The sequence below is a fragment of the Betta splendens genome, chromosome 13 (genome assembly GCF_900634795.4).
Source record: "Betta splendens chromosome 13, fBetSpl5.4, whole genome shotgun sequence".
NCBI lineage: Eukaryota > Metazoa > Chordata > Actinopteri > Anabantiformes > Osphronemidae > Betta > Betta splendens.
This window is the reverse complement of record NC_040893.2, coordinates 109,373-180,243: the sequence shown is the minus strand read 5'-3', so window position 1 is coordinate 180,243 and position 70,871 is coordinate 109,373. Positions and strand designations below refer to the sequence as shown.

General features: G+C 45.5%; 3 protein-coding genes across 7 annotated transcripts; 2 read left to right on the top strand and 1 right to left on the bottom strand.

Moving 5' to 3' along the window:
- Nucleotides 1-28,508: 28,508 nt before the first annotated feature.
- On the top strand, nt 28,509-40,770 carry nlrx1 (NLR family member X1). Its single transcript, XM_029170184.3, has 12 exons — nt 28,509-28,847; nt 29,593-29,642; nt 30,436-30,548; nt 31,287-31,677; nt 32,053-32,284; nt 35,869-37,036; nt 37,571-37,754; nt 38,002-38,097; nt 38,221-38,307; nt 38,648-38,899; nt 39,244-39,451; nt 39,665-40,770. The coding sequence occupies exons 2-12, from the start codon at nt 29,611-29,613 to the stop codon at nt 39,812-39,814; spliced, it is 2,913 nt and encodes a 970-aa protein (XP_029026017.1). The 5' UTR covers nt 28,509-28,847; nt 29,593-29,610; the 3' UTR covers nt 39,815-40,770.
- Nucleotides 40,771-40,887: 117 nt separating this feature from the next.
- On the top strand, nt 40,888-47,270 carry LOC114867507 (Na(+)/H(+) exchange regulatory cofactor NHE-RF4-like). 4 transcript variants are annotated; one of them, XM_029170189.3, is made up of 11 exons: nt 40,888-41,000; nt 42,332-42,359; nt 42,969-43,030; nt 43,116-43,324; nt 44,091-44,162; nt 44,221-44,353; nt 44,484-44,620; nt 44,689-44,896; nt 45,414-45,610; nt 45,689-45,777; nt 45,934-47,270. In XM_029170189.3, exons 2-10 carry the CDS (start codon nt 42,346-42,348, stop codon nt 45,767-45,769), a joined length of 1,113 nt encoding a protein of 370 aa, XP_029026022.1. In that variant the 5' UTR covers nt 40,888-41,000; nt 42,332-42,345; the 3' UTR covers nt 45,770-45,777; nt 45,934-47,270. The 4 variants fall into 4 exon arrangements, with proteins under 4 accessions (XP_029026022.1, XP_029026021.1, XP_029026023.1 ...); XM_029170188.3 differs by having other exon boundaries at nt 44,481-44,620; XM_029170190.3 differs by lacking the exon at nt 40,888-41,000 and adding an exon at nt 42,667-42,734 and having other exon boundaries at nt 44,481-44,620.
- nlk2 (nemo-like kinase, type 2) lies at nt 43,308-63,829 on the bottom strand. Of its 2 annotated transcripts, none has more exons than XM_029170186.3 (11): nt 62,188-63,829; nt 59,093-59,222; nt 58,969-59,024; nt 57,327-57,433; nt 57,076-57,161; nt 56,544-56,753; nt 56,342-56,443; nt 55,917-56,003; nt 55,572-55,770; nt 55,210-55,303; nt 43,308-43,444 (listed from the first exon to the last, which is right to left on the bottom strand). In XM_029170186.3, exons 1-11 carry the CDS (start codon nt 62,664-62,666, stop codon nt 43,390-43,392), a joined length of 1,605 nt encoding a protein of 534 aa, XP_029026019.1. In that variant the 5' UTR covers nt 62,667-63,829; the 3' UTR covers nt 43,308-43,389. The 2 variants fall into 2 exon arrangements, with proteins under 2 accessions (XP_029026019.1, XP_029026018.1); XM_029170185.3 differs by lacking the exon at nt 43,308-43,444 and adding an exon at nt 46,450-49,997 and having other exon boundaries at nt 62,188-63,828.
- Nucleotides 63,830-70,871: the final 7,042 nt, after the last annotated feature.

Genomic DNA, 70,871 nt, shown 5'->3' with positions numbered 1-70,871 from the left:
AACTATACCTGTCCTGCTGCAGAAACAAATCTCCAACATAACCAAGTGTACCCCCTACCCAGGACATGGACTGTTTACCCTACTTCCATCAAGCATTTCATCTTCATCTGCAAGGCCCTGCAAAAGCTTCTGTCCTCAAACCCACAGACTTCTTGATTAACTCAATTACCTATACATTGCACGTTGGAGTGTGAAGATAACAGTTTGTTCTAGCTTTGGGGTAGTGGTGCATTTTTTTTTGGTTGACAATAAAGTTGGCTTTAACTATTACAAATTTCACTAAACTCTGTTTTTCTGAGGGGAAAACACTTTTATTCAGGAAATCATAGTATTGAAATTACATGTTTTTCTCTTTCTAATATGGTAAGCTATAAAGGTGATCCAGCCATAAATAAAGAGCTTGTGTAAATTAAAAAATTCAATGAGTATTGCACACACAAAAAACACATTTCTACTCAAATGGTAAATGAGTAATTCCACAGGTGGTCTACATCCAACATACAATGAGTGTTTTAGTGTTTTATCCATCAGGAAACTTGAGAAAAAAAAAAAAACTTGAAGTAAATGCAACGTTACCAATGAGACACATCTTCCACACATTGACAGGGGCAGTGTGGACGATCTAAAGGGTTTTATGGAATGAAAATTTACAGAGACCTTAATGACACATTGAAGTCCCATATTCTTTAAAGTGAAAAGTATGATCAGTCTCTTTTAAATCAACGAATAGGACATTGTTAAATAAATACCTATATAAATAAATGAGAGACAATTATGTAAACTGACCATGAAATTAGGAAATAATCACATTTTTCAACATTTTCCAAAGTAAGCTTATTTTTATGAAATATGTTTAGTTATACTACAAAATCTGCTATTTGAAATTATTAAAATTATGAAAATAATTATGATGAAAATCAATTTCATAATGATTATTTTCATAATATTACAAATGATTACATCTGCCTTTTTATTTAAATACAGAAGTTTTTATTTTAAAATGTCAAAATGTTGTTTTTCCAAAGTCGCTTTTATTGCATAATGCCCTTTTCCCCAGTGCCGTATTTATTTCATAATGTTGTTTTACAGCAGAATGACTTTGTCTGTCAATCAAGTCAAACAGGGCGAAGGCAGTTATGCGATTGGCTACTCCTTAACTCAGACACAAGCAACAGCTTTTTAGGTATCGATTTAAGTCTGGTGGCGCAATAATCTCTGCTACCCACTAGATGATAGTATACGCCTTAAAATGTAATGGTAGCTCTGACAACTAAAGCAAAACACTGTCCGTAATTATCTCACTGGTTGCTTCTGTTTGTAACAGGAAAAACATTTTAGCTGTCCGTGTCGATGCCTTGACAATGTTTTATTGTCTTGTCTGTGCATGAGCTACACAAATCAAGTCTTACAAGAAGTGGCACTGTTAGAACGCTATTCGTGTTGTAGTTAAAAGAAAATGAGGAGTGAGTAAGTTTGCTCCTGAAATGCTGCGATCTGCTTTCAATAAAGTGCCAATGCCAAACCTCTGTGTTTTGTCTTTGGAGCCTGGATTAAGTTTAACAAGCATCATTTTAAAAGTATTCTCACACACTTTTAATTCTGTTCCGTTCATTATATATATACCACTCTATTCTCACCCTCCACGGGTGGTCTCATCCACTTTCCAAGCTCGGGTTCTCTACCAGAGGCCAGGGAGCTTGAGGGTTCTGCGCAGTATCCTTGCTGTTCCTAGGACTGCACTTTTCTGGACTGAGATTTCGGATGTTTTTCCAGGGATCTGTTGTAGCCACTCCTCCAATTTGGGGGTCACTGCCACTCCGATCACCACAGGCACCACTGTGGCCTTCACCTTCCAAGCCTTCTCCAGTTCTTCTCTGAGCCCTTGGTATTTCTCTAGTTTCTCATGTTCCTTTTTCCTGATGTTGCCATCGCTTGGTATTGCCACATCCACGACTATGGCTTTCCTCTGCTCTTTGTCCACCACCACAATGTCTGGTTGGTTCGCCCTTACCATTCTGTCTGTCTGTATCTGGAAGTCCCACAGGATCTTGGCTCGCTCATTCACTACCACCTTGGGAGGTGTTTCCCACTTTGACCTGTATACTATGCCAGCCACTTGGTTATGGCGTCCCATGTATGCTTTCCCTGCCAGCATCTTACACCCTGCAGTTATGTGCTGGACCGTCTCAGGGGCTTCTTTGCACAGTCTACACCTTGGGTCTTGTCTGGTGTGGTAGATCTGGGCTTCTATGGCTCTGGTGCTCAGGGCCTGCTCCTGTGCAGCCAGGATGAGTGCCTCTGTGCTGTCCTTCAGTCCAGCCCTTTCAAGCCATTGGTAGGATTTGTTGAGATCAGCCACTTCAGTTATGTTCCGGTGGTACATCCCTTGCAAGGGCTTGTCCTCCCATGATGGTTCCTCATCCAGCATCTCATCTTCTGTTCTCCACTGCCTGAGACATTCACTCAGCACGTCATCTGTGCCTTATCCTTGATGTACTTATGGATCTTGGATGTTTCATCCTGGATAGTGGCTCTCTTGCTTACAAATCCTCGGCCTCCTTCTTTGCAGCTAGCGTACAGTCTCAGGGTGCTGGATTTGGGGTGGAACCCTCCATGCATGGTGAGGAGCTTTCGTGTCTTAACATCTGTGGTCTGTATCTCTTCCTTTGGCCACCTTATTATTCCCGCAGGGTATCTGATCACTGGCAGAGCGTAGCTGTTTATTGCCCAGGATTTGTTCTTGCCATTGAGCTGGCTTCTTAGGACTTGCCTTACTCGTTGGAGGTATTTGGCTGTTGCCGCATTCCTTGTTGCCTGTTCAAGTTGCCGTTTGCCTGTGGTATTCCAAGGTACTTGTAATTGTCCTCAATGTCTGCTATTGTTCCTTCTGGGAGTGAGACCCCTTCTGTGTGGATTACCTTGCCTCTCTTTGTCACCATCCTCCCACATTTCTCGAGCCCGAATGACATCCCGATGTCCGAGCTGTAGATCCTGGTGGTGTGGATCAGTGAGTCGATGTCTCGCTCACTCTTGGCGTACAGCTTGATGTCATCCATGTAGAGGAGGTGACTTATGGTGGCCCCGTTCCGGAGTCGGTATCCATAGCCAGTCTTGTTTATTATTTGGCTGAGGGGGTTCAGACCTATGCAGAACAGCAGTGGGGACAGTGCATCTCCTTGGTATATGCCACATTTGATGGATACTTGGGCAAGTGGCTTCCCATTGGCTTCAAGGGTGGTTCTCCACAACCTCATCGAGTTTGCAATGAAGGCCCTTAGAGTTCTGTTGATGTTGTACAGCTCCAAGCATACAGTGATCCATATGTGTGGCATTGAGTCATAGGCTTTCTTGTAGTCGATCCAGGCTGTGCACAGGTTGGTGTGTCGCATTCTGCAGTCTTGGGCGACTGTTCTGTCTACCAGGAGTTGGTGTTTGGCTCCTCTGGTATTACCAATGCCCTTCTGTGCTTTGCTCATGTATTGACCCATGTGCCCACTTATCTTAGCTGCGATGATGCCTGACATGAGCTTCCATGTTGTGGAGAGACAGGTTATTGGTCGGTAGTTGGATGGGACTGTACCCTTTGAGGGATCCTTCATTATCAGGATCGTTCGCCCTTCGGTTAGCCATTCAGGGTGAGTCCCATCCCTTAGCAGCTGGTTCATTTGTGCTGCCAGGCGCTCATGGATTACAGTGAGCTTCTTTAGCCAGTAGGCGTGGATCATGTCAGGGCCAGGTGCTGTCCAGTTTTTCATACCTGAGACTCTATGTTGGATGTCTGCCACTGTGATAGTCACTGGATTCTGTTCAGGGAGGTTGCTGTGGTCTTCCCTCAGATCCACCAGCCACTGTGCATCACTGTTGTGTGATGCCTCCCTTTCCCATATACCCTTCCAGTACTGTTCAGTTTCCAGCCTTGGTGTGTCTGCTCTGTTGTTATTACCCTGCCATTGAGAGTACACTTTCGCAGGTTGTGTTGCGAACAGCCGGTTTATTTGTCTGGCTTCGTTATCTCTGGTGTATCTCTTTAGGCGGCTGGCCAAGGCTTGTAGCCTTTGCTTGGCAGTTTCGAGTGCATATATATATATATATATATATATATATATATAGTATATATATATATATATATATATATATATATATATATATATATATATATACCTTATATAGAGCAATATATATATATATATAGGTATATATATATACACACTCTATTCTCACCCCCCGCGGGTGGTCTCATCCACTTTTCCAAGCTCGGGTCCTCTACCAGAGGCCAGGGAGCTTGAGGGTTCTGCGCAGTATCCTTGCTGTTCCTAGGACTGCACTTTTCTGGACTGAGATTTCGGATGTTTTCCAGGGATCTGTCGTAGCCACTCCTCCAGTTTGGGGGTCACAGCCCCTAGTGCTCCGATCACCACAGGCACCACTGTGGCCTTCACCTTCCAAGCCTTCTCCAGTTCTTCTCTGAGCCCTTGGTATTTCTCTAGTTTCTCATGTTCCTTTTTCCTGACGTTGCCATCGCTTGGTATTGCCATATCCACCACTACGGCTTTCCTCTGCTCTTTATCCACCACCACAATGTCTGGTTGGTTCGCCATTACCATTCTGTCAGTCTGGATCTGGAAGTCCCACAGGATCTTGGCTCGCTCGTTCTCTACCACCTTGGGAGGTGTTTCCCACTTTGACCTTGGGGTTTCCAGTCCATACTCCGCGCAGATGTTCCTGTATACTATGCCAGCCACTTGGTTATGGCGTTCCATGTATGCTTTGCCTGCCAGCATCTTACACCCTGCAGTTATGTGCTGGACCGTCTCTGGGGCCTCTTTGCACAGTCTACACCTTGGGTCTTGTCTGGTGTGGTAGATCTGGGCCTCTATGGCTCTGGTGCTCAGGGCCTGCTCCTGTGCAGCCAGGATGAGTGCCTCTGTGCTGTCCTTCAGCCCAGCCCTTTCAAGCCATTGGTAGGATTTGTTGAGATCAGCCACTTCAGTTATGTTCCGGTGGTACAATCCCGTGCAAGGGCTTGTCCTCCCATGATGGTCCCTCTTCCAGCATCTCATCCTCTGTTCTCCACTGCCTGAGACATTCACTCAGCACGTCATCTGTTGGGGGCCTTATCCTTGATGTACTTATGGATCTTGGATGTTTCATCCTGGATAGTGGCTCTCACGCTCACTAGTCCTCGGCCTCCTTCCTTGCAGCTAGCGTACAGTCTCAGGGTGCTGGATTTGGGGTGGAACCCTCCATGCATGGTGAGGAGCTTTCGTGTCTTAACATCTGTGGTCTGTATCTCTTCCTTTGGCCACCTTATTATTCCCGCAGGGTATCTGATCACTGGCAGAGCGTAGCTGTTTATTGCCCGGGATTTGTTCTTGCCATTGAGCTGGCTTCTTAGGACTTGCCTTACTCGTTGGAGGTATTTGGCTGTTGCCGCATTCCTTGTTGCCTGTTCAAGGTTGCCGTTTGCCTGTGGTATTCCAAGGTACTTGTAATTGTCCTCAATGTCTGCTATTCTTCCTTCTGGGAGTGAGACCCCTTCTGTGTGGATTACCTTGCCTCTCTTTGTCACCATCCTCCCACATTTCTCGAGTCCAAATGACATCCCGATGTCCGAGCTGTAGATCCTGGTGGTGTGGATCAGCGAGTCGATGTCTCGCTCACTCTTGGCGTACAGCTTGATGTCATCCATGTAGAGGAGGTGACTTATGGTGGCCCCGTTCCGGAGTCGGTATCCATAGCCAGTCTTGTTTATTATTTGGCTGAGGGGGTTCAGACCTATGCAGAACAGCAGTGGGGACAGTGCATCTCCTTGGTATATGCCACATTTGATGGATACTTGGGCAAGTGGCTTCCCATTGGCTTCAAGGGTGGTTCTCTACAACCTCATCGAGTTTGCAATGAAGGCCCTTAGAGTTCTGTTGATGTTGTACAGCTCCAAGCATTCAGTGATCCATGTGTGTGGCATTGAGTCATTGGCTTTCTTGTAGTCGATCCAGGCTGTGCACAGGTTGGTGTGTCGCATTCTGCAGTCTTGGGCGACTGTTCTGTCTACCAGGAGTTGGTGTTTGGCTCCTCTGGTATCCTTACCAATGCCCTTCTGTGCTTTGCTCATGTATTGACCCATGTGCCCACTTATCTTAGCTGCGATGATGCCTGACATGAACTTCCATGTTGTGGAGAGACAGGTTATTGGCCGGTAGTTGGATGGGACTGTACCCTTTGAGGGATCCTTCATTATCAGGATCGTTCGCCCTTCGGTTAGCCATTCAGGGTGAGTCCCATCCCTTAGCAGCTGGTTCATTTGTGCTGCCAGGCGCTCATGGATTGCAGTGAGCTTCTTTAGCCAGTAGGCGTGGATCATGTCAGGGCCAGGTGCTGTCCAGTTTTTCATACCTGAGACTCTATGTTGGATGTCTGCCACTGTGATAGTCACTGGATTCTGTTCAGGGAGGTTGCTGTGGTCTTCCCTCAGATCCACCAGCCACTGTGCATCACTGTTGTGTGATGCCTCCCTTTCCCATATACCCTTCCAGTACTGTTGCCTGCCATTGAGAGTACACTTTCGCAGGTTGTGTTGCGAACAGCCGGTTTATTCGTCTGGCTTCGTTATCTCTGGTGTATCTCTTTAGGCGGCTGGCCAAGGCTTGTAGCCTTTGCTTGGCAGTTTCGAGTGCTTCAAGTATGGGCATCTGGCTGTACCTCTTGGGCATCGGTCTTTTCATTGCACCTCTCTGGGCCTCTGTCATTTGGCTCACTTCCCTCCGAGCTGCCTTGATTTTTGCCTCCAACCTTCGTTTCCATGGTGGCTATTGTTTCTCATGGCTCCCATGGTTGCTCTTATAGCCAAGCACCTCTAGGATCACTGATGCTGAAGCGTATATCAGCTCATTGGTTTCTGTGATTGTTGTGGTAGGGATTGCTCTCAATGCTGCATTCACATCTTCCATGAGACTTTCTGATGGTACTTCACTTAGCCGTTTTAGTGGGGTTTGGGGTTGCCTGTTCAATCTCGCCATGATCTTATCTTTCAGGTCAGTCGCTGCCTCGCTCAGCGTATTTGTGCTTATTGGGGCTTCGTACCCAATTTCCGGTTGGGGAGATGGTGGAGTCTCCCCTCTGACCTGGCGTCCTGGCTCCCCCTTGCCGTAGCATTTGTGTTGTATCTCGTCTATCTCAATTTGTGATAGCAGTTGCCGTTTGTGGATGTTGGAACACTGAGCTACTAGTTGCTTCGCCGTCAGCCTTGAATGTGGATTTCTCCGTTCCCATTCACCGCACATTCTTTGCATATAGCCCCTCTGACTAGGGTTACTTGAGTAGTAGCATTCCAACAGAGCCTTGTTCTCGCATCTTAGCCATTTCTTTCTTATTCCAGTAGCCCACTTCTCACCAAGGTGCTCTGGTTCCCCAACACCTGACGCAGACCTTGTTAGACCGGGCGACGTCTGAGCCGGTATCTCATGTGGTTCATTGTCTCTCATGATATGAGGTAGGCGGTAGCTTGAAGGGTCTTGCCCAAGGACCCACACTGGATGCCTATTCGCCCCAACGGGGATTCAAACCGGGAACCCCCCGCATGCAAGTCCTGTGACTTTACCGATTGAGCTATCCAGCGAGCGTAGCTCACCAATATATATATTGGTGAGCGTAGCTCTATCGGTAAAGTCGCTTGACTTTTATACGGGTGGTCCCTGGTTCGAATCCCCGTTAGGTCAAATAATCATCCAGTGTGGGTCCTTGGGCAAGACCCTTCAAGCTACCGCCTACCTATATCATGAGAGACAATGAACCACATGAGATACCGGCTCAGACGTCGCCCGGTCTAACAAGGTCTGCGTCAGGTGTTGGGGAACCAGAGCACCTTGACGAGAAATGGGCTACTGGCTAAGATGCGAGAACAGAGAACTGTTGGAATGCTACTACTCAAGTAACCCTAGTCAGAGGGGTTACATGAATAGAATGTGTGGCGAATGTGAACGGAGAAACCCACATTCAAGACTGACTGCGAAGCAACTGGTAGCTCAGTTCTAGTAGTAGCTCCACAAACGGCAACTGCTATCACAACTTGAGATTGAAGAGATACAACACAAATGCTACGGCAAGGGGGAGCCAGGACGCCAGGTCAGAGGGGAGGTTTCACCATCTCCCCAACCGGAAATTGTGTACGAAGCCCCAATAAGCACAGATACGCTGAGCGAGGCAGCGACTGACCTGAAAGATAAGATCATGGCGAGATTGAACAGGCAACCCCGAAGCCAACTACAACGGGTAAGTGAAGTACCATCAGAAAGTCTCATGAAAGATGTAAATGCAGCATTGAGAGTGATCCCTACCACAACAATCACAGAAACCAATGAGCTGATATACGCTTCAGCATCAGTGATCCTAGAGGTGCTTGGCTATAAGAGAAACCATGGGAGCCATGAGAAACAATACCCACCATGGAAACGAAGGTTGGAGGCAAAAATCAAGGCAGCTCGGAGGGAAGTGAGCCAAATGACAGAGGCCCAGAGAGGTGCAATGAAAAGACCGATGCCTAAGAGGTACAGCCAGATGACCATACCTGAAGCACTCGAAACTGCCAAGCAAAGGCTACAAGCCTTGGCCAGCCGCCTAAAGAGATACACCAGAGACAACGAAGCCAGACGAATAAACCGGCTGTTCGCAACACAACCTGCGAAAGTGTACTCTCAATGGCAGGGTAATAACAACAGAGCAGACCCACCAAGGCTGGAAACTGAACAGTACTGGAAAGGGATATGAGAGAGGGAGGCATCACACAACATAGATGCACAGTGGCTGGTGGATCTGAGGGAAGACCACAGCAACCTCCCTGAACAGAATCAAGTGACTATCACAGTGGCAGACATCCAACAAAGAGTCTCAGGTATGAAAAACTGGACAGCACCTGGCCCTGACATGATCAGTGGTCAGAGTGGACCACCGTGGGTCAATGCTGTCTGCCCCATGAGAGCCAAGGGCAAACACTCCTGTGCCCACCACCCCCACACGAGCGGAGCGGGGCCTTCAATTCCTTATCGGCCCAACCATATCCCCTGGCACCACATCAGGTCTGCAGCACAAGGCTGGCAATTGGTGGAAGCCAGCAGAAAAAAGACCACAAAGTCAGCGGAACCACGCACCCTGGGCAGAAAATGGGACCCCCAACAAACCAACTGCACCACACGCATACGTACTCAGACAGACACAGACGCACACCCACACGTACATCAACACACACACACACACACACACACACACACACACACACACACACACACACACACACACACACACACACACACACACACAAACACACACACACACACACACACACACAAACACACACACACACACACACACATACACACACACACACACACCATAAACTCTCTCACATCAAACTAGTCATACGTGGACCCATGCACTCTCACATACATTCTCACACCCACACCATTCGTTTGATCTCAAGCCCGGGAGAAGCAGGGGGCAGCAGAAAAGGCACCCCAGAACCCTGCAACCCAGCTTGAACATGAATGTGTGGAACTAGAGTGCACTGAAAGTGGAGACACCTCCTGGAGCACGACCGCTGATTGACGGTGTTTCCCCCAGACAGTGTGTCCCCACCCTAAATGTCTATTGTGCAGTTAAACCTGGGTGGTGATCTCTCCACCAGTGAAAGAGCCCACCCCCAGCCTTGAATGTATGTGAATGTACCTAGGTATGAGGAAATTTGGAAGACAACCATGTTCACACGAGGGGTCCAGCAGACAGAGCCAGGCTCTGTCCACTGCCCCCCCTGGAGGCAGCCGCTAAAGTCCTGGATGAGTGTGCGTGACGAATGCATTTAAAACTGTAGGTCCCTCCATCAGTAGAACGCCGCTCACAGACCTAGCTCTGCTACCCATCCCGCCCCGGCACCACACGCAGCACAGCCGGAACCATCCTCACCCCTCTGTCACACTTACCCATTCTCTCGCTCAAAGCATTCTCATGCTTGCCCCGAATAGGGCTCCACTCAAACCAACACACTTCGCGGCTGTGCATCGAGGGCCAACCTCGAACCCCCCCCCCGCGACAGGCCCGAGCAGTTACCAGAGGACATTGGACCACTAGAGCAAGTACTGAGTAATGCTCAATTTCTTTTCCCAGTTCATGAGAATGATTTTCTTTGCGACACAGGACAGAAAGAAGTGTGTGTGATGAGTTTGTCTCTAGGTCAAGCTCAGTTAGATCTCCTAAAAGGGGCCGCTGGGATTGGACAGTTTAACCAGGTTGACAGGTGTTCACATACTCCTTGCCAAAATTGCTGCACAGGTGAACATGACCAGAATGCATGAAGGAATCTATCTGCTGTGTTTTATGTATAATGAGGGCAAACATTTGAGTTTGTGAGAGCCATTTTACCTGTATAATGTGTTCTATGAAGAATTGTATATTGTATTAGTTGTAATTTTGTATTTTTTGTCATTCTGAATAAATTAGATTATACAGTATATTATTCCAGAAAATTTAGTAGTGGCCAGATCAGCCTACCATTCAGAGATAGGAAGGCTCACTGTCGGATCAACATTGTAAATTAAAATATACATGTAGACTTTTGATACAGTCCTTTTCCCTGATATAGCAATAAATAATTTTATTGCTGGCGGTGGTTGCATCTGAATAGGAGTATTCTTAGTTATTGCTTTAAGTATTGACTTTAGTTGTCGTTAAGAAAATTGGCACTAGTGATTTCATAGTGGGACACTAATTCTTCAAAAGAGGAAAACTTGTGTCTCTTGTGAAAATATGTTTCAGATGTGTTATCCCTTTGATATGCCAAGTCGGAAAGTGTATTGACTATTGGCACTATAGATTTTGTCCAGTTAATAGAGCATTCTGAAAGTCCTGAGATTTCATCTATGAGGCTAATAGTTGTAGGAAGAGACGCCTGTGGCTCCAGGAGAAACAGTAACACATCGTCAGCATATAAACCTTTTTTATGATTTACTGATTTGGTCGATATTCCAGTAATTCCTTCATGCTGTCTTATTGCTGTGGCTAGAGGTTCAATAAATATTGCAACTAGTGATGGAAATCTATGCAGATTAAACCTTGATTAGGTCTGTTTTTTGTGTTCTGCAGTTCAGTGCAGTGTTTGCTAAGCTGTTTTGCTGTTTATCAGCTGCGGCTATGATCATGTCATCTGCTATAACATTAACTCCCTTGATGTCACCAAATGCTGTTCTTTTGCTGGAAGACTTCACTGGCTCATGGTGTTAAATATGCACAGGAGGGATGACTGCCTGTCAAGCTTTATTTGCCAGTAGCTGTTTTTCTCCTATAGTATCCCGCCATCTTGCTCTGTACGTTTGTGGGTGCCAAGATGGAGTAATGCTGTCTTTTAACTGCTGTATTAGGCTCTCAAGGGTCCAGGCACACCCTGAGAGCACTTGTTTTTTTTCTCAGTTATCACCAAGCTGTTGACTCATTCTGTTCACCAGGGTAATGACGTTGGCATCTACTAGTTGGTCCAGTGTGTAGCAATTCACGTCTGGACTGAGGTAACCTGACCTACATGTGAATTTAACTCCCTCATTGAGGGGCCTCCACGTCCTTTCCAGTCCCAAGAGATAAGGGACCCTGAATCTTTCTCCACTACAGGAGACTGGTTGCTATCACAACAGGCACCAATTGGCGCCAACATCTCAAATGTCTATATCAAAGAACCATGAGTCCACTTTGTTGATCTACCTGTAAATCTCAAAGGATTCCACTTCTGCTTATCATGCCAAAAGGACAGGCTGTCACATTTATCACTGAGAAGCTGCCTCTCCCAGAACTGGGACCACCAGCCATAAAATGTGAAATGTGCTCATCAAGAGAACAAGAGACTTCTATTGGTTCAGATGCACCAGAACTTTCAACTTCCATGAAACTGATGCCATTGTATTCTGTGGACAAAATGTTTTCATTTGATATTAGATTGAAAAAAGATACTCACCTTCTTTACTTCTTTTAATCTGTGCAACATACACAGACTACGTCCACCAGCTACAATTAGGTATCCTCATTATTTTCTTTAATTTTCCTTTGTTCTTAAATTTTGTAAACCTAAGTTAAACTAAAAAACACGAACGGACGGATTTTGTAACGTTAGAAAGTCATCAAGAAACTCTGCGAAACTGAAACTATTACAACCAGTCCTTAATTGACTCGCTATTTTTGATCGAGCTAATTAGATTTCAGCCCGTTTCCTTTTGGGCTGGTTTAAGTAGCGCTGACGCTTTGAAACACCTTGGAAAGTCCAGCCTGGGTGACTGTTACTGTACTTCGCTGACCCCGAGCAGTCATCATCACCGCAGGCGACGATTCCTGGACCAGAGGTTGTGGCACCTGGCCTACAGCTCCAAACTAAGGCAAGACGAACATCTCCAATCCTCTGGGGATTCTAGTGTTTCTCAAAGCGCTAAAATTGAACATTCCAAATTGATTAGTTATCCTTAGATTTGTACAAGTTAGAAACCAATACTCTTCTCGCTTGATCAAAGCCATCACACACTCAGGTCTTGACCATTTTTTGTGTTTTCACTCATTGATTCATTCACTGTCTTATTCTGATTGTTTTCTCAATGTCTGCTCTGTTTATTTGAGTATTTCCATATTATGTTATACATATATCCAGTAGTGTTAGATTAATAAACATTAAAAGGAATATGGTTTTGTGTGCATTTTTCTTCAGATTTAAGCAGAGGTCACTGAACCGCGACAAGAATTCACGGCATAAGAGACTGATTTGGTTTTATCACAAGAAAGTTGTTATTGTTGTTCATAAGTGGTAACTCATTGAATTGACATCTGGCGTTGCCTTTCTGCCTCTTCTGCAATTGCATGCTTGATCTACTTTCGGGAAAAGTCCTTGAAGTCCGTATAGGGGTTAAAGATGCGGCTGGCCCAAGGAGCCACATTGCTCTCACTGATGTCCAGCCTGCGGGTCAGTTTGGCGGACAGCTCGGAAAATGGTAGAATTCCAATAAAGTTCAAGAGCTGAAAGTATAGTTGTGGAAACATTTAAAACAGCTGACAGTAGCTGCAGAGGAATTCAAATTAAAAAGCTGACTTTTTAATTTGAATTAAAAAAAAGGATGGCTGCCTTGACCCGTGCCTCGATTCCCCACGTCACTGCCCCCACGCAGTCCGTTGGCAGGATGGTGGCTGGTTCTGCCTCTTCCAACCCCGTCCCGTGCAACCGGGATAAGGCATCTGACTTCGTGTTCTTGGTGCCTGGGCAGTAAGATAAGTGAAAGTTAAACCGAGCAAAGAACAGGGACCATCGGGCCTTGCAGGAGTTCAGACGCTTGGCCGACTTGATGTATTCAAGGTTCTTGTGATCCGTGTAGACCAGGAATGGCTGGTCTGCTCCCTCTAGCCAATGTCTCCACTCCTCCAGCGCCGCCTTCACCGCCAGTAGTTCTTGATCTTAATGTCATAATTCCACTCCGCCTGCGACAATTTGCGGGACACGAAGGCGAAGGGGTGAAGCTTACCATCCTCTGGGTCCCGCTATGAAATAACCGCCCCAACCCCGGTCTGTGAGGCGTCCACTTCCACTACGAATTGTCGTGAATCCGGCATCCGGAGGATGGGAGCTGTCGAGAAGCTGGACCGCAACCGCTTGAATGCCGCCTCCGCCTCTGGCGACCACTGAAAACTCACCTTTGCTGAGGTGAGGGCGTGCAACCGCCGGATGAAACGCCTGTAAAAGTTGGCAAATCCCAGGAACCGCTGGACATCACGTCGGTTCTGCGGTGTGGGCCACGCCGCCACTGCCCGGGTCTTCGCGGGGTCCATGCCAATGTGGCCCTGGGAGATGACAAAACCAAGGAACGACACCGTGGAGACGTGGAACTCACATTTCTCGGCTTTGACGAATAACTGGTTCTCCAGTAACCGCCCTAGAACTCTCCTCACGTGACGTCGGTGTTCCTCCTCTGTCTTTGAGAAAATCAAGATATCGTCAAGGTACACAAACACAAATTCGTTAATAATGTCTCCCAAGACGTCATTCACCAATCCCTGGAACACTGCTGGGGCGTTGGGTGTTTACTCAAAATGTCCAGTGAGGGTGTTAAACGCCGTTTTCCACTCGTCCCCCTCCCTTATGAGGACCAGGTGGTAGGCGTTGCAGAGGTCCAGTTTCGTAAAGGTCCATGCTTCGGCCAACACCTCAAAAGCAGACACCAGCTGAGGGACGGGGTAGGAATCCCGAATGGTGATATCGTTCAGGCCCCTGTAATCAATGCAGGGCCGAAGGGATCCATCCTTTTTGCCCACAAAGAAAAACCCTGCACCGGCTGGGGAGGACGATGGACGAATCAGCCCCGCCGCCAGGGCTCTATCCAGGTAGTCCTTCATAGCTGTTCTCTCCTTGGGGGACAACTGGGTGGAGAGGACCCCGGTTGTAGATTGATGGCACAATCATGGGAACGGTGCGGGGGCAGCTGTGTGGCCTTCTTCTTACTGAACACCTCTCTAAGATCCAGGTAGCATTCAGGAACCCCAGCCACATCAACTCTCCCCTGCTCTGTCCAGCAGAGGTTGCCAAATCTGCAGTCCTGGCAAACAGTCAACTTCGCACTCCTTTCCCCACTGCTCAATCTCCCCGCTCCTCCAGTTGATCTGGGGGTTGTGTCGTCGCAGCCAGGTGTGACCCAGAATCACCGGGTGGTGACAGTCATGCACAATCAGGAACGTAGTTCTCCACGGAATGCATGTCGAGAAACCTCATCCTTACCTGTTCTGTGTGATGGGTGATCCTCCACAACGGCCGACCATCGAGAGCTGCAGTCTCCCATGGTTCCACCAGCGGGCGGATCGGCATGCCCAACCTAGCGGCAAAACCGGCGTCCATTAGGCTGGCGTCTGCCCCCGAATCATTCAGTAACGCCTGCTGGATGGACCGGCTTCCGTGCTGGAGCATCACCGTTGGCAATGAACGGGCAGAGGCATTACATACACTCGCTCGGCTCACCATTAACCTCCGATCTAATGATGAGCCTGGTCCTTTAGCGTGCACTTGGAAGCGCAATGACCCGACTGACCCCAATAGAAGCACAGCCCCAGGCTGCGACGTCTGCATCTCTCGGCCAAGGTGAGGTGCACGCGTCCCAGCTGCATCGACTCCTCGGCTTACAGGTGTGCTCCCGGTGTCGTGGCGACGGCCACAGCGCCCTCCGGTCTACACACCGCTCGCTCCTCCCGACTGAGCTCGCCCTGGCCACCCGTCTGCGATCGGAACTCTTCCGTCTCCGTGTGCTGCTCCTGCTCGCTGCTCCTGCTCGCTGCTCCATAACTGACGGTCAATACGGATGGCCAGTTCGATGAGCGAGTCCAGCTGGCAGATCCCGAGCCGCCAAACAGTCCTTCACCCGGCAAAGTAAGCCCGGATGAACACATCCCCGAGAGCCGTAGCGTCCCAGCCCGCCTCCACTGCCAGCGTGCAAAACTCAATAGCGTATTTTCCGTGCTGCGCGCGCCTTGCCTGATGTTCACAAGCCGCTGAGCCGCCTCTCGGCCATGTGTCACCTCCTGAAAGATCTGTTTCAGCACTCTGGCGGATCTGGCGTAAGTGCTCATGCACGCCCACTGATTCTGCCACTCCGCGGTCGCCACACCTCCGCGGGTCCCGTGAGGTATGACAATGCGAACGCCACCTTGGAGTGCTCGGTGGGAAACTCAGGTGCATGGAGTTCATAATCTATCTCACACTGGGTCAAGGCGTCGGTCCGGCTCTCGAGTTCTTTGATCCGCTGCTCCTGAGCCTGGAGTGCGGACTGCACAGCGTCCTTGCCGGCTGGATCCATAGCTGGCCAGATTGTTCTGTCGGGCGCGGCAGTTGTCTTGACAGACCGGACCCACGTGCACAGCACAGAGTCCAACTTGTTCCAAATAGATAATGTTTATTGTGCAGGGTACAGAATAGCAAGCTGGAGATCACTGGCACATTCTTCAGACAAGGAGCAGGCTGATAATGGCGGTCAGACAAGCACGGGTCAGTAACAGAGAGACAGGAAGACGGTACCGGAGGATCAAGCAGTTCGGCGTCAGTGGACAGGCGATGGTCAGCAACATGCAGGCTCGGTGACAGGAGAGACAAGGGCTAGGCGATCTCGGTGTCAGTAAAACAAGCAATGGTCATCAACGAACAGGCTCAGCAACGGTACAGACAAGAACAAGGCAAAGGCTAAGTCGGATTCGGAAACAGGACTGGTCTCAGGCAAGGAAACAATACGAATGCTTGATCAAAAAGCAAGGTTTTAAGCCTGATCTTAAAGGTGGAGAGTGTGTCAGCTCTCAAACCTGAAAAGGGAGCTGGTTCCAGAGGAGAGGAGCTTGGTAGCTAAAAACTCTGCCTCCCGTTCTACATTTAAAGACTCTAGGAACCACAAGTAGCCCAGCGCTGAGAACGAAGCGTTCTGCTGGGAGCATAAGGAACTATGAGGTCTTTAAGATAAGAAGGAGCTTTATCATTGAGTACGTTGTAGGTGAGTAGGAGAATTTTAAATTCTATCCTACATTTTACAGGCAGCCAGTGCAGAGAAGCTAATGTAGGAGAAATGTGATCTCTCTTTCTAAGTCCTGTCAGAACTCTGGCTGCAGCATTTTGAATAAGCTGTAGGCTTTTTAAGGAGCTGTTAAGACATCCTATGAGTAAGCAGATACAGTAGCCCAGCCTAGAGGTAACAAATGCATGAATCAGTTTCTTTGCATCGTTCTAAGAGAGGATTGTTCTGATTTTAGCTATATTTCTAAGATGGAAGTAGGCGGTTCTGGAGATTTGTTTAATGTATGATGTAAGAGAGATCCTGGTCAAAGATGACACCAAGTTTCCTCACAGTAGAATCTGAAGCTAATGTTATGCCATCCAGGGTGGCTATCTGACTCAATAGTGTCTCTCAGATTTTTGGGCCCAACAATAAGAATTTTAGTTTTATCTGAATTTAGTTGAAGGAAATTTTGGGACATCCAGTATTTAATATTTTTTAAACAACTTTGAATTTTGACTAGTTGATCTGTTTCATTTGGTTCCAAAAACATATATAGCTAAGTATCATCTGCATTATGTTATGTTATGATCAATTGTATCAAATGCAGTGACTCCAATCAGAGCTGTTTCTATGCTATGATGTTTTCTAAATCCCAACAAAAAAAATCTTTGTACAGGTTATCCCCGCTCAGGTGGTCAGATAAATGTTTAACCACAATTTTTTCAATAATCTTAGAAATAAAGGGTAAATTTGAAAAAGGCCTATAGTTGGCTAGTTCTCCAGGGTCCAGGGTTGGTTTTTTCAATTGAGGTTTGACCACAGCCACCTTAGAAGCTCGTGGTACATAGCCTAAATGTAAAGATTGGTTGATTTGATTTAATATGGACGAGCTGATTAAAGATAGAACTTCTTTGAGTAATCTGGTTGGGATTGGATCTAAAAGACAAGTGGACAACTTGTAAGAGTTGATTATTGAGGTTAACTCCATATGAGTTATGGGGAAGAAGGTGTCTAGGTAAGACAAAGGATTTGGTAAATTGAAAGTTGATGGATCTAGACAGTGCTTTCTGTCATTTGGAAGAAGTTGCTGCTGAATGTCTTTTCTTATGGTGATAATTTTATTAGTAAAGTAGTTCATAAAGTCATTACTGCTAAGATTTAAGGGGATAGTAGACTTAACACAGCTATGACTCATAGTCAGTGTAACCAGGTGGTATAAACATATTGTTTGCTGGCGAAATCCAATTAATTATTATTTATACAAACCAGTTTGACAAGTCCAGTGGTTACTATTGCGGTGGAACAGCAGAGGGCGCAATGCGGTCTGAGTAGCGGTGATCAGCGAGGTTAGAGGACACGCTGAGAGTAGAAGTAGGAGACGCAGTGAAACGCACTCTGAGAAAATGGCTGGCGACATGAGCGGTGAGGAAAGAATGATCGTTAGCCATCTATGATGTACAGAGCACAAATAATGCTGTGTGTTTACTGAATTTTCTTCCATATATATTGAATATTCTCTATATTGTGTCATTATTGTGTTAGGACTGTGAATGTGTATGGAGTAGCTACGAAGCTCATGTTTGCTGGAGTGTTACATGTGTTCGGTAGGAAACTGCTTAATTCCTATGTTAAGATATTCTTTAATGTGTAATATGTACTTGTTTTATTAAGAACAACACGTTATTCTTGGGAATCTATCTCATGTACAGCCATTGTATAGAGATGTTTAGGGGCAGTGTGATGACTTTTTTTTTTTATCTGCCCATTTAGGTGCCACTGCCGTATACTATTAGAGTATTGTACTGTTGCATCTTGTTTTCTTGCCTTGAGTTCATTTTTTATTTTACACTTCTATTCGTTGTAAATCATATACTTTAAAAAAGTAAATACCAAACAAATAAATACAGGAAACAAAGACCCCACTAAAATTTTGTATTTGAAGTCCTGTGTGCCTGTATTTATCCCGGCTTCAAATCTTGGTACCAGGAGTGGGGTTTCCTTTTTTTTTTTGGGCACAACTTTATCTGGCACAGTACAGTGTACGGCAGTGGTGGAGAGGGATCTGGCTGAAGATCCTGGGACAGAGATCTTTGCTGCAGAAGAGAACCGAGATGGCACCTTGAGGATTCTGGTGTGGTTGACAGCGTGGAACAGGGCAAAGGAGGCTGAATAAGTGGCCACCAGAGGGGGAAGGACTCCAGGAACGACGCTGACGTCTGCAGTAAATTTATCCTTTGCTGTGATAAAGAGACTAAATACCTAAGTGTGTAACTATAAAACTGTAACTGAAAAAAACAAAACAAAACAAGATTATATGTTAAAATGTCAGTTCAAGGTAACACAGTCTCAATAGGGGATGACCAGGGGACAGAATATAACCAGAACAGTGAATCCGAGGATGAGGAACGAACTGATGTACAAACAAAAATAAGTGAACTCACTAGACGACAACAAGAAGTCATGGCAGCTATATCCTCGTTGAATACTGTACCTTCTAGGTCTTATGTTTATGTACCGAGAGAGCGTCATGTTGCACCATTTAGTGGGGATATTGATAAAGATGGAAGGTCTGTGGATGAATTCATTGAAGAGGTGGAACGTGTGCTTTCTGGTAGAAACCAGTCCCCACCTGAGCAGTTTGACTTTGTGATGTCTCTTTTGAGAGGTTCAGCATTAGAGGAGGTGCGCCTACGAAAAGATGAGGGATCTGATCAGACAAGTGATTTGTTTCATTACCTTCAGGAAGCGTTTGGAGATAAACGCAGTGCTTCTCAGCTGCTACAGAACTTCTATAGCTGTAAACAGACTGATGGTCAAAATATACGTGACTTCTCCCATGCTTTATCCCAAACACTAAGCTCTGTACTTAAACGCTGTCCCAACTCACTTGCAAATGAGAGGGTAGCACTAAGGGATCAGTTTGTAGAAGGTTTGATAGATTCTTCCTTGAGAAGGGACCTCCGCCGATATGTCAGAGCTCACCCTGACTCATCTCTGATAGAAGTGCGTGAAGAAGCCTACCTGTGGGCCTCAGAAGACCTGACAGCGGGTACAAAAGGAGTGAAGAGCAAAGTGAGGTCTGGTAGTTACCTTTATACAGATGCACAATGTACAGCTGTAAATGCTAGAGAGAAGCCAGTGCATGTGGACAGCATCATGAGGAGTTTTCCAAACCAAGGGCAGGTCAGCACATCCCAACAGTGTAATGAGAAGCCTGTCTCCCTAGATGATGTTGTAAAGCTTCTTGCAGAACAAGGCAAGGTTATAACTGAACTTACCAAGGCTGTGAAGGATTTGACTACTCATAACCAAAACAGTGTCCTAGTACCAGATAGGGCTCAGGCTGCACTGAAGTTCACCGCTGATGGTAAACCCATATGCTACCGATGTCAAACTGAAGGTCATATTGCAAGACAATGTCCACAGAGAAGGCGCAAAGCTACAGAGAACTCTTCAATGTCAGGTCAGCAGGGAAACGGGAGCCCCTGGTTGCAGTGAGTCGAACAATGCAGGGGGATAAGACAGACTCAACCGAATCTGAAATGTCACGAGAACAACTGATTGATCGGGCCATAGGAAAATGTCCAGTAGTTAATCTCGAGCTGAATGGCACACCAGCACACTGTTTGCTGGACACGGGCAGCCAAGTTAGTACCATCACAGATGAATTTTTCAGAAGTAAATTGTTTGGGGATGACAATTCTATGCTTTCCACTGCTAGTTGGCTTAAGATAAGTGCTGCAAATGGTCTTGACATTCCATATCAGGGTTGTGTCGAAGGTTGAAACGATGGGTTTGAAGATCCCAAATTGTGTTTTCTTAGTCTTAAAAGCCCCAAATCTGGCCACTGGGTCAGAAGATTGTATCATTGGCATGAATATCATAAGCAAATGTCAACAACTGATAACAGCAGAGTTTGACACTGTCATGGGGGGTTCTTTGGACTCAGGCTGGAGAAGTGTTTTCCAGAAAATTCAGACCTGCACTGTTGAAAGGAAAAGAATTGTCAGAGTTGCAGGTAGAGACAAAGTGCGTGTGCCAGCAGCTTCGATGGCAACAGTCATGGTTAAGGGTCACTTGAATGAGTTAGGCAAAACCAGTCAACTGATAATTGAGCCTGCAAACGCACCTCTTCCAACAGGTGTAGCTCTCATTCCAACCCTAGTAAACAGGAAAAGTTCTCATTTGCCAGTCAAGATTGTAAACTTTTCATCTGAAGATGTGTGGTTATGCCCAAGAACCAGGCTGGGTATTATATCTGTAGTTGAATGTGTGGAAAGTGACAAGACGTGTGATGTTAAATTTCATCGCATTTCTGCTGATGTAGAGCAAGTCTTTGTTGATTCTCCGGATGCTCCGTCTGATAGTAAAGTGCAATCACTCTTAGACAACCTGGACATTGGGGGCACTGATGAAGAGCGAGCCGCTCTGCATGCACTACTCGCTCAGTATGTTGATGTCTTTGCAGGTGATGATGATGATCTGGGATTTACTGACAAAGTAAAGCATGAAATCAAGTTGGATGATGGTGTACCAGTGACACAACCATATAGACGTATTCCACCTAACCAGTATAAGGAAGTTCAGGAGCACATCTCAACGTTGTTGAAAAAGGGTATCATCCAGAAGAGTGAGAGCTCATATGCCTCACCTGTGGTGGTGGTACGGAAAAAAGATGGTAGCATCCGTCTTTGTGTAGACTATCGTAAACTGAATCTGAAAACTAAGAAAGATGCATTCCCATTGCCACGTATTGACGAGAGTTTTGACGCTCTAAAAGGCGCCAAATACTTTTCTACCATTGACCTTGCAAGTGGTTACCACCAGGTGGCAGTGGATGAGCACGTCAGACATAAAACTGCTTTCACGACGCCGTTCGGGCTTTTCGAGTATCTGCGTATGCCCATGGGTGTTTGTAATGGTCCTGCAACTTTTCAAAGGTTAATGCAGGTTGCCATGAGTGACTTGATATTTGAGATAATGCTTGTATATCTTGATGATATCCTGGTGTATTCTCCCTCATTTCAATCTCACTTAGAAAGACTCAACACAGTGTTTAAGCGCCTCAAGCATACAGGCCTTAAAGTGAAGTGGGAAAAGTGCCATTTTCTTCAGAAAGAGGTGAGGTTTTTAGGACATCAGGTTTCTGCAGATGGCATCGCAACAGATCCATCTAAGGTAAATGCTGTTAAGGAATGGCCTGTGCCATCCAGTGTGAAGGAGTTGCAGTCTTTCCTGGGCCTCTGCAGTTATTACAGACGGTATGTTGAGGGGTTCTCGAAAATTGCATATACAAAAGAAGAACTAAAAACATTTCAGAGCCAGGACTCTGTGCTTAGTGTTTTTCAGTCCTTTTGGAGTCAAAAGCGGAAACCAGGTCCCCGTGAGAGGAAAGGTCTCCCTAAAGCTGTTATGTTTCTGTTTAAACAGTGGAAATATATCAGTGAAAGGGATGGATTATTGTACCGGGTGGTGGAGGATGTCCACCATGGAACCTGTTTTCAGCTACTGGTGCCCCATTGTTTGCAGAAACAGGTGATGGAAAGTGTACATGACTCTATGGGTCATCAAGGCATAGAGAGGACTCTGCAGTTGCTAAAACAGAGAGCTTTTTGGGTCGGAATGTACAAAGATGTTGAACATTGGGTGAAAAATTGTCAGAGGTGTATCCTGACAAAGATGCCCCATCCCAAAATTCACCCCCCGATGAAGTCGTTTCTTGCTTCCAGACCATTGGAGGTAGTGGCAGTGGATTTCACTGTGCTGGAGCCAGCCACAGATGGGAGAGAAAATGTTTTGGTGATCACAGATGTGTTTACAAAGTTTACTCAGGCTTTTCCAACTCAGGACCAAAAAGCAGAGACAACAGCAAAAGTGTTGTTGAGGGAATGGTTTATGAAATATGGGATTCCTGAGAGGTTGCATTCTGATCAAGGTCGGAATTTTGAATCAGAAGTGATAGCTGAACTCTGTAAACTGTATGGAGTAAAGAAGTCCCGTACAACACCCCACCATCCCACAGGCAATGCTCAATGTGAACGTTTTAACCGCACTCTACATGAGTTGTTGCGAACACTTCCAGCTGAAAAAAAGAGACGTTGGCCTGAACATTTACCAGAGTTACTGTATGCTTACAATGTGACTCCACATGCAACCACCGGCTACTCTCCATATTATTTGCTGTGTGGAGTGGAACCACATCTTCCAGTTGATGCACTTCTGTCGGGTGATCATCCCAGAGACCAGAAGCATGACTGGCTTGTTGTTCATCAGCAAAGGCTGAAAGATGCACATGCGAGGGCCCAGGAATATGCAGAGCAGAAAGCTGCTGAACGTGTTGCTCGTCACACTGAAAAGGTGTATTGTCCTGAAATAGATGTAGGTCAATATGTATATCTCAGGCACAGACCTACAGGTCGCAACAAAATACAGGATGCCTGGAGTGCAACTGTATATCAAGTTATAGACATGGTGGGAACTACTTACACAGTGCAGCCGGTAGAGGGAGGACCTGCTAAGAGAGTAAACAGGGTGGACATCAGAGTATGTGTTAATCCGCCTATGGTGGAACCAAAAAACATCACAGAACCTGTATGTGAGCTTCAGGTTGTCGAGGATGATGACGCAGAAACACAAGACTCGGATGAGGAAACAGAAGGAGTGATTGTAGAGGAGGTTTCTTTGACTCTACACCCAACTATTGGCGCTGAAAGCTCCGTTGTTGGGAACACTGAGTGTGAGTCCCTTAGTGTTGAGTCTGAGGTACGCCCTGTGTTTGAAGGGGTAGGAAGTACCCTGTCTTTGGTTAATCAGAGAGAGACAGAGTCGGAGGGGGTGGAAAAGGCTAATGTTCAGACTGCTGTTCCAAGTGTGTCTCCCAGACAAAAACATAGTCTTGTATCACAGGTTCAGCTGCCAGTGCCGGCTCCTCGCCGAAGTAAAAGAGGAACTGCGGGAAATCACTCAAATCCTCATCATGAGCCAAGATCAGTGTTGCAGAAGTCGTCGGTAAATCCATCAACGTTATCTCAGATTATCGCTAGTTTGGGAACCGCGTTCTTCAGAGAGGCTCTTCATGAGGTTAAAAGTATCTATGCTGTCACCGAGGACGGTGACAATTGAGCAGGGGAGAATGTAACCAGGTGGTATAAACATATTGTTTGCTGGCGAAATCCAATTAATTATTATTTATACAAACCAGTTTGACAAGTCCAGTGGTTACTATTGCGGTGGAACAGCAGAGGGCGCAATGCGGTCTGAGTAGCGGTGGTCAGCGAGGTTAGAGGACACGCTGAGAGTAGAAGTAGGAGACGCAGTGAAACGCACTCTGAGAAAATGACTGGCGACATGAGCGGTGAGGAAAGAATGATCGTTAGCCATCTATGATGTACAGAGCACAAATAATGCTGTGTGTTTACTGAATTTTCTTCCATATATATTGAATATTCTCTATATTGTGTCATTATTGTGTTAGGACTGTGAATGTGTATGGAGTAGCTACGAAGCTCATGTTTGCTGGAGTGTTACATGTGTTCGGTAGGAAACTGCTTAATTCCTATGTTAAGATATTCTTTAATGTGTAATATGTACTTGTTTTATTAAGAACAACACGTTATTCTTGGGAATCTATCTCATGTACAGCCATTGTATAGAGATGTTTAGGGGCAGTGTGATGACTTTTTTTTTTATCTGCCCATTTAGGTGCCACTGCCGTATACTATTAGAGTATTGTACTGTTGCATCTTGTTTTCTTGCCTTGAGTTCATTTTTTATTTTACACTTCTATTCGTTGTAAATCATATACTTTAAAAAAGTAAATACCAAACAAATAAATACGAGAAACAAAGACCCCACTAAAATTTTGTATTTGAAGTCCTGTGTGCCTGTATTTATCCCGGCTTCATCAGCCTGGCTACAGTGCTGAAAAGAAACCTGGGGTTGTTTTTGTTTTCCTCAATTAGGGAGGTTTTTCTAGCAGCACAAAGTGCTTTTTTATATTTTATTAGACTGTCCTTCCATGCAATGCAGTTTACATTTTTTTTGTTGGAACGCCACTGTCTTTTTTAGTTGTCTGGTCCTGTGCTTTAGGCTGCGGATCTCTGAGTTAACCACGGAGCTAACCTCCTCTGATTCACTGTCTTCTTCTTTAGAGGAGCCACTGTGTCTAACATTTTTTGTAGAGAAGCCGCAGCATCATCTGCAAGACAGTCCACCTGTTCATAAGGATAAAGGTGACTGTTCTCCTCTGTGTATCTACAAGACATTGAGGCAAAAGATGATGGAATCATCTGCTTGAATCTGGCAACAGCATTGTCAGATAAACTTCTGGTATAGTAACATTTCTTTCCAGCTATTGTAAGGTCAATTATGCTAAATTCAAAAGTTAATAAGAAATGGTCAGATGACAGAGGGTTTTGGGGAAGAACTATTAAATTATCAATTTCAACCCCATATGTCAGGACAAGATCGAGGGTATGGTTAAAACAATGAGTGGGTTCATTTACCTGCTGTGTAAAACCAATAGTGTCTATTAAGGAAGCAGTGCTGAGACAGTTGCTGTCAACATCTACATGAATGTTAAAATCTTTCACTACAATGACTTTATCTGTGCTAAGAACTAGGTCAGATAAGGAGCAGGAGGACGGTAAACAATACAAAACACAACTTGCTTCTGAGTTTTAGAGTCTGGGTGAGAAAGGCTCAGAACGAGGCTCACAAATGAGTTATATTTATGTTTAGGTTTAGCAGTAATTAATAAATCTGAGTTATAAACTGCTGCTACTCCTCCACCTCTACCTGTACTTCTAGGAACATGATAGTTGATGTGACTCTTTGAAGTCGACTCATTTGAAGTAACATATTCATCCTGCTGCAGCCAGGTTTCAGTGAGACAGAACAGATCTATGTAATGGTCACCTATCAAGTCATTTATTAACAAGGATTTAGATGAGAGAGATCTGATATTTAATAAATCACACTTTATTAACTTACTGTTACTTTGTTCTGTAAGAGTACCTGTTTTGATGTTTATTAAAATCTGGTAAGTCACTCCTCTTTGATTTTTGTGTGACTTGCATAGTTTAGGTGGTCGAGACGCAGACACAGTGTCAGGGAACGGCAGAGTGCGGACCCAAATGCACAGTGCTGAGACGACAGACAGATGGTAACATTCAAGGGTTTAATACAGTTTTCTTAATTACAGACAGTCCAGGTCATGCATGGATAGACACGGGATTGAGGTACAGGAGGGACAGGCGTGATCGGTTCCAGTAACAGGCAGAGTTCAGCAACAGAGACGAAGGGTTTACAGTACCGTTCAGGATCAGACGAGGAGCGGTAGTCAGAAACACGGAACTAGGTCGGCAATAGGATGAGCTGAACGAGCGAAATGCTGGAAGGTGGAGTCATGGATTCACTAACGATCTGGCAAAGACTATGGTGACTGGTAGTGGTTAAATACGCAGGTGATTAAAGACTAATCCAAGACAGGTGTGTTTAATGAGAAACGGAAGTGAGGCAGGAAGCAACAGGGTGAGAACGGAAACCGGAAATGTTACAAAATAAAACAGGAAATGAAAACTCGAACCAAAACATGGATGACAAACTAAGTCCTTTCAAAATAAAACTGAGAACGAAAACCTAGACCATGACAATACCCCTCCCCTTAGGGCGTCTACCACGGCGCCCACGGAGGCCCCCCAAACCAGGGCGGGTGGAGGGTGGTCACAGCAGGAGGGACCGAATCCCCCCCCCACCAAGGCACACAAGCAGGGTGGGCGGAGGGAGGACCGGAGGCGGGTTGAAACAGAAACGTCCATATACAACAGAAGCAGAGAGTCCAACTGAGTACATCCCCAAGGGCTCCATGGGACACAGAAACCCCCTCATCTGGCGGGTGGTAGCAGGGGAGTCCCCTGTCGACCTCCAGGAGGAGGTCGACAGGGGAGTCCTCCTCCTGGAGGTCGACGGGAACCAAAGCTAGAGCTGGAGCGACCTCCTCCTGGAGGTCGACGGGAACTGCGGCAGGAGCGACCTCCTCCTGGAGGTCGGCGGGAACTGCGGCAGGCGCGACCTCCTCCTGGAGGTCGGCGAGAACTGCGGCAGGCGCGACCTTCTCCTGGAGGTCGGCGGGAACTGCGGCAGGAACGGCGTCCTCCGTGGAGCCGACAGGAACGGTGTCCTCCGTGGAGCCGACAGGAACTAGAACGGCGTCCTCCGTGGAGCCGACGGGAACTGGAACGGCGTCCTTACTGGAGCCGACGGGAGCTGGAACGACCTCTTCAGGGCCGACGGGAACTGGAACGACCTCTTCAGGGCCGACGGGAACTGGAACGGCATCCTTACTGGAGACGAGGCTTGACCGGGTACGAACTGCACTCGTCTGACGGGTGGTGCCACCTGGCTGGGACAAGGCCGGAGCCTGAGCGCGACATGACTCGACTGGGCTGGAACCTAAACGTGGCTCGACTGGGCTGGAACCTGAACGTGACTCAACTGGGGTGGAACCTGAACGTGACTTGACTGAGTTGGGCCCTGAGCGTGACATGACTGAGCTGGGCCCTGAGCGTGACATGACTGACCTGACCAGGCGTCTTTGCAGATCAGCTATACATTCAACTCATCAGGTAGCTTCAGTAATGTTTCAAATGATTAATTACAAATAGTTAATTATAATATTTTACAGTATAATAAAAAAAAACATTGAAATTAATGAAAACTACTATTCTAATCCTCTTCAGCTTTGTCTTCTTTTAGCTTTAACTACTTCTGCATACTTTAAGCTACAGACACCCTTTGAACTACAAAATAATCTTCAATTTTTCTATATTGCTATATTTAGTATAAAAGTAAAGGCTGAAAATGGTTAAAATGGACATATATGATTTGTTTGTTTTAATCTGTAAAACATTACAGTTTCACAAATTGACCGTATCTCCTCACCCCATCTAAAAAAAATGCAGGTGTTCTGAATTTTGAAAGGAACACCATGTGACCTGTGACGACTTGTTTACAAGCTATAGTGTGGGTCAGGGGGTTCTAAAGAGGCTCCTTAGTCTTACAGGTTTGTCTTCAAAGACAGAACAGCCTCAATGTCTTTGCCATGCATCTGCTGCTTCAACCTCGTCAGAGATTTCACACGGACACAACTTTGAAGTTTAAATCAATAGCGTGAGAATTTATTATATATGATAAACCAATACAATCAGAAAAAAATTGCTAAAGAGGCAGTGCCCGAATTCAGCTGCTTGTTCCTCTGCAGAGAGAACTGAGAGGTCAGAAAAGATCAGGTGTGTGTCTCCAGCATACCCTCTGCGAAGCGCTCTGACAACCCCAGCCTGCAAAGACCTGTTTTTAACCACAACCTAAGATCTCTTCTTATGTCCAAATAAGGCGTGCAAGAAGTCTAGATGTTTACTCAGAAGGAGAAAGAGCCTACGTGGCTGTTCAAAAAAGATCTGGCAATTAGCCGTATTATCTGTTCAGTTCCCAGATCCTTCTGGACGGCCATCAACCTCCCAGCTCCTGTTTCCTTAAGAACAACCCGGAGCAGTCTACACCAGACTCTATCAACCCCAGTTGAAGCAAACGCTTTAACCCCACATGAACACATGTACTTTCCTTACTTATCTCATGAAGACCTGGCAATGACCAAATTTACTCGTCTTACTGCCCCGAAAGGGGTAAATGTTGGTATAATAGTCACAAAAATACTGAAAGTGGCACAAGGGAAATTGAAAACAAGTACAAAACTGGACAAAGTCACAGGTTTCTACGGCATCAAGCATTGGCCACTGTTCATACAACATGACCTGTGTAAAATGTGCAAATGGTTGTTAATATTATATTCTTGTTTGAATATTTTGTTCATTTCTGGCTTGAATCTCTGCTTAAGTAAAGGACGTCACGAGACGCGTCACGTTTATTTGTGACACGTCACGTCCGTTTGTGACGCGTCAAGAGACTGTCTTTACTTACGCAGAGTTTTAAGACAGAAATTAGATGTCAGAAACAAACGAGACGCGTCTCATGACGTATCACTGCCGGACATGACGCGTTTTGAAAGCGCCGTTTCTATGACGCTTACTACGGCAGGCCGTTTCCGTCGGGCGGCAATATGCGCCAGCGCCAACTGCTGTGACCTGTGCGGTCCTGGCGCTAAGGTTTCTCGCTGCTGACCTCCCTTCTCTTGGCGACTGGAGGTCGCTAAGTTCCATAAGTAGACACTATAACCTTGGTTCTTGTGCTGATTCACTGCCCCCTGCTCGGTGCCTGTGTCCTCTCAGTTGTCCGTGGTCGCGATCATAGACGAACTTTGCGGTGAGTTGTTTTGCTGCTAAACTGATCGCTAGGTGAGGGTGTGGACATGGAGAGTCAACCTAGCCTCCTGTAGAGCTCTGTTCCATTTCCTTCCGCTCACGTTTTAACGTGTAGCTTACGCGTTTTCAGACCAGCCAGCTGGCTCTATGTGCTTCTGGTGTGTTGTTGATACTGCAGCTCTGCAGCGTTGAAGCCTGAGATGAGCCTTCCGAAAAATTAAACCAGAATTTATGACAACGCAGCAGCTGCTGTTTGCTCTATTTAATTGTAGTGGTCATGCAGCTATTTTTGCTATTTTTTTGTGTTGCCTCTTCAATTACCTCAATATGGTAGTTACAAAAAAACTTTTGCAAACGAGCTCACTCGCGGTAACGTCTTCCGATGTTTTTAGCAGCGTCCTTGGAAGCCACTGTACGAACCCTTTCCTCCATGTTTTGATGTTTTGGGTTCAGCAGTTGTTATTCTGACCAAACATCTAATCCACTTCTGTTTGCTAGAATGTGCGCTTTTTAATTTATTATTATTATATATTATTAATTTACTATTTTACTATTACTATAAATTATTATTTATAATAACAAGAGTAATAATACTATAATTATATTTTTATACATGTTCACATAAAAACATTTTGAGTAGCAAAAGAGAAGGTGATATTTCAGATGATCCTGAAAGAGTAACTACACTCTGTGCTTCACAAGCTGCCTATAAGTTGCATCTGTCTGTTGGTCATTTTCCTTTACAGGTGCTTGTCAGCAGATAAATGCAGAACAGAAGTATGAGCTCACTGCACAGGTCAGTTCATATTACCAATATTAGAACTCTAATGTTTTTGGTGCACAGCTGGTTCTTCTGCAATGTAGTGACACAGTTTGGAGACGCTAACATTCCTTGTTCTGAGATGCTACTGCTTAGTGGCCTCGTTGCTACTACCTCTTGCAGTTTGCGTAGTAACATACTGTATGAGAGGATCGCTAGATGTAGACGTCTTTCTGTTAAGGGTGTGGTGATACCTGGATAATCTACTACTTGACATCCTACTCTGTACAAACGTAACTACCTGCCCTGAGTCTCAACACTAAAATAATTGAAATTCAACATGTTTGCTGTGCTGAATATGTGAAATAAACTAACTCTAGTAAAAGGATGTGTGTATGATGACATACCAGTGCTGACCATCAGTCTCTTTCCTGTCCTTAGTAGTAAATTGAATGACATTCTAGGCAGCATGAGCTATGAGCAGCATGAGCATACTGGATGGACTGTATGAGTCCAAAAAGTTCAAAAGAGAAACTGTGTAACACTTCATATTAAATCTGTGTTTTGTATGACTAACCAAACTTGTTAATATTTATAGTAAGTTTGTTTACAATAATTGATGGGGCCTCAGAGTTAGTATTCGGGCTTCAAATGTCAAAAAGATGTCACTAAACCAAACGTAGTGTATATTAAAATAAATAGCTCCAATTGTAAAAAAAAGGAAGGTGTTGAATGTGGGAGCAAGGTAACTTCTCCAGCTCACCTCAGGGAACGTGGGGTGGGGCACTGGACCAGCTGAACACACCTCTGCTGTGTGATGTCTTTCCAGGCAGGTGCGTCAGCTGCTTGCGACATCGAAGTGGAGGAGGAGGGTGGATATTCCTCTTTACCCCAGCAGTGGCTTTCTCTTCAGGAGCATCTCCTCTACCACTTCAGAAACAGGTTCACATTCTTTCATTACCAATAGCTCCTTTTACTAGGGGTCACCCATCGACTCATTAACCCTTTGGGCTTTTGGTCTAGGTATTTACATCTGTTTAAACCCACCCATTATGCATTTTTACTTACAGTGAAGTGTGTCCTCTAGAAGGAGTTTTTTTCAACCGGATTTCTATACAGGCAGCACAGTTTAGTTTTCTTTTGTTTGTAGTGCTCTACCACCCTTTGATCTCTGTGTGAGCACACAGTTTTGTAGATTCATACCCACATGCTGGTCATTCACAGTAACTTTCCTAAATACTGTAAAAACTACACACCTTCTCAACTCAAAAAGACAATGGAACTCATCATCCTTAAAAAAGTTCTATGTTCTATTGTAATAATACATCCATCCATCCATTTTCTACCGCTTATTCCCATGCGGGGTCGCGGGTGGCGCTGGAGCCTATCCCAGCTGTCTTTGGGTGAGAGGCGGTCACCAGTCTATCGCAGGGCAACACACAGACAGATAGCCATTTATTGAATCGAACCCAGGACCTTCTTGCTGTGAGGCGAGAGTGCTTTACAATAAATATATATTAAGTTGAAAATGATTTTCCTCACCCATATTCATGTATCTGTCCCATCTGCTGCTTTGATTTAGATTCGTTCTTGCATCCATGTTCTATGAGCGTTGATCGGAGCTGTTCTTTAGTTCAGTTCAGAGAAGAGGCTCACATGTTTATTCCTTTCTTACTACAGACCCCATAGAGATCCACAAGAGGAAGCTTTTCCTGTGGTTCAGTCACCTACCGCAAGAAGAGAAACAGTTTGGAGGTTATTTCAGCCCAGAGACAATGCACGTGGATCCACTGATTCTAGAAAGGAAGCCAGAGGAGAGGGTGGGATTTCTCCCCTCCCCTCTCCAAACACCAACCACCTGCAACCCCTCTGTAACCCTGGAACAGCTGTTTGAGCCCACTCATGCCTGGAGTGAGGACCAGGGGCTCAATGTGCTTCTGTATGGGGCTGTGGGGACGGGCAAGAGCACTGTGGTCCGGAAACTGGTGCTGGACTGGTGCAGTGGGTCCACGCTGCAACAATTCAAGCTGCTGGTACCTTTTTCTTGTGAGGACCTCAGTCAGCTGTCAAAGTAAGACAACTTGTCCATGAGCTGAAATTAGGGTCTGGATTTAAAACAAAGGACAAAGAACCCCTCCACAAACAGCTGGTCTTCTGTTGGGATCTTATGAGCCCTGAAACATTTACATCCGAGTCAGAATTTAAACTCAGTATTAGAGCAGCATATGGTAAAAGTGATAGTCATAGTCATTCAACGATAAATTATAGCAACTTGCCAGTGTGTGGTCTAGTCCAACACTGTCTTATGATGTATATCACTAGCTTTTGTGCACTTCACAGATAATAATTAGACATTAGGTTATAGCATTCTTTCCTTCAGCTGTAGTTCCACGATGTGAACATAGGCAAAGCTGATCACACTAAATGATAACCCGCCTCCTCACAGGGCGGCTTCTTTAAGGGACCTGGTGAGCAGGAAGTACCTGCACCTGAAAAAGCACCCCATGCTAAGCGGGGAGGGGAACCAGGCTAACAGTGTACTCTTCCTCTTCAACGGCATGGAGAAGATGAACCTGGACTTTCGTATCGGATCCACAGAACTCTGCAGTGATCCAAATGAGGCACTGCCTCCCAGTGGAGTGTTAGTGAATCTGCTAAGGAAGTACCTCCTGCCTGAGGTAGGGGATAGTACGTTGTCACTGCTCACCAGAAAGTCATATTCAACATAACCATATTTAACAAGACCGCTGTTGGGGCAGTGTGAGGGTTGTGGTAGTGCCAAATTAATTAGCGACACCACCTAGTCTCAAAAAGGGCTGAGTTTGATTAACCTCACACAGGTTTGCACCAATTATGTTGGGGATATGCGAAGAGAACAAATTATAATAATTGGATGTATAGCTCCTGAGTGGAGATACCAACTATATTTATAATTTATATTCACAAATTTTGGTTATTAGCTTAAATATGTATAACTATATGACAAATGTCTATAGTTTGGTAAGTGAAACACTTAATTATTATTGATTAATAATTATTAACTGAATTAATAATCACTTAATTTACGGGGGCACCACCCTGTTGCCAGGGACCAATAACCAATTTGGAATAGCCAATACAGTCTCAATTGTATTCAAGTAAGTTGAAGGTTGAGCTCCGTACCATAGCTGATTCAACTCACCAGTGCTATAAAACCATATACAAATAATCACAGATAACGAACAATTAATATTAACTCCAGTGTCAACACTATCTTGAATAACCAGCAAATTACAACTTAATTGTATGGTGTGTTCGTCTGAAAGTACTGTATGTGTATGTGCGTTACCTGAGATAAAAGTGTGTGTGTGTGTGTGTGTGTGTGTGTGTGTGTGTGTGTGTGTGTGTGTGTGTGTGTGTGTGTGTGTGTGTGTGTGTGTGTGTGTGTGTGTGTGAGAGAGAGAGAGAGAGAGGAAGGAGGAGGGCGCCCCCCTTTAGGGGCGTGGTGAGGGGGCACAGCTGCGCGCGTGTGTCGGTGAGTCCTTTGAATGGAGCGCGCGTGTCTGGCGCTCACAGGGAAAGAAGCGTGTAAAGGAGTGTGAAGTGGGACTAGCCTGAATAAGGATTGCGGTCGCACAAACACGTGGGGCTATATTCGGTGCTATAGTCACGCAATCGCGGAAGTGCACAGTGGTTGAATCGTGCGCTTGGCGTGGTCACAGCAGAAACAGAGCACCGCACAGTACCACAATAAAGCACTTAAGCTAGCAAAATCACAGATTACAACACTTCAATATGCACCTCTTAGATTCACGCAGCTCTATAACAGCGTTACAGTCACATGTTCGCGGAAATACAGTGATCAGGTCCCGTGTTCAGCAACCGAAAAAGAAAACTGTTAGGGAAATTGTTAGTTCCCTTTGTAAATGTTAAATGAAGCAGACACATCAGTTGAGACCTTCTTCAGGATTTTACTTGCAAGGAGTGAGCAGTTTACAGCAAAGGCAACTTCCTCTCACTTAAGAGAAGACAAGGATTCAGCTCATAATATGTATTGCATTCTGGGAGGTGCATAGTCACAAAGTACGTGGGAATTATTTTCCGCACAAGGCTGGATGGTGGATGCTACACACCAGTACTCCCTATTTCTTGCAGAGCAAAAAAGAGGAAACTTCAAAGCTATAGCACAGCTAACGAGGCTTCAGCAAAATATGTTTCAGTATTATAATATGTTACAGTAGAGAGACCTTCGACTTTGCAGGCTGTAGGTGTTGCCAGCGTCACTCTGTGTAGGCCTTCTATTGGAGTGAGGTCCAGTTGTGGCGTTTTATGACTCTGATGAACACCCAGTCACCAGCCTGCAGTGGTCCCTCCTGTGGGCAAGGCACATCTTGAAAAGCATTTTCAGAAAAACATTTCTTGTGATGTTTTAACACTTTTGACATATGGAAAGAATTGGAAGGGATGTATAAATTTAAATATTGTACTGATTTGCACAAATGTTGCACAGAGGAGATTATTACATAAATCAGTGATGCAGTAGGTGAGTTAATGTAGCAATAGGAAGTTAACAGTTCTGGTTATATAGTCTGATAACAGCAGGTAGGAAAAATCTGTGTGGTCCTTTTTCACTACAAATTCGATCTGGTATCCCAAATCGTATTATATCTTTTACTAGAGTTTTTGCTACAACTAGTGAATCTATCCGTTTGGAAAAAAGGTTGATAATAGTCAAACACTACTTTTTACATTGACACCTAGTTAATTCACAAAAATCCAATATGCAAATAATGAAATGGATATTCTGCTATAGGGAATGTCAAATATTTCCTTGAGGGTTATATTTAGAGCATGTGATGAATCAGGAACAAATTTTTTTAGAATAATTTGTAAATCCACAAGCAGTATAGTTGAGACATGGCAAGGCCCATGGCTCATTATCGCTCCCCATTTATAGAGGGATGTTGGTAGGATAGGCTTCCCCTCGTCAAACATAATAATAACTTAACAGTTTGTCCTTTGAGTCCATTTATTTATTTATTTATTTATTTATTTATTTATTTATTTATTTATTTATTTATAAACTTTGTTGCATTGTATTGTGCATTGTAGTCTTTCCCGTTGATGTCATCATGCCTGTATTTTCCCATTGACTGGTAAATCAATTAATAGTTCATTGTGCCTATCTGCTATCAGTATAGATGGTAACTATCTGACCTGAGTTTGCATGCCTCAGTCAGTACAATTATTCCTGCTGCTTGTGCTCTGTCGTGTAGGGGTAGCGGTTCTGCTTTTAAGGTTTGTGCTTGCTTGCTCCACAAAGACGAAAACCAGGTATTGGGTTGTCCTGTAAATCTGGTCTAGGTTCTCTACTTTTGAAGACTCTATTTGGATCAATTTTTGTCCAATTGCTGATATAATCTGTTCTAAATATTTAACTTCTTTCTTCAACAGCTGCAGTTTGTTTTTACTGACCTTGTGACTGTTCGTGTGTGTGTGTGTGTGTGTGTGTGTGTGTGTGTGTGTGTGTGTGTGTGTGTGTGTGTGTGTGTGTGTGTGTGTGTGTGTGTGTGTGTGTGTGTGTGTGTGTGTGTGTGTGTGTGTGTGTGTGTGTGTGTGTGTGTGAGAGAGAGAGACTTTTGTAGGTCTGGTCCTCTGATATATTTATATAGCACCAATTCACAGCAAAAGGTTTAAGACCTGACAGAATACAAGGATCCAATAAATCTCACTTGAGCATGCTTATTAATTGAAGGTTGGACCTGGGTCTCTCAGTATGGTCTTCGATCCATCGTGGAGCACTTGAGGCCGGTGGCAACAGGAGCCCTGTCTGGTGTGCTACAGTGGTGGCGCCAGACACAGAGCCACAACACAAAACTCATTGATTTATGTGACATTTATGTGAGATAATGCAATAAACCACCCTGTTCTGTACCGGTTTGTGGGCAGCGGGTGGATCGCAGACTGAGGGAGTAGATCCTTCTTCAACCACAGCTGTGACCCTAAAGTCATTTAATGTACCAAAATGTCTAAAAAAGGGGCCTAAATCTATGAATACATTTAAATCTGTATATTTTAAATAATAATAGGCAGCAACAGAACACGGGCAGGTGGGCTGGGCCATACACTGCACACTGGAGGATAGCAGCTCCGGGTTATTGACTTTCAGTACAGAGCTGTCATGTTAGTGAATAGGAAGAGAATGGATCACTACCAGAAATCTAATGGATGGGTGTTGAAGTGCTTGTGTCTGATGGGTAGAACTGTTGGCTGTATTTCCCAGGCCAGCATCCTGGTTACCACCAGACTGTCTGCCCTTGACCGCATCCCTCAGAAGTATGTCACCCGCTATGCACAGATTTTTGGCTTCGATGATCCAGACCGCCAGCGCGCCTACTTTACCAGCCGCCTTTTGCAGCATAGTGGAGAGGCTGCATGTAACCAGGGGGCCCACAACCTCATCGAGCTGCTTTACCTCAACCTTCAAGGCAAAAGCCAGCTGGCTGCAGCCTGCTTCCTCCCCTCCTACTGCTGGCTCACCTGTGCTTCATTGCACTTCCTCCACTTCACCGATGCTAACACTCCCATTCGAACGCTGACTGGCATCTACACCAGCTTCCTCAGGCTGAACTTTGGAGGTGAGGTCCTGGGCACAGGAATGGGGACCAACGTGCCGATTCAGGAGCACCAAAGTTCTCTGATGCTGTACGTCGTTCGCACTGTGGGAAAGGTGGCATTTGATGGTGTGACAAACAAACGCACATCGTTCTCTGAGAAGGAGCTGGAGCAGTGGATTGGGGGGAAGACTAAGACCGATGAGGAGCTACGGCAGCTGGCCATGTTTCGGACTGATGTGCTGGACTTCTTCCTGGTTCCCAGTGTAGAGAGTGGGAAGAACTGCGTGGATGCAGCCGGTGAGCCTGACCAGAAGCAGTATGTATTTGCTGTTCCAGCCATGCAGGAGTACTTGGCAGCTCTCTACGTGGTTCTAGGGGAGAACAAATCAGCTCTGGAGAAGATCACCAACCAGTTGTCAATGGCCATTGGTCAGGCAAGTGAGGATTTCATTGCCTTCTTCAACATACTTTCTAAGTTTATCCCCCTTCGGATCTTTGCTGTCTTCAACCTCCTCAAGCTTTTTCCCAAGATCTATGAGAAAATCAGCAGCTACAACAAAGGCAGCATAGCCAGAACCATGGCTGCTGAGTTGTTTCGCACCGAGGACAGCTACAACGAGGATGTCCTTGATCAGGTGGAACAGAGCCTTCTGGGCGTCCATGGCCCACAGACCAAGCAGCACAGTGAAGGCAAGCCTTTCGAGCTCTACCCCATCTTCATGGGTGGATTGTTGCATTATGGGAATCGTGTCCTTCTCCAGCAACTTGGCTGCAGCATTCAGAGCACCACTGTGGCCCAGATCACGCAAGCCCTCAGGAAATACCTTGTCAGAGGTAATGTATGTGATCACTCTTTTGAAACCATTTAATACCTTAGATTAAAATGGTCTGGACTTGTAAAGTGCTTAAGTCTCAGTTGAGACTCCTTGGTATGTGAAGATGCCTTTAGCACTGAGGGGCAACATCTGCAGCTCTACTAAATCAGAACCTGTTTAGTTTAGCCCATGTTTGCCACCTGTAGAGGAGGCGGGAGCCTCCAGCTCACTGTTGGTTTGCTGTAAACAGACTTTTACTATTTTTACTACACAAAATGTTTCTGTTAGATTTGTGCATTTGAGACTAACTACATGGAAAGCACTGGTGCAACTTCATATCTTCAATCCTAACTTAATCTTAACTTCAATCATATAATTGACTTTGAATCTAGAAGCATAATATGGACTGTATGTGTTTACATAGTGCCCTTGCGGGAATAATTAATTGAACACACCCTCATACACACATGCTGAACATTTCATGAAGCCATCCTCTCTATGTGGGTGAGTGAACATGTCCCATCAGACCTGTGCTTGGTTTATTTACCATTAGAGCTCAGCAAGCCCCAGCCACCAGACGAGCTGATGGACCTGCTGATCCTCCTGTACGAGTTTCAGAACCCAAGGCTGACTGCTGAGGTGCTGGCCTCAATCAGAAGCATCCCCCTCAACAGCATCCGTATGACGACGTTGAAATGCTTTGTAGTGAGTGCAGTGCTGTCGTGTGCCCCAGAAAGGTAAACCGGGCTCTGCCTCAAGGCATACACCATGGGTTCACTATCAGCTGGCAGAGTGGCCCATGGTCAGGGGTACTGCTTAGTTAGGTATTAATGTAACCTGCTTAAAGGAACCAGAACAGAACACACTAAGTGATGTTAAAGGTTGTTGGCATGTCTAAAGACGACCTCTGACCCAGAGAATACTGAACCATGCTTGTTATTAAACAAGCTGTCTATACCTGTGATGTTTAATTGTGTTTTGTAGCTACTGCCTTCACACCCTGGATATGTCCTCCTGTCTCCTCAACAATGACATGATTCAGATACTGCGTCCTGCTTTCAGACACACACGCAACCTCAAGTGAGCTTGATCCCTTGTTTAGTTTGCTTTGCTGGTATATAAGACATGTGCTACATCAGAGACCCACATGCATGTTGATACCTCCCAGATGTGTTTAGCATGTGTCTGTTGTCTTGTCCACAGTCTGCAGTTCAACAACTTGGGCCCTGAGTCGTGCGTTGTTCTGAGAGACCTGCTACAAGACCCTGCGTGTTATATTAAATCTCTACAGTTGAGTGACACGTGTTTATCCTTTACCCTGCTGCTAACCTTAAATGCTCCCTAAAGCTGACCGTTTTAAAACACCAACAAGGCTGATTTCAGAGTGTTCGCACAGGTCAGGTTAAGCTCAGGTATTGTTTCTAAAAGCAATGATGATGAGGATGATTTACTCCCTTTTAATGTGAGCCTGGAGTTGATCACAAACCTGGCATTCTTATAGCTGCTGTAATGCAGGTTGATAGATTTCCACTTTGTCATACTGGATGTGATAGTTGGCGGTTGTTCAGGTGATTGTCTGGCTCATCAGTCTACTTCTGGTTTGTGTGAGAATCTTTTTGTTTTTTTCTAGGCTTTGTGACAACGCCCTGCTTGACTCTGGGGTGCACACCCTCCTGAAAGCCCTGCCGCAGAATGAGTCACTGACGCACCTTTCTTTAATGCACACTGGGATGGGTGAGCAAGCTGCCATGGAGCTGGCCGCAGCGTTGCCACATCACACAGGGCTCCAGGAGCTCAATGTGGCCTACAACAACATTGGTGACAGAGCTGCTCTGGCTCTGGTGGACGCCTGCAGGGAGCATCGCAGCATTCACACCGTGCAGTAAGCAGCTCCTTCCTAAGACAACTGTAAATGTATAGGTTTTGTTTTTTGCAAAAAAATACCTTGAATTTAACCTTTGCGAATGATTTGAGAACAAATGAGGTAGAGAAGTGCAACAAAGGTATGGGGCATCTAACCCTAACCCTTCTCATACTTTCACAGTCAACGTTATTTGTCTGAACATAATATTTAGCTTCCATGTGTCTGTAAAATCACCTGTGATATTTTAGAATCATAACTACAGGAATACAGGAATGATAAAAGACTTCAGAGACACTTACTGCATGTTAGGTGTCACATAATTCACACCTTCCCATATTGACAGTGTTGGTGTCTTTGTGCAGCTTGTATCTGAACCCTCTCACTGACACTGGGAAGCAGTCCCTCTATGCCCAGGGTGTGCCCAAGAGCAGTGATACTGGCCAACGGGTAAAGGTCCTCGCTTCAGTCACCGAGGGTGCAGACATCTCAGAGAACTGGCACCCCATCCTTAGTGTGATACGGGAGAACTTTTCATCCTGGGACCGGGACTGTGTAAGCGAGCAGCTTAAGGTAAAAATCTTAAATAAAGGAAAACAATCCACTGGAGTATTACTCACTGTGAATCCAGGGACGTGTGTTAGTCAGCAGTTGGCAGCGAATATGTTGGTTCTAGGGTGGTATGGAGATGATACAGACCACTGAGCACTAGTATGTCCCCATTCAGGCTTGGTATGTATCACAGGGTTCTACTAGGATGATACTTACCTGAAGTGGTCTTTTTAGATCTTCCTCAGGGACTTGGAGTGGGGACGCGAGCAGCAGCCAAACTTCTGGAAGAGGCTCCACTTTCGCCGGGTAGAGAGGGGAGTTCGTCAAACTCTGCAGATGCTGGAGAAGGACAATCTGCCTGCGTCTGCAATAAACAAGAAGTAGTTCTGAAAATGCAGAGATCAACACCCGAGTGAATCTACACAGACCAGGAGCTTCATTGGTGCAAGGAAACAATCCTCTACTCAGCACCAGTGGAATCAAGATACCAACAATAATTTAATGTGCATAGTACAATACCAAAAACATAGTAACTTCTCACTGCATATTGAATGATTTACAGGCACATGGGGTCTGGGTGAAGGTTACGTGTCAACATCTGTGTAAATCTGTTTACTTTGTAGCATCCACCATTTCTCAGGTTTGAGTGTTGGACTAATGAAGCACTTCCTCTGCTTTAACACCAGTAATAGTGCTGTTTAGCTGTTCACTTATTTTTTGTGCATGAAAAAAGACTGGACAGAGTAAAAACTAGTCCTAAACTCTTGGATGAAAATCATCACAGCATGACAATGGTCTGTGCTGTGAGGGTCTGTTTTGCCGCACACACTTCTATCAGTGTCCCGGCACCTTTCATTCCACCTAGAGGACGGTCCAGACAGCCTCAGCTGGATGGCTGTGTTCACATAATTTTTATGGGTGTCTGGTTTCCCCACAGGGAAGCAGGTCACTGGAGATGTGATCTGGTAGACAAGGAACCACTTCACCAGCCACCATATGTTTTCAAGCAGTTTTCTCTGCATCATTATCTACAGTCATAATATCAGGAAAAGGTTCAGGGAATGTGGAGAGATCTGGGTGAGAAGCATGTGATCAGACTGGTTCTGTGATTAGCTCAGTGTCAGCCTTGGTCCTGGCCTCATCAGGTGCTCAGGACTAAAACCTGTGTGAGAGGCAGCTCACACTTTATGACTGCAGGACAATGATTGACCACATCCTGTTCTAGTGCGTCCAACTGCTGCCTGTGAAGCGTCCTGGAAGCATCCTGGAAGCAGGATATAGTAAAAGGATATAGTGATTTCCCCATTGCGAGACAATAAAGGTATTCTATCTATCTTCTATCTGTTGTTCTAGTGAAGTACTCTGACTCTAAACGTAAGACAGAGGTCTGGTGAGTCTAAATGTGAAGCTCCCTCTGCTGCTTTCTACCACTGGGTAAATGTTTAACAGTCCTGTGGCAAGGAGTCACCATCTTAGCCTTTTATTGTGTGTGAAGTGAACCTTGACTCAGGACTCTGTGAGCTCCTCCATGTCCTGGCTCCTCCAACTCCAGCTTGACTGCCGTGATTCAGTAAGTGCTTCTTATTCTGTTGCATTGTTCTCATCTCAGAGCTCGGCAGAATGTTGAAAGATTAGTGATCCTCCTGGCTGTTTGCTTCTGATGGTTAGACTGAGCACATACTGTCATTTGTTAGTGACATGCATCATCCTCAGAGAGCTAGGTGATTCTAACAGCTAAAACAGACAACTGATTTAAAATTTCTATGATTAAACTATTTTAACTCTTGATTTTTGCGTCACAAACCACTAGTTTAGTCCAAAATGAACCAGAGCCTGTGAAACATTTCTCCACTCCATCCGTGTAGCGTTGACAGGCCTTTCATGTTGAAATGACAGTCTATGCATCTTATTGCCTTTGGAATCTCTGAATGATGGGCGGTTAACACATTCTATCACACACTGACTGTGTGAACAGTGACAGCTTGCTAACACAGACTACAGCAGTTGAAGTCCAGACGTTAGGCTTCGTCCTTCAGCCGATCCGCAGTCTGGTTAAACAGTTACTTGAGTTAAGCCATAAACAGATGATACATAATCAGAAAATCTAGAGTATGACTGTATAGTGTATAAACAGAGGAACCCTGGAAATCTTGAAACAAACAAACAAATTCTTCTCAACACATGTATGGATCTATAAGATGCACATCACCTGCAGCCACGAACATTTAGAACTCAGGCTTGAGTCTGCTCAGTTAGGCTGAAGAGGATGATCCGTTCAGTAGGCGTGTTGGCCTAAACTCTATCTTCTCGTCCAGAGGCTGTAGCAGCATCTGGTCCTGGCTGCAGACAGTTACGTTTATACTAGCTCACTGTTACATTTTGGTAAATGTTATCTCCGAACAATAGAAATAATAAAGGATAGATAAAGCCATACATGACTAAAGAAGTAAGGAGGAACACTGTTTTATTCGCTCCTTCTTTTTCACACACAAATACACGGGAAGGACAACCGCCCAGTGGTCCCAAATCAGAGAGCTTAGTAAAACAAAACAGCCTGTCACCCCTAAATCTCCTAGGCAGTGCCAACAAAATATAGAGTAAAGTTCTACCTAACACTACAAACAGGCGAAAGCCAAAACAAAGAAGGGGTCACCACCGCTACGACTAGTGTGCTTAACACTGGATATCGCTACTTGGTGCAGTGTAAAGGGGCCCCAGCTATCCTTTCAGTCACTTTCCTCACTATACTCTTGACTGACACACGTCTCAAGCTCCCTCGGCTTCGCCCCGGAAATGCACACAGAGAATAGAGCACAGCAATGCACACGCACACAAAAGAAACAGTGCCACCTATTGTCACGTAACATCACTGTCTGACTGATCATATCCCCTCCCCCGCAGGCTTCCAGGATGCCATGGAGTCTCCACGGTAGGTTCAGTATGAGCCCTACCATTGATAACATAAAGAGGGTTCAAAGACTCTAATGACTCATTCTGTATAGCTCATCCTCCTAATTGCAGGGGGGGGGGGGGGTGTACAGGTGACCATTTGTCTTTAAGGGTGATGTTAGAAGCCAAAAAAATGGACAGTGTACAGATCTGATAAGAACCTCATGGTGATGACCACTGGGTCAAAACAACTCCAGAACCAATACATACCACCTGCAATACCCCCAGCCTGGTCACAGATGTAGACATGCTGTCATGGAAACTCCTCCCTCTTTAACTTTGTGCAGGAGTGGAGTCCTGGGACTGGAACATTGGGCAGGTGGTGATCATGTCATGCCTAATCAGTGTAGTGAAGGTCAGTGTGTGAATCCAGGGTCAGAGCTCAAAGGGTGTTCCACTGTGTAGGACTCTATTTGTGTGTATGTACTGGAATGAACCTCTCCAGGCTGCGGCTCTATGAAGTGAGGCATACACAGGTTCACCTGGAGCCTTTAGAATAATCAACAGAGAGACCTATGACCTTTACAGTCAGGAAGGTGAAGGTTCCACTGCCATACTGACCACTTCTGCTAATTTCTTCTTACTGCAGTTTTACGTTCAATCCAAAGGAAGGCATTGACAATCCAGCCATGATCATCAGCGATGATAATGGTGACGTGCACACACAGTCTATATGTATGGCCAGTGGCCTCCTCAGCCTCCAGTCATGACCAAACCCCCAACTCGATGTGTGTAGAGCTGGATGTGAGCCTGCTGCCCAGGCTTTGCCACCTGAAGCGTCTGGAGGGACAGAGCTTTGGCTTCATGCTCACTCAGCAGAGTGGTGGGAACTTTGAGATCAGCACCGTGGAGCTGTGGAGCCCTGCAGAGGCTGGCGGCCTTAGAGAAGGGGACCGGGTGCTGGAGGTCAACGAGGAGGATGTGGGCCATTGGGACTTCAGCAGGGTTTGTGTCCAGGGTGGTTGCATTTCCCCCCACACTACAGGCGGTCATGTAGATGTGGCCATCAGTCAGTCCCTCCTCAAACTAAAGTTGATGTTTAGAGGCGAGCCCTGTGGCAGCAAGCTGCAGACAAACCACAAGTTCTAGCCTTATTCACAGTTTGGAAAGACTTTAATGATCTACTGTACTGTAGCCAAACTAAGACACAAGTGTATGGTGTTCATCCATTCTACTTTTGAAGCAATACTTCACAGCTGAAAAGCAAGTTGTGTTATAAATATTTTACATTTTATCACCAAAACAATGTGCAACAACATTTAAAATTGATGGTCTGTGTCCAGAGAAAACAGGGAAAACAAAAGTAATTTGTGTTATGGCTTAAAATGGTTATATCCTACAACACCCACAATTGCACTCTGACAAATCACCTGAGCTGCAGTGATTGGACCTACCTGTCATTTAGCGCCGCCCCCTCTCAGCCCAAATGTTCCTGGGGCATGTACAACTAAGAAACACTAGTTGTAGTTTGTGAGCACATGGCAATCAATCCCCTGAGATGTCTCAGGGGAATTTTGCAGCGGAATAAATTATACTTTCTCTTCATAGAAAATATGGAGGAATCTGAGTGTCCCTCCCATTCTTAAATACTACCCACCATCGTTTGGGTCAACCTCCGTTAAAAATAAATGAAGTTTTCCTTTAAGCTCAGGACTTCATCCTCTGTTTTCTATATTCATAGTTCTTGGTGAAGCTCTCATTTTTCCACCAGGTGGTGAAGAAGATCCAGTCTAGTGGCTTCCACCTGTTCCTCCTTGTGCTGGGAAGAGCAGAGCTCCAACAGGTATGGCGTAGTCTGACCCCCCGTCTCTGGTTTCAGTCTAACAGCTCCTCCTCCTCAGGCGCTGTCTATAGGCCTGGACCTACAGATGCTGGCCAAGGCTTCTAAAGGGGACGGCTGCTCCAGGCCCAGGCTGTGTCACATCCGCAGAGACCCAGAGCTCGGCCTGGGGATGAGTGTGGCGTCAGTGGAAGGTAGCTGCTGACACGCTCCTTCTGGGTCTGAGGCTTTTAACTCCTTCTCGAACTAAGTTTTCTTCACATAGTGGCTGTTTGTTTATGTATTCAAATGTCACATTGTTACTCAGGATAAACATGTTAGCAGGTCCAAAAGGCCGATACGCAGTGAGCACAGTCCCTCACGGTCCAGCAGAGAGGGCCGGTGTCCACCACGGGGACAGACTGATCTGGATCAACGGACTCCTGGTGTCGGCCATCACAAACTCAGCTCTCCACAGAACCGTACGAGTCCAGACCGGTCCTGTAATAACCCGTGAGTGGTTGTTTGTGACAGTGTGTCTGCTGCTCAGGTGAAGAGGAGTGGTGACGCGCTGACTGTGCTGGTTGTCGATGCCAACAGTGAGGCTTGCTATGCGAGGAGGAAGGTCCCCATCCTGCCTGTAATGGCACAAGGCTGCGGCCTCCCCCACAGCGCCACCTCCATGCACCTGGTTAGAGGAGATAACGGCTACGGCTTTCTGCTGCGGCAGGAGAGGCTGGCGGGCAGCCGGCGCATAGGTGACACACCAAGTAGTAGTAGTAGTCATGGTAGTAGTAGTCGAGTCGATCCAACACACTCACATTAGCTGTCATCACATCATTAACATCTTCCTGTCAATAATTTACAGTCATGGTTAACTAAAGTGAGCAGTACATCCGTCAACACTAACTGTGTTGGGTTCCTTTAATTTTCCCTATAAAGCTCATAAACTCTTGAACAAATGCTTGTCTCGCTGCCTTAGCTTTAAGAAAGAAGTGTCACCTTGTGTGCTCACAGTGAAATCACACCTGCATGTGACCATCCGCTGTTTGGACTAGATAATAAACTGATACAGCAACATCCTTAGCAAACGCATTTCCCACTATCTGTTTTTCACTGTGAGACAGACGAGGCAGGTTGGCGAGGCTCAATCACTGCTAATATCAGGCCTCAAACTGTTTAGGAGGACATTCTAGCTCTAAACCTACATACAGTACAGTCAGGAGGTGGCCTGTGTTTCCTCATTAGTTCACCTGTCTCTCTTCTCTGAGCTAGTTCATGTGCTGAGAGAGGTCGATGCTGGAAGTCCAGCTGCGGGGGCGGGGATGGAAGATGGAGACCTGCTCCTCGCCGTCAATGGGGAGGCTGTTGAGTCTGCCGAGCATGAGGACATTGTCCAAAGGATCAGACAAAGTGGTGATGAGGTCGTCCTCACATCCATATCAGTCCCAGGGCGAGACTTCTTTAGAAAGGTCAGTGAGTCGGCTACAAATAACAGACACAGGTGACCCCTCAGGCCTGGTCTGAAGCTGCTCTATCCTTTCCTTCAGTTGGACATTTCTCCTCTGCTGTTCCATGAACTGACACCTCTCACTACCTCTGCTCAGGGCGGAGAGCACTTTCACCTCTGAGCACAAAGGTAACCCTCCTACTGCTGTCACAGGTCTAGACCACAGATCAACAGAGCTTTTCCTGTGGAGCAAGAATGAAACATTTTAAATGATCCATAAAAGAACTGCAGCTGGTTCCTGATACAAGATCTCATGATGTGCTTCATTTGGGTCCACCAATCCAGGTCATGTGCCCAAGGGTCCAGAGCAGCAGAGCAGAGCAGTTCTGCCATCGGCGTGTGAAGAAGACGCAGCATTAAAGAATCTTAAGTCCAGTAAAGGACAAAAAGACCAGTAAAAGACCGTAGATTTGTATCTTCACTTCAAATGCATTATATATAAAAATATATGTTTTTAAGAAAACTAAAGTTTAAGTACACAGTGAATGCAGACACTTGCTGCTGTAGTCGGCATCACAGAACCAGGGCCTCACGGCTGTAATGGCTTTTTTTACAGCTCCCACATGGAAAAAAGTGATGTTTCCCTGTGACTGGAGGCCATGAGTACATAGAGGAGATGTTCCCAGAGTTTTTGAATCACTAACAGGAATGAGTTAATTAGTAAATACATGAAGGACATTGTGACTTACTGTATGTGTAATATCTGGCTTTGTTTACTGTTCAAGCACACTGAGTCCTGTCTCAGTGAGAGCCTAGGATGCTGGGGCAGAAGGTGAAGAGACTAATAACCACAACAAGGGCTGTTGTTCTTTAAATGTCACATTTAATGTTTTCACTATCACTTTCCAGATGGAGACTTTCAGGTCGACCACACATGTCAACTTAAGCTAGTCGTTAGCTTTGACTTACAGTGCTTGAACTCAGAGTTTAATAGATACATCTATGTACTGTATATACTGCAACCTTTATTCAAATGACAATGCATCTGATTAAAACATCAAATATACAAACAGCAAATTAAATAATTCCAAATAGTATGTTAATGGTTGACTTGTGGTTAATTATCGCACAAAATTTGTCAGTTATTATTCTGCAATTTTCCAAAATGAGTGTCACTGGATTCAAGTACTTTGTTCCAACATAAAAGAAAACATACAAAACCACTTTATGTACACAAGGATTCCATGGAGGCGACGTGGAGGGACAGTGAGCACATGCACCACGGCTGTGTTGATTCCTGAGAAGATCCCCTTCAGTCTCTAACTCACACAGGAGATGACCTTGGACCAGAGGCAAACCATGTCCCACTCTTTGGCTCACAGAGATCAATGCACACAAGGCAGAAGACCAGATTAAAAGGATCTGTTGGAGTAAACTGGCACCGCCATCGCGGAGTTTCAACCTTGACAGCTGCGTCTTATATTCACTGACTAGTTACTGTTCAGGTCTTGGTATGAGGCCAACTTATCGCTGCACAATTTGGGTGATGACATTAGTTTGTTAGTTTGAAGAGTCGTCACTCATGGAACCTGCGTTGCCTGTATGAAGGTCATGGTTATTTAAACACACAGAGGAAGTGAAACATGTACAGACTTTTTTTTTCTCAGTCCTGCTTGGACTGACCCCTATGAGCCACTGTACAGGAAGCGCTCTTAACAGCAGCGCCCTGCAGAGCTCAACTGGAGAAACCTGGAATCACAGGTCAGCTAACTTAATTGGACGACATCAATTCAGCAAGATAATCAAAATCTGTTCCCCTGGCCATCAATAAAAAGACACAGCCTGCGGTGTGAGCAGTACCTCCCCCTCCTCATCAGCTCCATCCTACCAGACAGTGAGAGTTGACTAACAGTCAGGAAACCCTTGGCGAGAGTCAGGGCTGTGTTACAAAGGTCAGGTGGATGCGTTGCACTCGGTGCAGTGCTAGGCGGGAGCAGAACAGCTTCATTTTCATTTCAGTATAAAAGCTTGAATGGAGATTCAAGTGTTTTCAATTCATCCCCACATGAAGTCAGAAAGGTGTGGGACGTAAACAAAGCCAAGAGGTAGAGACCAACACGGTGAATCCGTTATTCTGTACATATTCACACTGTGTTGCTGTGATGAAACCATTATCAACAATAAGAAAAAAAGGCTTTTCCTTAGATATATCTACAACTCTGCTGTACACACCACATACAGGTAACGTGACTTAACGTTCAGGATCCTCTAGACGCAGGGTAAAAATCAGGAAAATATATACATTTGTATGCAAGTGTTAAAAAATAAAATTAACTTCACAGCCTTAGAAATGTGCAGGCTAATACATTTTCTATACAGTGGTATCATTTACTAGGTTGGTGTTTAGATCTGCTCCTTTATTTAACATATATACACACACATGATCATAGACATGCTAGAACACAAAAAAGGAATAGAAAAGAAGTCTAAAAATATATTAAATATTTAGTAGTGGGGACAGTGAGCATGTGAGTGGACAGAGCTAGAGATGAGACCACGCCATGTCACTGCGTCATTCATATGCTACGTGTGTCTGAAAGCATCCGAAGAGAACAAATTGGGAACCTTCTCAGTAATCATATTGCTGCTTGAACTGCTTTTCATCTTTAATACTTTCTCGCTGAGTTTCTGTTTTCTATATGAAAGTGAGGGAAGACTAGAACCAGCCGCTCCTCCAGAACACTCTCAGGCTGCCTGTACACACCAGCATTGGCCAGAGCCCAAACAGCAAGTAACCTGCTACGGAGGGACTCCTCCACATGGGTATGCCTGTGAGCTGAGCAAAAGTACCATCCATACAAACTGGAACTGAAGCCTAGAAGTGACGCAGACTTTAATCTTTACGCAGGCCTCAGCAGTCAAAACCAGTGTGCCCTCCAGAGTTAGTTTAGTTTATAACCGAACCTGAACAAACGCTCTAGATGCGTGTAGGGGATGTGGATGGATCCAACAGCCACACATCATTAACTCCCCAATGGACATGGAGCACAATGCGTTGTGACCTAATGAGTCCAGACAGGAGGCAACCCAGAGGCATATTGCTTCTGCCGTTAGCAGTTATTGATTCAAATTAACATAAAAAGGAGTCCGAAGGGTCATTAACAGCTGATTCCATGTACAATAAGAGAAAAAGTGACATGCTTGTCTCAGAAGGGACGGCCAACGCTACAAAATAAGAGCCGAGCTAGATAATTGTCAATTTCCCTCAGTGACGGCAGTGACATTGGGAAACCCACAGGTAGATAGCAACCTTTGCTTCATAGTTGAAACCATCCGATGTGTTTGTTAAAGCCTTTCGGAGGAGCTACTGCTGGGAGCTGGGGGGGGGGGGGCATAATCACGATTGGGGCCGTGGGGGGGTTGGTAGGGTAGAGTGGTGATAAGTAGAGGGCACAAAATCATGATCTCGCCTAGGGCGCCAACTTGGCCAGGGCAAAGGGTCAGACATAAAGCTGAGACCTGGCAGCTTCACGCTTCAGGTACTTTAGGGCCTCATGTATCAAGTCCTTCACCACTAAAACATGCACCAAAGAGCGGAGTCATGCGCTCTTTTGTATATTTAAAGGTTACATTCACAAATGAGGACCTGTTCTTAAGGTGGTGGGAAATGCTTGTTGTTTTGTGAACAGACCATCACACAGTGATGGTGGAGCTATTTGTACCTCCAGATTGTTTAAAAGTCTGTCAGTGTTGTGTCAATCCAAACAGACAAGACAGAGCATGAAGTAGATAATTGCTTAAAACCGCAGTCATGGCAGGTTTGCACATAATCTAATGTTTATGCATCATTTATAAATGAGGCTCCTGATCTTTGGCAATTGAACTGTTAACACCAGTAACACCAGGTAACACCAGTGGCCTGATACACAGCAGGATGTGGCTGGAGCTCAAATAGGTCAAATGTACAGGAGGCTTCTCTTTACAGCTACAATCGATTGTCTGAAGAAGATATAGGGAGGGTGAACTAACATATGGCAAATCATCAGCTTATGGTTCGAACGATTAAATAAACTTCCTTTGTAATAATATCTTTACCAGAACAAGTCCACTTCATTAGGTGCCTTCATTTCTGCTACTTGGAGCTGATGAGACGGTTAGTTTCAAACACTCCAATTTGGTTTGTCTCATTCATTTGCATACCAAACCCTCCAGTGGATTATTCTTACGCACGCACGCACGCACGCACGCACGCACGCACGCACGCACGCACGCACGCACGCACGCACGCACACTGGAATCTTACTGTCCAGTGAATTGCAGACGTTACTCGCAGTGTAGCAGCGGGTCAGCTGGTCTATTCCCATACCAGCGGTGATGGAGGCATTTCAGAGGGCTGGGCCACTGTGGAGCTGTTCAACACAAGGGCAGAGTACGGTTAGCTAGTCACACAGTGGAATAGATGCTAACCAGTGTAAGCAGCTATCACCTGACTGACTACAAGAAGCCACCTTTATGTCACTGTTGCATCAGACTGCCTTGCGTGTCCACACGGTGCTGGCAGTGAAATAAAAAGCTATTGAATATGCAACCCAGCAAGATTCTAATGGTTCAGTCTCTTCAAGCTCGTCCACTGCAGACTGAGGGTTCAAGTTGTTATTTTAAACTCCACTGAGATCTTCAACACATATGAAGTATTGTGTGTTTTGTAGCAGCTGATAGAGATGATGTCCCCTGGTCCTTGTGGGTCCACAGGACACAGACCGGGCCTGCTGAGTCCTCCCAGCAGGGGGTTCAGCTCTGTCAGCAACATCAGCCGGACAGGGACTGTTCAGAACGAGTCACTTGTCAAGCTTTGGTTTTACACAGAAGCATTTGGCTTGGCCTGGCAGCTAAGTTGGTTGTGAAACAGAAGGCCCCCGGTTCAAGCCCCACTTCTGGCACCGAGATGTCCTTGAGAAAGATACGTCAAACTAGCTCCCCACTGCTCCCTCAGGGGATGAGTTAAATACAGAGGACCATTTTCAATGTGACATTGTGTGTGACATATGACGAAGGATTATTATTATTATTATAATTATTATTATGAGGGCTGATGATCCACCAGACAATAGCACTATCTTCTGTAGCATTTACTATAACATACAGAGCCTTGCAAAGGTATTCAACCACCTTGGCATTTTTCGTGTTTTGGTTGTGAGGTTGTGCCCCACCTAACCTGGAATTAATATAAATTGTTTGAGGATTTGCATCATATAATTTACAGAACATGCCCATAACTTTTAGTAGTAGTTTTTTTTTTTTTTTATTGTAACGGAAACAACAAGTAGGACATAACAGAAAAAGTCAATGTGTATAACTATTCACCCCCCTAAAGTTAATACTTTGTCTATTAGCTTTTCACATTTTACCATTGGATCTTTGCCATATGCCTTTTTGCAAACTCAAAAGGTGTCACTTTGTTTTTTGCTGAAAGTAATGGCTTTCTTCTGACCACTCTGCCATAAAACTATGGAGCGCACGGATTATTGTCATCCTATATACAGATACTTCAGCTTGTGCTTGACTCTGCAGCTTCTTCAGGCAGCAGCTTTAGGCGAGATGATTTTTTCTGCCCTCTACTCACTCTATCGCAACTATGCGCCTCCCGGGCTTGTGACCGCGATTTGAATGTTTGGGTGCTCTAGACGAGATTGTGATCGGACCTCATTCCCGGTGAGTTTTGGTAGGCGGCCGTCTCTTGGCAGATTTGCTACTGTGCCATGAGCTTTTTATGGGCTTCATAACAAAAGGGTGAAAACATACGCACTTACTATTTCTAAAAAAAATTGTTTTGTGTGTGTGTGTATATATATACCACTCTATTCTCACCCTCCGCGGGTGGTCTCATCCACTTTCCAAGCTCGGGTCCTCTACCAGAGGCCAGGGAGCTTGAGGGTTCTGCGCAGTATCCTTGCTGTTCCTAGGACTGCACTTTTCTGGACTAAGATGTCGGATGTTTTTCCAGGGATCTGTTGTAGCCACTCCTCCAGTTTGGGGGTCACTGCCCCCAGTGCTCCAATCACCACAGGCACCACTGTGGCCTTCACCTTCCAAGCCTTCTCCAGTTCTTCTCTGAGCCCTTGGTATTTCTCTAGTTTCTCATGTTCCTTTTTCCTGATGTTGCCATCGCTTGGTATTGCCACATCCACCACTACGGCTTTCCTCTGTTCTTTGTCCACCACCACAATGTCTGGTTGGTTCGCCATTACCATTCTGTCAGTCTAGATCTGGAAGTCCCACAGGATCTTGGCTCGCTCATTCTCTACCACCTTGGGAGGTGACTCCCACTTTGATCTTGGGGTTTCCAGTCCTTACTCCGCGCAGATGTTCCTGTATACTATGCCAGCCACTTGGTTATGGCGTTCCATGTATGCTTTCCCTGCCAGCATCTTACACCCTGCAGTTATGTGCTGGATCGTCTCAGGGGCCTCTTTGCACAGTCTACACCTTGGGTCTTGTCTGGTGTGGTAGATCTGGGCCTCTATGGCTCTGGTGCTCAGGGCCTGCGACTGTGCAGCTAGGATGAGTGCCTCTGTGCTGTCCTTCAGCCCGGCCCTTTCAAGCCATTGGTAGGATTTGTTGAGATCAGCCACTTCAGTTATGTTCCGGTGGTACATCCCGTGTAAGGGCTTGTCCTCCCATGATGGTCCCTCTTCCAGCATCTCATCCTCTATTCTCCACTGCCTGAGACATTCACTCAGCACGTCATCTGTCGGGGCCTTATCCTTGATGTACTCATGGATCTTGGATGTTTCATCCTGGATAGTGGCTCTCACGCTCACTAGTCCTCGGCCTCCTTCCTTGCGGCTAGCGTACAGTCTCAGGGTGCTGGATTTGGGGTGGAACCCTCCATGCATGGTGAGGAGCTCGTGTCTTAACATCTGTGGTCTGTACCTCTTCCTTTGGCCACCTTATTATTCCCGCAGGGTATCTGATCACTAGCAGGGCTTAGCTGTTTATTGCCCGGGATTTGTTCTTGCTGTTGAGCTGGCTTCTTAGGACTTGCCTGACTCGTTGGAGGTATTGGGCTGTTGCCGCATTCCTTGTTGCCTGTTCAAGGTTGCCGTTCGCCTGTGGTATTCCAAGGTACTTGTAATTGTCCTCAATGTCGGCTATTGTTCCTTCTGGGAGCGAGACCCCTTCTGTGTGGGTTACCTTGCCTCTCTTTGTCACCATCCTCCCACATTTCTCGAGCCCGAATGACATCCCGATGTCTGAGCTGTAGATCCTAGTGGTGTGGATCAGCGAGTCGATGTCTCGCTCACTCTTGGCATACAGCTTGATGTCATCCATGTAGAGGAGGTGACTTATGGTGGCCCCGTTCCGGAGTCAGTATCCATAGCCAGTCTTGTTTATTATTTGTCTGAGGGGCTTCAGACCTATGCAGAACACCAGTGGGGACAGTGCATCTCCTTGGTATATGCCACATTTGATGGATACTTGGGCAAGTGGCTTCCCATTGGCTTCACGGGTGGTTCTCCACAACCTCATCGAGTTTGCAATGAAGGACCGTAGAGTTCTATTGATGTTGTACAGCTCCAAGCATTCAGTGATCCATGTGTGTGGCATTGAGTCATAGGCTTTCTTGTAGTCGATCCAGGCTGTGCACAGGTTGGTGTGTCGCACTCTGCAGTCTTGGGCGACTGTTCTGTCTACCAGGAGTTGGTGTTTGGCTCCTCTGGTATCCATACCAATGGCCTTGTGTGCTTCGCTCATGTATTGACCCATGTGCCCACTTATCTTAGCTGCGATGATGCCTGACATGAGCTTCCATATTGTGGAGAAGCAGGTTATTGGCCGGTAGTTGGATGGGACTGTACCCTATGAGGGATCCTTCATTATGAGGATCATACGCCCTTCGGTTAGCCATTCAGGGTCCCATCTCTTAGCAGCTGGTTCATTTGTGCTGCCAGGCGCTCATGGATTGCAGTGAGCTTCTTTAGCCAGTAGGCATGGATCATGTCAGGGCCGGGTGCTGTCCAGTTTTTCATACCTGAGACTCTTTGTTGGATGTCTGCCACTGTGATAGTCACTGGGTTCTGTTCAGGGAGGTTGCTGTGGTCTTCCCTCAGATCCACCAGCCACTGTGCATCGCTGTTGTGTGATGCCTCCCTCTCCCATATACCTTTCCAGTACTGTTCAGTTTCCAGCCTTGGTGGGTCTGCTCTGTTGTTATTACCCTGCCATTGAGAGTACACTTTCGCATGTTGTGTTGCGAACAGCCGGTTGATTCGTCTGGCTTCGTTGTCTCGGGTGTATCTCTTTAGGCGGCTGGCCAAGGCTTGTAGCCTTTGCTTGGCAGTTTCGAGTGCTTCAGGTATGGTCATCTGGCTGTACCTCTTAGGCATCGGTCTTTTCATTGCACCTCTCTGGGCCTCTGTCATTTGGCTCACTTCCCTCCGAGCTGCCTTGATTTTTGCCTCCAACCTTCGTTTCCATGGTGGGTATTGTTTCTTATGGCTCCCATGGTTGCTCTTATAGCCAAGCAACTCTAGGATCACTGATGCTGAAGCGTATATCAGCTCATTGGTTTCTGTGATTGTTGTGGTAGGGATCGCTCTCAATGCTGCATTCACATCTTCCATGAGACTTTCTGATGGTACTTCACTTAGCCGTTGTAGTTGGCTTCGGGGTTGCCTGTTCAATCTCGCCATGATCTTATCTTTCAGGTCAGTCGCTGCCTCGCTCAGCGTATCTGTGCTCATTGGGGCTTCGTACCCAATTTCCGGTTGGGGAGATGGTGAAACCTCCCCTCTGACCTGGCGTCCTGGCTCCCCCTTGCCGTAGCATTTGTGTTGTATCTCGTCAATCTCAAGTTGTGATAGCGGTTGCCGTTTGTGGATGTTGGAACACTGAGCTACTAGTTGCTTTGCCGTCAGTCTTGAATGTGGATTTCTCCGTTCCCATTCACCGCACATTCTTTGCATGTAACCCCTCTGACTAGGGTTACTTGAGTAGTAGCATTCCAACAGAGCCTTGTTCTCGCATCTTAGACATTTCTTTCTTGTTCCAGTAGCCCACTTCTCGCCAAGGTGCTCTGGTTCCCCAACACCTGACGCAGACCTTGTTAGACCGGGCGACGTCTGAGCCGGTATCTCATGTGGTTCATTGTCTCTCATGATATGAGGTAGGCGGTAGCTTGAAGGGTCTTGCCCAAGGACCCACACTGGATGCTTATTGCTTATTCACCCTAACGGGATGGATATATATATATATATATATATATATACATATATATATACATACACACACACACTGTATATATATATCCTTGATATCCTTGACTAATATAAAGTCAAGGAGGTAAATACTTTTGCTAGGCACTGTACACCTTTCAGTCTAGCAGATGAACCAGTCCTGCATTATTTTAAATATACCCATTGGTGACATGTGACAGATCACATCAATCGGACAGTATGTGACAGTGAAGAAACAACACCTTGCTCCAAGGTAAAAACTCCACAGCTTGTAGAACAGTGAACATTTAATAACTAATCACAGACATTAATAAAAAGTGACCTTTACTTGCTTATTTCCACACAAACACTGAAAGCAAGCACACATAGGAACGCATGCTCCTACCTGATAAAGCTTTTGAAAGCTGCCGACTGAGGGTTAATGCAGAGCGGCACTCTACTCCCCTTCTGCTGCTCCAAAATAAACTGATGGATTATCTCTGGAAAGAAAACACACATAACATTGGATAACCATCACTACTCTGTCCTCAGATTGTTGACTTGAATTCAAGTAAAACAATCTTTTTAAAACGTTTCAGATGGTCAAAGTGTTTGACTAATTAGTGCTGCAGCAATTCCATCCATCCTGGTCCTGAGCCACCAAACTAGCTCTGTGATGGTAGGATTGAACCAGCCATCGTTTCCAGAATGCAGTCCCATTTATATCGGACGAGAAAATATCAAGAGGAGAACAGCAAATGAACCCACCTTTGACCTGCCTCACTGAGCTCATGTTCTTCTCAAAGCCATCGTCAAACTTGGGATTAGTGATTGGCTCGAAGTCACTGGTGTAAACACGGCCTGTGGATGTGGTGTAGCAGCATTTGCACATGCAAGTGTGGTAGCGTAGCCGCCCCTCGTCCAGGTAAGGGTGAGCCAGGGCATCCTTTGCTGAAATCCTCTTTGACTGGAGATGACAGACACCCAGGTTATATGGGTCACGTTCATCTCTTCTTAAAGTAATTATACATGTCATGATGTACTTTGGGTGACTGATCCATCAACAAAACATCAAATGCAAAGTTACTGTATGTTTGTATGAGAACGACTCACAGGATCAAACACCAGCATCCTGCAAAGGAGGTGGACAGCTTCATGGGTCGCTTGGCTAGACAGTGTGTAGAGAACAGGAAGTGATGGCTGAAAGCACAAAACAGCAAATAATAATAATAATGACGTATAATGTACATTATACGTGACACGCAGAGTCACAGCTAAAGGCTGAAAAGGAACAAAATACAGTAGGTCAAGCCACACAGTTCATCAAATACATGAAAAACATCAGCTGACTGTATAGACGTGGGCTAGGGCCCCCGCTACCAGGCAGGCTGGAGGAGCGCTACGTGGAGGATTAATATGACAGAGGTAGGAGGCGAGTGAAAGGCCTCATAAGGATATAAAAGCCAAATATCCTCCAGCCTTCCACCATCTTACACCAGAACGGGCCAAAGCGTGAAGCACATGACCACGTGTGCTACCTGTTTGTGAGGTCCTCTGAGGATGTGTGCACGGGCCCCTTCACATGCCGTCCTCATGGCCTCCATGGAAGGAGTCCCCAACAGGTCAGTGATTAAATCCAGCTGCAGGACGTCACACGCAGAACAAACAGAGGTTGTTTTCCTACACTAAACAGCATCATGGTCACAGACGTTCCTGAGGATAAAGGAACTAGGGAGTCACCTGCTGGATGGGACTCTGGGCTTGGAAGAGGATGCGTCTCCCCAGTAGCTCAGCAAAGATGCAGCCCACAGACCAGATATCGATGGAATTTGAGTAGTGGCGGCTCCCCATCAAGATCTCTGGGGCTCGGTAGTACTGTGTCACCACTTCCTGAGTCATGTGCCGTGACTCATCGGACTCTTCCACACGGGCCAGACCAAAGTCACAGATCTGTGAGATATACACATGTCAGAGATCTTAGCACAACAACCACACAGGAGCTGAGGATGGCTGAGGAAATGCCAGCATGTGATTGTGATAAAGTCTGTTAATGTGGTTGTGGTTCTCTTTAGGAAGCTTTGCTATTACTAGAAGCGCACAGCGGAAATGGAAGATGAGGAAAAACTGCAAAAATTAGCTTCTTAAAAAGGTTTGTGATTAACAAATAAGACACTATAATACATTTATTTGGCCCCGTTTTTTCATCATAAAATCATAAAATTAAAAGATCTGCAACCTACAGATTCCTCTGAGCCAACACTCTTCCACTTACCTTAAGCACACAGTTGCTATTAACCAAGAGGTTGCCAGGTTTGATGTCTCGATGTAGAATGCCAGCTGAATGAAGGTACTTCAGTCCTTGTGGTGATGGTAGTGGAGGAGGGAGAATAAAAGCAAATAGAGACAATAACATCAAATTTTTTTTATCAATATTCTGTCAACACTGTATAGATTATGGACAGACAACAGGGCAGCCTGTTCAGTCTAGGTGACATGAGTGATGATAAAGATAACCAAACATACCTCGTAGAATCTGATAAAGAAAGACTTTTGCATGGTCTGAGCTCAGAGGCTGCGGTGACACGATGATCTTATGGAGGTCGCTTTGCATCAGTTCAGTCACGACATAGCTGCGCATTGGCAGGTTAAGGTCACACATCAAACAGCAGAGGAGCATTTCTAAGGTGAAGCCTCAGCATCAGCAGAAGGCACTGAGGACCCGTTAGTTAGGTGGGTCCAGGTCTATGCAGCATGTGCCCCTGGCAGTACCACAAACCCTGGAATGGTGACTAGTGTGTTCTCATGGGGGCAGAGAGCAGAGAGCAGACAGATCACCGGAACACGAATGATGTACCAGCACATACCTGAGAGAGAGGGTTACGTACAGCTTACAATACCCGTTGACCTCATACACACAGCAAGAAATATAAAACAGTCACACAGAACTAAAGACTTTGTGTGTTTAACCCTTTTGTCACTTATAGAACTGTTCCGTGTGTATTCTTGGTCCCTCCACCAACACCAAGGCAATGAACTAGATTCCCTGCAGGACTCCAGGTTCCACAGTGGAACATTCTCCGTATGAAGAATAAGAACCCCAATAAAGCTAAGTGGAGATCAGCATCAGCATTAAGCTCAAAGTCCTGTAAAGTAATATGAAGAGAAACACATAATAGCATCACTGTCTCTGCTGTGGTGTTTGACAGTCAGGCTCATTATGAAGCCATTATTTGTGACTCAACAAATAAAACACAGATTTTGAGGTAAATGGTTAAATCCTCCTGAATCTGACACCTTCTACAAACAAATCTAGTCCAAACCACACAGGCTCTAAACCAGAAATTCTGTTGCTGTTGCTTTCACATCAATGTCTTAAGGTCTAACTAAAACATGTGTATAATTCTATAACTCCCCACTCTGTAGTTTAGTCTTCTCCATTGTGACAAACTGCAAGTTTGTCTCAGCCGCTGACCAAGCGGGCCCGTCGAAGCACATACGCACACACACCCACGTCCCAATCAGCTGTTAGCCACCGGTAGCGGCCATGCCTGAGACATACCAACAATGGTTCCGGTCAGCCTGTCAGTCCTGGCAGGAGAGTCACCAACAGAGACGTTTTTGTATGGTTTGTATTCCTGTTATTTCTTTCTGTTTTTGTGCCACTGGGGTTTTTGTGTCAGTCACCTGGTAAATAGTGCACTTGGTTGTTTTTTGTACTCTGCTTTGGCTGCCATTAAACTTACCATCTGCAAAGTAAGCCATCATCCCGTTGGAGTTTTGGAACATTATTTTCCACGTCTCAAATGAGGAAACAAGGCTCAAGACTGTACAGGTTCAGACACATAGAGTCCTAGCATTTCTACATCCAGTGGACGGAATGGAAGTTAGTCCGTCCAGCCTTAGAAGCTGTTTGACCAAAGCTGCTATTAATGTAACCAGGACAACACCGGTTAGCTCCTTGTATGTTTTCAGTGGTATGGGCATCAAATTACTCTACAGTGACACAATCACAATCAAACCAGCATTAATGGATGAGTGTGTGTGTGTGTGTGTGTGTGTGTGTGTGTGTGTGTGTGTGTGTGTGTGTGTGTGTGTGTGCGCCAGTGTATCCCATCAGCTTCCAGCCATTTGGTCCAACACTAGATAAGTAAATGACAAAGGATACATCTCCTCAAAGTAGTCGATGTGTGGAGGTTGAAGTATGTCCAGAGCAGACAGCACCTGAGAAGGACGGACATGTTTAACAAATCACACAAGACCTCCACTCTCCAAACTTCTGCTGTACTTACATTCTCATGTTTAAAGAAACACAGCATCTTCAACTCCCGAAACACCCTCTTACAAGACACAAGGTTTTGGAAGACGTTAGGCATCTTTTTGAGGGCAACTCGCTTTCCGTCTCTGGGGTCAGTCACTGACCTGAAGAAAGGAGACAAGAGCTGAATGAAACCAAGTTTCCATGCTTTGATCAAATTGTTATCGTGTAATGATTTGGTTGACTATTCTGGGATACAGGTTCTTCCATCACCTCAGAGACATTGGTCAAACTTCACACAAGACTAAAAGTCACCACAAACGATCCTGTGACAAAGACAATGTAAAATAAAATTTAGTCCTCCTCTTAGTTTGTGTTAGCTAAGAAAAAGACTGTCTAAGACGCAAGGAACACAGCAGGTACTCAACACAAAAGGTTTGTACGTAACCTTAAGCCAACCTGCTTCTAATAGGATCAGTGCAGGCAGATGGCAGTGCGCTGAGAGTCCAGCTTCTCTTCTAAACTAAGCTCCCAAAGTCCAGAACATGCCTCAGCTCAGAACTTGTCCATTACAGCACAAGTGGCTCCACAGAATCTTCTTGTCATGCAACGGAGGAAGAGGAACAAATGTGTTCATCTTTACCACCATCCGTGAACTGGGCCAACATCATGGAGGAGGACGATTTGTTTGATTTTTCCCTCATTACCAAAGCAGCCAACATACTGCTCTGGTAATGAGGAGATGTAGTGGTCACCACAGAATGGGAACAGAGACCAAAGAGACCAGAGTTAGAGAAAACAGAAAGGAGGCAGCTGTAGCCGTCACCTCAGGTTGTTATGGAGATCACAGGGCAGATGGGCAGCGGCCAGAACAATACAGTGGGGAAAGCTCCAAATCCAAAGAATTGGGACCAGGTGAGTGACGTCATTAAGACATGAATGCCACGATTTGCAACTCTCGTGACACATTTTACAGATCAGATGACTGTGAATTTAATGACAGTAACATCTCAAAAGGTGGAACAGAGGCAACAAAAGGCTGCAAATCTAAAACACCCACAACACGACGGGTCATAAAAGGATTTTAAAGAAATTTCAAACCTAAAGAACATCTGTGAACAACTGCAATAAAACTGGGATTTCAGAAAAATGTTCTGAGTGTAAAATTTTGAAAACTTTGTAGATCTACAGTTTATATAATGAAAAAAAAATCTAAAAAATTCAGAGATACAGGAAGAACGTCTGTGACAGAGCGACGCTGGGGGTCGCTCGAATTTGCATGACTCTATATAGACACTGGGTGGCTCAGCAACACGACCAGGAGTAAAAGCCTCATCACAGAAGGAAAGAGCCACAAATGAACCCGAGTCTTCACAGGAGACAAGGAAAACAAGCCCAGATGTTCACAGACTAGAAGACGGGATGACGCCACAATGAAAACATCATCCCCACTCCAAATTCTGACATTTGCTGCTGAATTTAAAGGTTTTAAATTTTAATGTTTTAGTCAAATGTCTCATGATAGTGTGGATAGTGTGTTTTTACTGCCAATAAAATATGCGATGATGAGATTTGCAAATCATCTAATTTTTGAAATCTAATTCCCACTGCTCCTCCCAGAGGGTGGGCTAAAATGCAGAGATTAAGTTCCCCAATGTGGGATCAATAAAGTTATATTATTATTATTATTTTTATTATGTTTTACATATTATCTGGTCCCTGTGACAGAGGGATGAGACCCACTAGGTTTTAATGGACACAGAGGCATTAGGAGCCTGGCATGAAAAGTTGCACACCGGCTTAAAGGATGAATAGTGTGTGATTTCACTGCGACTCTAATGTCTGAAGAATGACACACGTCACCCATTTCTTCGTACTGGAATGTTCTCAGAGGCAGCACCTGGCACCAGGCAGTCAATTCAAGTGGAAAGAATAAATTTCACATCACGTGCATATTGCTAAACTGTTATTACTTGACAAAGCTTCCCGTTTTGCTAATCACGCATGAGAACTGCAGATGATGCAAAACATGTACCTGCTCCACAAATAAAGCAGGCACTCAGTCAGCACGCATATGATTCATTCTGGCTTCATGTGTTTGACATGAACATGTGTTGCCTTTTTTTGTGTGTGTCGGCTGAATACTCAAGTCTTTTCCACCACTGTCATCAAGCCCAATTTGACTTTGAGAATTTTTCAGTTTTAGCTATGTTGAGTCTCTATTGACTGTGGACCTTTCCAGAAATCAGCTTCAGTGTGGCCAACAGAGGAAGCAACAGCACTGCGTGAGAGCTGCTTGCACATCAGCCTCTGCCTTATTGTTGAGTTGGAGCATCTGTTTGTTCCGGGTCCATGAATGATCTGTTTTTAGCTTTACCTAGATTTCTAACTGTGGCTGAGATTAATACAAACTCAGGTTTGACGCACAGTATCAGCAGTGGACATGACTCCGGAGCAGGCTGTGATGTGGGAGGACGTTGTGCTTGTTTTGGAGCCAGAACATGAGATCTTAGGTGCATTGTTTGTCATCTGGACTAGACACAAATAGCTGAATGAACACAAAGCTGGATGAAGTCACACATTCACTGGAAATTTAGAGAATGACCTTTGAAACATGTTTGATGAACCTCCACACATTTGATTTAATGATAAGTACATTATGCACAGTAGTGCTGCTGGTTTGTTTTTAGGCTCTTCTAATGCTTTAACATTCCATATCAACAGTTATTATTAATATCATGTCTTACAGTATACATGGTCTCAGGTAATAATCTCAAAGCATGTGTCACATCACTGAGATAAACAGCTAAAAACAGGTTACGCTGATGTTACTGGACAATGCAATATTCTGATTTTTAAAGCATGGGTTCAACAAACAGAACCTGAATGGATCCATCAGATATGTAGGATCATACTACATATCCAATTTTGTAATTTGACAACATTTTTTCATTATTCTCCACATCTTTGAAACTCCATAGTTTTACCTTCTGCGCATTATAACAGCAGACAACAACATGTTATGGTGGATTCATAGTGTTGCAAAACTTGCCAAGAGCTCAGATCAGCATCTGTGTTAGACGTGTAACACCATATTGTATGTCAGAAGAGTGTGGGGGAGTGACTTACCAGACCACACCGAACGCTCCATAGCCGATGGGCCTGTCAGGCTCTACGTCCGGCTGTTGCTGGAGGTGGTGGTGGTGGTGGTGGTGCTGCTGCTGCTGCTGCTGCTGATGGTGGTGGTGGTGCTGGTGAGCTTTGACCGCCGCGGCCTGGACCTGGGCTGGCGCAGCAGCCGCAGCCGGCCCGGGAGCTTGTCCGGGGGCAGGCGAAGGGAAGTATGGCTGCTGCTGGCCGGGGTTGAGCATCACCGCTGCAGCGGCGGCCGTGGACGTGTGCTGCTGGACCGTGTGCACGGCGGCAGCGGAGCCCGGGTGCTGGAGGTGGTGCTGGCTGGCGTGGTGGTGATGGTGCATATGGGGAGGCGGAAGGTGCTGGAGCTGGTGGTGATGGTGCGAGTGATGGGCGGCCACTGCCGAGGAGCCACCGTTGTAAGCAGCCATCATTTTTGGGACATCTGTAGACGCTGTGCCGCAAAGGGCCATTCACTGAGGCTGCAGCGCCTCAGTCAAAACCAGTTCTAACAGAGATGCTAATGGCTACGACTCGTGAAACTTAAGAGACAACATAGAGGAAAGTAATCTGAGCTTTAAATGACCCAGCAGCAGCGAACCTTACTTCTGATCACCGGGTACTGGAGCCAACGGTTGTGCGTCTTTTTATCATAATGCCAGTAAGGATCTGACCCACTTCCTCTAAATTATTTTTTTTGCTGGCACATCATTAGGCTGCCGTAGCCCGGGGCTAATAACGGAGAGCACAACATGGGCGCGTAGCTACAGAAACCTGTGCGCTGCCGCCACTAACAACGACAACTTAGAAAATATCCCGCTCCCCCCTCAGTAAATAAGAGCCGGTGGCCTCAGATGTCCCTCATGGTGAAGGTGCGGATCCCTCCGTCCTGTTGACACTTCCCGATCTAAAGGCTGTCACGTGGAGTGAGCAGGACGCTCATCTTTTAAAAACAGTCCGCTCCGGTCCCACGTCACCCAAATCTCATCTATTCCCTTCAAATGAATCCTTCTCCTCGCGCAGCGCCTCCGTAAACAAGGCTAATCTCCGGGCCGTAATTAACGCAGCTGATCCGGTGCAGTGGAGGTGTATCCCTGCCCAGGCCACAGTACAGCAGGCAGGCAGGCAGGCCCAGGCCTCGACCGGCCACTCCACTCACATATTATTACACCGATTCACCGAGCCGCCCCCCCCATCACCGCTTCAACTCGGGACGCAAAACACAAGCGATCCTCACAGGCGGCAGCCACACAACTTACTTTCCCCATCGACAGCAGGCTTTGTTTGGTACGTTCCCCTTGTCCTCCTCCGGCTCACGGGGACTAACTCTCTGGGAATAACGAGCGTGCAGAGACAAAGTTAAACCCTTAATACGGGATCAGTTCTCCCGCTGCCAGCAGCCAGTGAGAAGACAGTAGTAATGAACCTGACAGCCCGCAGCTAGTCGCTACGACTCCGTGTGTCCACATCAAAACAGCTGAGCTTGCTTTCGTCTCCTGTCGACGAGCGAAGGATCCGGTAGCCTACCGAACTTCTGGACGTTGAGCACACCAGGAAGGTCCGCTGCAGCTGGCAAAACCAAACTATTGCTCACAAGACAGCTGAGATGAGCGGTGGATCCAACATGGTGAACAAAACCTTAGCGACTCGGCGGTGAGATGATGCGGGACAGACAGCCAATCACCTTCCGCACCGCAGTGACGTCACATCAAGTCAAGGCAGGCAATGGCCCGCGCGGGTTAGTAACGCGACCGTGGGACCGAGCACACGTGAACATACAATGATACTGTTACTGTAGGCAGCACATGGATCTTCTCTCTATGATTTGATCTGTGACTTCACTTGCAGTAGGGTTTCTGATTAAAGAATAATTCGTTAAATGGCACCTAAACAAGGACCTTGAGTTACGCCAGGGTATTTAGACTAATGGCATCGAATCATCCCATGCTCTGATTAGATGTGTGCAACATTTCCAAAATCTACATTGAAATATTTCCAATTTCAGAAGATGGAACTCTGATTCAACAACATATTCTTAACACTCCACTATTTCTCCAACTCAGTCATGTCATGACAAACGTAAAATTTCCTACATTCCAGTGTCCACAATTATTGTCCATTTAGTGTCAGTCTCTCTTTCGGTTACTTTGAGTAAGTTCGTTGGTGCTCGTCCACATTCATAGAGGGAAATATGGTTCCCCTACTCACAGAAGATTCCTTCTTAAACAGAACAGGTTTACCTGTCTGTCTGTGGTCTGATGTTGATTTGTTTCCCAATCAGAAGACATGCAACCAGTTAGAAGTTGATCTTCAACTGAACCTTCAACAGTCAGCAATTCCGCCTTAGCAGAAGCATCGTTTAATCAACTTTCCAGTCATCTGTGGTCCAAACAGTAAGTCAGGTCAGCTCCTGCTTTGAGGTGGAGAATCTTCATAGTTAAGGCATAGTTAAAGCATAAAACTGTAAAAGGAAAGCTAAAAGCAGTTACACCCTATACATAAACAACATCTGACAAAAAACAAAGTTTTCATTACACCTGTAAATTCTGTAAAACTGGCTGAGTTATCAACAAATTCAAAAACATGTTCAAAGTAAAAACAAAACTGTTATAAAACCTATTGTGGAATAGTCTCAGTAACTGTGTTGTTACTTAGTTCAAAACCAATCATTTTGAAGTATCTACAGTAATCATTCCCATTTTTCCATTGTTGGGGATATGCGAGGAGCACAAATTATAATAATTGGATTTATAGCTCCTGAGTGGAGATACCAATTATGTCTATAATTTCGATTCACAAATTTGGTTATTAGCTTAAATATATATAACTATATGACAAATGTCTATAGTTTAATAAGAGAAACACTTAACTATTATTGATTTTATAATTATTAATTGAATTAATAATTACTTAATTTACGGGGCACCACCCTGTTTCCAGGGACCAATACCCAATTTGGAATAGCCAATACAGTCTCAATTGTATTCAAGTTAGTTGAAGGGTGAACTCTGTACCATAGCCGACTCAATTCACCAATGCTGTAAGACCAGATACAAATAATCACAGACAACGATCAATTAAATTATGAACGCTTTATTAAACAATTAATATTAACTTCAGTGTCAACACTATCTTGAATAATTCAGCAAATCACAACTTAATCTTATGGTGTGTTCGTCTGGATGTACTGTATGTGTATGTGCGTTACCTGAGATAAGAGGTGTGTTGCGTGCGTGTGAGAGAGAGAGAGAAAGGAGGAGGGAGAGCGCCCCCCTTTAGGGGCGTGGTGAGGTGGCACAGCTGCGCGTGTGCCGGTGAGTCCTTTGAATGGAGCGCGCGTGTCTGGCGCTCACAGGGAAAGAAGCGTGTAAAGGAGTGTGAAGTGGGACTAGCGTGAATAAGGCTTGCGGTCACACAAACACGTGGGGCTATATTCTGCGATATAGTCACGTGATCGCGGAAGCGTGCAGTGGTTGAAACGTGCGCTTGCCGTGGTCGCAGCAGAAACAGAGCACTGCACAGTAACACAATAAAGCACATAAGTGATTCACGTAGATCGGTAACAGCGTTACAATCACGCGATCGCGGAAATACACAGTGATCAGATCGCGTGTGCAGGAAAAGAAACAACACAACAATAAAACAATTACTGATACCCTAAGAGTTGTACTCTGCTCAGACTTAAGAATGCCTCTGCCTTACTGCTTAATCCTCGTGAGACAATCCGGCGTTGCGTGCGTGCTTGCGCTGTTGCGGTCCGGTCGTTATCCGCTGATGCAGCGGCGAGTGAGGCAGTTAAGCCTCACTCGCAGTTAAGCTGGCGGTTTCCTGCCGGATGGCTGGAAGTAGATGGGTGATCAGGCCCGTTCTCTGTGACGACGTCCCCGATAGTTCAGCTGCTGGCTGTGGTGGAGGCTTCAGGCGTGCAGAGGGAAGCTCCAGGTGGGGAAGGGAGAGGGTCGAAGAGAAGAAGGGTTGGAGAGAACAAGGGTCGATTCTTCGGTCACGGCAACTTTTATAACCGTGTTTTTGGTCAGGCCCGTCCTATTGTTTGGTCCAATCAGGATGGCTGACGTCCAAGTTTCTCCGGCTGACGTCCAAGTTTCTTCGCCGTTTGTCGCTTGTGTCAGCGGAAGTTGGATGTCAGCGGGGGAGCCAGGTATGGGTCCCCAGCCTGGCGCCTGGTTTTGGCGCTGAGATTTGAAATCTCTTTGTTCTCACTCACTACTATCAGGATGAGGACTTTGCATGCAGGCCGCAGTACCTCCTTTGTTTAAGCATGTGGGACCTTAATAATGATTCTGTTAATACCAGATTATACAGATGAGGTCCCCCAACATCCCCCCTTTTTGTTCTGAATGATGGCGTGTCAGCTGTCGCTTCGGAACAAGACATTGAAAGCGTCCATGTGCTCTGACGAGTTCCTTAAGGTCCTCAATGCACTTGTCATCCCCTGTGGGCATTATCAATGTTCATTGACAGTCCATTTATTTCAAACAGTCCTTGTTTGCTAGAGTTGGAGGCAAGTCTGAGCATTTTAGAGGCATGTCTGAGCAGAGGCAAAAGCATGTCTGAGCAGAGGCAATAGCATGTCTGAGCAGAGGCAATAGCATGTCTGTCTACCATCCTAAACCATATCATTTCCAATGTATTTCTCAGGTGAAAGAAAACACAAGAAAAGAGAGGGATAGATGAGTGAAGAGAGGTGTGGTTAGAGTTTGCTGGTCAACTCGTGAAAGAGTTGTTAGCTGGCAAGGAGTTGCCAGGTTGGTGTCTTTATGAAGTGTACATGTCTGTGTCTGGTGTGGACTACAGTGTGTACATTCTCTCGTTGCATGAGATCTATAAAGACATGGACCTGCTTCTAGGTTAATCTAACCACAATTGGTACTGCCAGGGTTGTGGTACCTGAAAGGGATGCATAACCGTGGTGGCAGTGGACACAAGGCTTTCCTTGATAAGGCTTTAACAGAAACTCAATAAGTTGCTACTGACTCTGACCAGGAGCTAACTTTGCAGATGAGATTTCATTAGCCTACCTAGCTACCTGTACCTGAATTATCTTCTCTGATTGTCCTGGAGGGTCTCAGGAGGCTGCAAAATCATTTAGGAGAAGAAATGAACTATGTGTTGGTTACACATTGTTTAGGCTCATCCAGAGATCCAGCTATTTCTACCAGCTTGCTGATAAGATTTTGGGACCTACCATGGATGCGGACTAGTTCTCTTTATACATACCACGTTGTGGCATGGACTAGTCTACCCTCGCCTTTGGGAGCTGGGACTGCTCCCCCCTTTTGATATGTGGATGTGTTTTGACGCAGGCTTGGTGCCTGGTCTAGGCCACCTATGTCTTTCGTACCTAGTGTAATAGGGAAAGATGCCTGGTCTAATCCCCTAGTGGGGAGTCAGTGTCTGGCTTCTGTTGAGAGGTCTGAAGGAGCAGCCGAACTGTTGGGCCGATTAAGTTCTTTTAGGGCTTCCTCCACGCATCTCCGTAACAGATTTACAATGTCCACCTCTGAGTCTTCCCGTGACAGGTGAACTGGACTGTAGTTCCTGTACCTACGGTTCAAGTTCTGAACCGACCTCTTCCCCCTCATGGGTGGGAACGAGGTTGTTTTAGCCTTGAATTACAGTGTTGAAGAGGCTCATCTTCCCGGTTGACTGTGTCAACCTGCTGGCTACGTGACCTGCGTTTTTGAGTCTTCCTTTGCCCTCGTCTGTTTCTCTTCCTTCCCTTCAAGTGTTAAGTCAGACTTTTGATGGGTCTGGATGCTAAAAACTCTGGCGTCTGCTACAGGTCTCCTAATGGGGCGTACACGCGTTTCCAATACCAGCTGGGCATATGTCACAACTCCTTGCATTGTGCGCCTGCCTGTCTTACAGTGCAGATGGCAAAATCAAATTGGATGCTGTCATGGAGATTATGCAGGAATAAGGACTGGAATGTACTGTCTTCTTCTAGACCTGGTGTATTCCGTCCTTGGAAGTAGGCCTTTCTGAGGCGCCTGTAATATTCTTTGGGAGGTTCATTTCTTTTGTGTAAGACATTGAACGCTTCAAAGATAGTTGCTGCCGGATCAGAATAGGGGGCATATTCTTCTCTTAAAGCTTGATGGAGTAACGAGTAATGATCCCGAATGGCAGGCTCCAGTGTTTCCATGAAGACATGGACACTCCTGGGTGTGGTCTTCCAGATTAGCTTCAGTTTCTCGCGAGCTGTTGCATGAGGGAGGTCCAATAAGCAACGATCGACTTCTCGCAAGTAGTCGTCTATGGTGGAATTATGGCTCTTGGGGTCAAAGCACTCAATGTCCTTGGCTAGGGATTCAAGCTGGCGTAGGCGCAAACCTAAGTTTTGGGATGGATAAGCACTATCAGAGTCACTTGAGCTTGTGTCGTCCCACTGGTCGCTGAAACGTGGGTGAACCCGACGCTGCTTCCTGCGTTTGAGACGAGGTGCTTTCTCCTCCAACAGGGGGCTTAATCTGCCACTGTCACTCTGGTTCTCGGGTGAGTTTTCCCTCCTCAGAGTGGGGGCATTCCTGTCCTCAGTGCATAAGGGGGAGTAAAACAAGTTTGCCCTCGACCCATCGTTGCCAAGTTTCATGACTTTAAGCAAAAGGAACTGGTTAAGAGCCGGGGCAGACAGCTGAAGGGAACCGACTACAGCGTCAGCGACCAGTTCCCCAAGGAGATCCTCGACCGCCGCCGCCGACTGTTCCCCATCCGTAAAAAGTTCATGGCAGAAGGCTGCAGGGCTGTCATCAGCGTCGACAAACTGTACGTCAACGGAGAGCTCTACCGGGACCGGGAAGCAACTCCGTGGCTCTACTAGCAGGTGGTATGTAAAAACAATGGTTTAATATAAAAGGTTTGTTAAAAAATAATAATAATAATAGATGCAATGCAACTATGTGTTATAACTTTACATCCAGTATTCAAACTCGTTCTCTCGCAGATGTTTCATGTAAATGTTTATTGTCAATCTAATGTCACTCACTCACTCACTTTGCAAAGTGCTCATGATACTTAATCACTCACTTTCCTTTCACTTTTTCCTTCCCTTTACGCTTTTTCCTTCACCTACTTTCACTCCACACTGTGTACATCCTTCTTTTCTCTATTCTTCTTTCCACATAGTCAGCCAGCTATGTAGCCCTCCAGCAGCCACACACAAACATTTACTGCACAGGGGAAACACGTGCACATACTGTACATAGATAACACACAACTCAGAATACACAGGTACTTAAGGTTAGCCACACACCAAAAGTCTGTCACACTACATACACACAAGACTAGTGATCCACAGCAGTCAGGTAAGATATGACACCACTGAAGATTGTCACCTGGAATGTACGTGGAATCAATAAGAAGGAGAAACGATTTAAAATATTTAACCATTTGAAAACCCTACAAGCAGACATTGTTTTACTACAGGAAACTCATATTCCCAAAATTATAAATTACACTCTGGCATCAGCAGAGTTCCCACATGCTTACTTAGCCGGTTACAATTCTAAACAAAGAGGGGTCGCCATCCTGATAAATAAAAAGATTAACTTTACTCATAACGATACCATTGTAGATCCAGAAGGGAGATATATAATCATTAATATCTTGATAGGAAACATTGAATATTGCATAGCTAATGTGTATGGCCCTAATGTTGACGACCCCTCTTTCTTTCACAGCTTCTTCACATCACTGTCTGCTCACTCTGGTTCCAAACTTATAGTAGGAGGGGACTTTAATTTAGTATACAACCCAGAGTTGGACAGGCTAAGCAAAGCTGTGAGCAACAGGAACTGGCAATCAGTACAGACCTTAAAACAGTACATGGATGACCCGGTCTCTGTGACACATGGCGTTCTCTTCATCCTACATCCAGGGAATATACCTTTTTCTCGCCAGTTCACCACTCTCACTCCCGTATAGATTATATTTTAGCAAATAACTCAGTCTTACAAGATGTCTCTGACACCAGTATTCACTCTATCACAATCAGTGATCATGCACCAATGTCCATTTCGTTGATTAAGACAGTCACACCATCAACCAGGAATTGGAGGTTTAATACATCATTACTCAATGATCAAGACTTCATCAGTTATGTCAGGAGAGAATGGACAACCTTATAGAAATCAACAATACACCGGAAATCTCACCCTGTGTTCTTTGGGAGACTGGGAAGGCAGTTATGCGCGGTAGAATTATTTCATATTCATCGCACAAGAAAAAAAGGACATGTTACTTGAATTAGAATTAGAGAAAAAAATAAAATCTCTAGAGATTGAATATGCTGCCTCTCCAACCAATGATAGAATACTAGAAGACCTAATCTATCTATTGATTTTATAAGTATTAATAGTATTATTAATTGAATTAATAATTACTTAATTTACGGGGCACCACCCTGTTTCCAGGGACCAATAACCAATTTGGAAATAGCCAATACAGTCTCAATTGTATTTAAGTTAGTTGAAGGGTGAACTCCGTACCATAGCCGACTCAATTCACCAATGCTGTAAGACCAGATACAAATAATCACAGACAACGATCAATTAAATTATGAACGCTTTATTAAACAATTAATATTAACTTCAGTGTCCACACTATCTTGAATAACTCAGCAAATCACAATTTAATCTTATGGTGTGTTCGTCTGGACG

Excerpts from the sequence above, each read along its gene's own strand:
- nlk2 (XM_029170186.3), bottom strand. The coding sequence starts at position 62,666 with ATGGCCCTTTGCGGCACAGCGTCTACAGATGTCCCAAAAATGATGGCT. Across the intron at positions 59,223-62,187 it reads GGAGCGTTCGGTGTGGTCTG|GTCAGTGACTGACCCCAGAG; the intron begins GTAAGTCACTCC and ends TCCTTTCTTCAG. Across the intron at positions 57,434-58,968 it reads ATCGACTACTTTGAGGAGAT|CTATGTCGTGACTGAACTGA; the intron begins GTATCCTTTGTC and ends GCCAATGCGCAG.
- LOC114867507 (XM_041073297.2), top strand. The coding sequence starts at position 43,022 with ATGATAATGGTGACGTGCACACACAGTCTATATGTATGGCCAGTGGCC. Across the intron at positions 44,897-45,413 it reads GGCGGGCAGCCGGCGCATAG|TTCATGTGCTGAGAGAGGTC; the intron begins GTGACACACCAA and ends TCTCTGAGCTAG. Across the intron at positions 45,611-45,688 it reads GGCGAGACTTCTTTAGAAAG|TTGGACATTTCTCCTCTGCT; the intron begins GTCAGTGAGTCG and ends CCTTTCCTTCAG.
- nlrx1 (XM_029170184.3), top strand. The coding sequence starts at position 29,611 with ATGCAGAACAGAAGTATGAGCTCACTGCACAG. Across the intron at positions 38,308-38,647 it reads TGTTATATTAAATCTCTACA|GCTTTGTGACAACGCCCTGC; the intron begins GTTGAGTGACAC and ends GTTTTTTTCTAG. Across the intron at positions 38,900-39,243 it reads CGCAGCATTCACACCGTGCA|CTTGTATCTGAACCCTCTCA; the intron begins GTAAGCAGCTCC and ends GTCTTTGTGCAG.